Source organism: Cavia porcellus, unplaced genomic scaffold (genome assembly GCF_034190915.1).
Source record: "Cavia porcellus strain 051 isolate PalLab524CR breed Dunkin Hartley unplaced genomic scaffold, mCavPor4.1 scaffold_19, whole genome shotgun sequence".
NCBI classification, from domain to species: domain Eukaryota; kingdom Metazoa; phylum Chordata; class Mammalia; order Rodentia; family Caviidae; genus Cavia; species Cavia porcellus.
The window spans coordinates 817,489-878,436 of record NW_026947502.1 but is presented as its reverse complement, the minus strand read 5'-3'; the positions used below and the strand labels follow the sequence as shown (position 1 = coordinate 878,436).

Genomic DNA, 60,948 nt, shown 5'->3' with positions numbered 1-60,948 from the left:
AAAGGCCGGCAGCGTAGTGGGTTTTATACAATTACACAGCATCCTCTAGGGTCCCCAGTGTGCAGGTAACACCATCTGTTGCAAACACATCACGCTGCTTTTCTTTTCCTGGTGTATTCATTTTTTGGTGTGTGGACTCTTTTAAGAATTGATAGCTATTTTTGTATTGTGTAAACAGAAATTTTTCAAAAGTTTCCAAAAAGAGAAATCTAAACTTCTGCTGAGTCCAGTGTCACCTTCATATCAAACCTTAACAAAGGTATTTAAAAACTGCTTCACAGAATGTGAAAGGCTTCTGTTTGGTTTGTGAGATGTGATCAAAATACACAATTAATGTCTTTTTTTCTCAGCTTGTTAAGTAGAAGACACTGCCATTTCTCTTGAAATACTTCCCTTTTCTTGGAACACACGTAGTTCTGTGGCCCTTCCTCTTTCTGAAGTGTGGAGTTGTCTTTCCTAAAGGTCTCTAGGGATGTGATTAAAAGTGCTGTGCCCCACTGCTGGTGGGGGAGACTGAGTAACCCAGTGAGGCAGGGACTCCTACTGTAACCTTGCAAGGTTTGATTACTGAGATCAAGACTGCCCTCTGGTGACTGGTGGTTGGTTACACCACCCTGCGGCAGCATAACGTGGCTGGCTTTGTCCAGGACAATTGTTAGGCATCTCAGTCTATTAAAACAGGTGAATGAAGCCACAGGACACAAGGATACCGGGAGGGTGAGATCTCTGAGGAAGGTAAAATAAACACTTCCACTGTTGGCACCATGGGTTTCAAGGAAGGAGACCTAGTCCTTGCCAGATTGGTTTCCTGTACCAGTGTCTACAGTATTTGGATAACAAACAGGGATCTGGAAGTGCTGCCAGCAGTATTAGAGTAGGGTAACTTTGGGGCTTTAGGTGGCATGTGTATGAACTAGGTGTAAGTCATGTCACAGCACATACCTACTTAGTGAATCTGTATCCTTGTGCATAAGTCTCTGACAGTGAACATTCAGGTTGCAAACTTTCACAGGTAGACTTGTGTAAGACTCACTGTCGAACGAACGTGTGGCTTTTGAGTGAATTTGCTGTACCTGCACATTAGGGTAATCAGCCTCTAATCCTAATAACCTGCTGGAGAGAAGATGGAAGAAGAACAGCCCAGAATGCGTTGTTGGATATCAGGGAACAATCTTTTATTTTTCGGGGTTTTTTTGAGACAAGTCTCACTGTGCAGTTCAAGCCTTGAACTCATTAGTAGCCCAGGCTGTCCTCAAGCTCATGGCAGTCCTCCTGCCTCAGCCTCCTGAATGCACCACCACATCTGGCTAGGGTGCCAATATATTGACAGTAAACATAACTTCAGGCCTCAGGAACTGGCAAAATAAACAGTACCAGTGGAGAACCAGAATGAGCTGAGGAAAAGATTAATGCAGAATAGGGGATGAGTTAAAGCTACTCTATCAACCGTTACGTATGTTTTTGGAGTCACTGAAGAGCTGTTTGAGGCCCTCCAAAGATTTGCAGGAGTAGGTTGTGAGATCATCCTCCCCTGCTGGTGAGGGCTCTTCAGCTTGCTGTGTTCAGGGCTTTGAGCAAGTGGAAGGTGACCAGAGTTATGCCCTTAGTGGCAGAGTGGATAGAAAGTATGACACACAATGGCCCTTTGCAGGCAGAGGTAAGAGGGGAAGGCAGTGGGCAGTGCTCTAACAAGGACCATGTGCCCAGGAGTACAAAAGGGATTCCTTCTCTGTGTTAGCTCTCTGCCTTTTCTTGGAGGGACTTGTTTGGAGACAGGGTTTGACTATGTAGTTCAGACTGGTTTTGAACTCACTAGAGCAAGCTGGCAATCCTCCTGCCTCAGCCTCTCCATTGCTGAGATTGTAGTATGTGCCATCATGCCTGATCTTTGGAGGGCCTTTTGAGTTTGTGCTGAAGTGATGACATAACGCACCTGAGCAGCCACTTCAGAGTCCAGTTAGAAGACATTGGTGAGGAACAGCCTTTTGTACAAGCCCTCCTAGGGGCTCGGTCCCAATTTGAGGGATATTTTCATTCTTAGGAGGGCTGTAGAGGGTGAACTAGGGAAGCTGTGTGTCTCCTGAATTGGCTTTCAGAGGTGGTTTTTGTAGGACTCCATTTGTCCTGTCCTTTCCGTGAGGACTGAGGCATGCAGGCATACTGTAAATGATACAGTGCGTATGCCAGGGTTTACTGCATTGGAAAGTCTCTCCACCCTGTGAAAGTGTCTGGCCACACCAGGAATTGAAAACCTTTGGGCTCGGGTACTCTTCAGGAGAATTTGTTGGCAGTCTTCTGTTGGGTATGTTCCTATCTCCTGGAGACCAGGAGGGGCCTGATGTGTTAAGAACCTGATATTTTGACAAGCCTCACATCCCTTGACCACTGGGCCACCATCTCTCGGAGGCCATTTCTGAGGAACAGACAGCCAGTCGTTGTGTTAGCTTTTTCCAGAGATGGAGATTGGTGGAGTGTCTTTAGGATTTTCCACTGACTGGCCTCAGAGTGGAAGAGTCCCTCAGGGTGTAAGTCTGTACCCTAAGTCCACAACCATTGTGTTGTGGTGTGGGGAACAAAAAGGAACTAACACTGGGCAAAAGTGAAGTTGAATGTTACAGTCATGAAGGCCTCAGATCATCACATAGGAGGCTTTGCTGCTGTGAAGACCCTTTGGATTTGTTCAACCTTGAGGCAGAGTCCACATGTGTGTAGTCTGCACCACCCAGTTGTTGGATACAAACTTCTCTGGCCTAGGACAGAGTGGATACTTTAGGACAATTCCCAGAAAGCAGTTGGAACAGTAGTCCCAAGAGTGATGGAAGTAGGTACTTTGTCCTGAAGGGGAAATGTGGGTGGTATGCTGCAGCATCCGTTCCAGTCTACCTCTTTGTACTATCCATTTATACTTTTCATACAGTAGATTTAGGAGCCAGCTCATTCAGGATTGAGTTGGTCACTCAGGAAGTTACAAGAAGAAAGAAGTTGGCTATTGCATGAGTACTGGGGCTTCAGCTGATACATGTAGTCTCTTCTAAGCACTTTCATCTCCCCCTCCATTGTCTTCCTGGGCCAGGTCTGCAGGTGGAGGGTAGCGGGGCCATTCCAGGATGAAGCCCTTTGTCTAGCACTGCAGGCCTGCCACCGCTGGTCCCAGCACGCTCTTACAGCATACCATGTTTCCTTATAATTTATATTTAATACAGTTCATTAAGGAATTGTTCCCAGACAGTCTGCGAAGAGGCTGGCTATAGGAAAGTGGCAGGGTTGGGCTTAGGATTTTTGTCTCCACCACCTTCCCCGCTAGACATGCATAAGGATTCATTTCATGAGGCTTGTGGTTGTCCAGACTCCAGACCACCAATATTCATATCCCTTGACTATCTTTTGGGCAATGCATTCATAATGAGAGTCAAACCTAAACTGCATCCAAGTGGCTTCCTCCCTCTCCTCTGAACTTGTTAAAGTGGAACCAAAGGAAAAAAAAGTTTAAATCCTTGAATATTCCTGTTAGAATAGGATCAGAAAAAGGCAAACCTATGTTTTAGTGTAAAATAGAGCTTTTCCCAGGAAGCACAATATGGAGTTAATTATGCTTATTAACTTGTTATGAAGTGTACATCAGTATCTGAATCCCATGGGCACTGTCCCATCAGCAGGGGGTTCAGTTCAAAAGTGGTGATCCCTTTGGTAGAATAGAAGGAATCAGAGCCACTAGGCCATTTGAATGAACTCTTAGTCACTGGCTGTGTGCCACCTGTCAGTGGTGAGCTCCTGCCCAAGTGCTCTGTCACACACACCCTGCCTCATCTGGCTCGGACCTCGGCCCAACAAAGTTTGGCTTCCAGCAAGGGATTGTCACCTATAAAGCTCAGCCATGTTTATTGAGAAAGGTAGGGGTGGGCAGAGTGGAAGCAGGGCTTCCAGCCTTGCAGGGGACAGCAGCAGTCTCTCGGGGTTACTCCATTCTCGACTCAGCCGAAGAGAGTCAGGACCTTCTGGAAAAGAGAAGCGAAACTTGAGTGTGCTCCCTACTGCCACCAAAGGGAGCCGAGGCAGGGTAGGGCCTCATTCTGACTGTCCAAGGGCACTCAGACTAGAAGGAGAGCATGAGGGCTGTGCCTTGGTAGAGTGGATCCTGGGGCCAGTGCCACCACCCACGGGCTGCACTATGTACTCTTGTCCCGGACTCTTTGCAGCCCCCTGCAGTTCAGACCCATTTATAGCCAAAGACCTTGAGCTCTCAGCGGGGGCTTACTGTACAGGATGACAAGAACTCCCTGCCTTGGATTGGGACAACCAGGGAGGGACACCCATGAGGGGTGGGACGGGGGTGCTGTTACCAGCAGCGTCTTCACGGCTCCCACAGCCTCAGGACCCAGCTCAGCAATACACTTCGTAGAACCCGCTATGAGGTGCTCCACTGGGATGCCCAGGCTGGTCAGCATGAGCTTCAGGGGGTTGAAAGGCACAGGGAGTCTGGGCACAGCCCCAGCCACAGCCTCTGCAGCAGGGGCCAAGGCCGCTAGGGGTTCAGCCATGGGGTTAGCCAGGGACTCCACAAGGGTGGTGTTACCTGCCAACACACGGGAGGGGAGAGACATGTCTGCATCCAGGAGGAACCGTTTCCTCCAGGAGGTTGTGGGTCCCTACTTCACGGCCTGCCTGGTAGCTTGGACCACCTACTTATTCCCTCCCTGGTAGAGTCATGGGTGGGAGAGATGGCATGGGAACAGAGCCTTGGTCCCATGGCAAGGCTACAGAGAGCCAAAGGAGGCCCTCTGGCGCTGGAGAAAGGAGAAGCTGCTCTTTATGCAGGCCAGAGGGCAGGTCCCCAAAGAGGCACAGTACCTCAAAGGGTGACTGTACATTCATCAGGCATAAAACAAATTGGGGTTGGCATATACGTGGGGGTCAGCAGGATGTGAGGAGAGGCTGGGGGCATAGGCCATACTGACTCCAGAAGGTCTGGAAGCCTTCCAGGAGCCCCAGAGTTAAAGCTGATAGTGGCTTCCTTCTGTAGTAAGGCCTTAGGGACACTCACCAAAGTGGCTGAGCAGGGCCACACAGAGCACCAGGAAGGTGGTGGCGAGCTTCATGGCACAGTGGGACTTGGCAGATGCTTGCTGGACCCAAGGCGAGCTTCCAGAGTGTGACCCAGAAGCCTTCATATACCCAGGGCTAGGGCCTCCCCCTGTCTTCCTGAAGAATGCATTGTTTGCTCAGCTAACAGAGCCCTATCCAACTTCCTGCTCTGTCTGCTAGGCTCTGGGAAGCCTGGTCCCCTCATCCCACCTGGGTCTGGGGGATTTCCTCTTGGCAGCATCTCCTAGGCCCAAGAGCAGGAACTGAGGCTGGGCTTTGTCTCCACAAGGCCCACTCAGGACTGCATTTTCATTCTGTGGTCTGACCCCACCTCACTCTTAGAATAGGCTCCAGGCACCAGGCCAGGTAGGGAACCAGCTAGGAGGAGCTAATTAACAGTGCATGTCCCAGGGCTGGGAGCTGCCAAAGCGCACGAGAACTAGCAGTTCTTTGTGATCTCACCCTTCCTTGACTGAGGTGGGTGTGCCCAGCCCCAGACCATGGAAATATCTTGCAGCAGGAGGCCTCAGGCTTCAGCTCTGGCTCCTAGGGAAGCCAGGGGGGTTGAAATACCAGAAGATGAAGCTCCAGGTGATCAGGCCTCACTCCTGGCTGCCTCCTTGATTGCACTATAGGCAGCCCCTGATGCAAACAGAAGGACTTGGAACATCTTTCCTTGAAATTAGCCTTGAAGCTGATAAATGGGCCTGGCATATTTTAGACTTTATGTAAAAGTCTCATCCATTGTCACCAGCAGATGTATGACAGAAGACAAAACATGATGATCTCACTAAAATAGGCTCATTGGTAGGAAGAACTGACCTTTTAGAGTTGTCTGGACTGTGCCACCCTACCACAGAAGCATACCATGACATTTGCCTGCTGTGTCACCAGCCAGATCCCACCTGCCGACAGCCTGTGGCTTGCTGGCATGTGCACTCCATATTGTATCTGCTTCACATACTTTCCTTGACTATTTTTCTGGGAGACTTTGCATTACAGACCTGGAGTTTGGACTGAACGTTCTGTTGGTCACTGTGGAAGGAATGTTGTGCGTCCTAGCCTGCGGATGAGTCAGCGTAGGTGCTAGAGGGGGAGTAGGGATGAGAAGAGACAAGAGACTCGAAGAGTGGAGACAAGACAGGATTCTGATCAAGTCTCATTTATTCAAAGGAAGAGTAACAAATATATAGGGTATTGGGGGAGGAGAGACTTAGGTTCTGAGACATCATCAGGTAACAGCATCAGTGGCAAGACTGAGGGTTGTCCGAGGGTTGTAGGTTAATTCAAATCTCCTCTTCATGGGCTCATAAGGCGGGCCAATTAACATAATCCCTGAATGGGCCAAACAGGCTAGGCAAGGAGCTGCTCAACTACAAACTTAACTCCTACAGAGGGTTAAGGTGGCTGCTGCCTGCAGATGGAAGGTGGCAGCCAGTTACAGGGCTCCCCATAGTTGCTTATGAGTGAAGGCAAGACCTTCTGTGTTAGTTGGACATGGTGGGCCTGGTGGCCACACCCAGCATCCAAGGGGCATTTGCCAAAGGGACACTGTCCTGACCAGCCCCTCCTGAAAAGCCACGAGTCAGGTGGCCTACTTACAGAGTCCCATCTTACTCATGGTCTTGCTGTTTGTGGTCAGCTTCACCTGAAAATACTAAAGGGAAAATGCTGTGAAGTTTTAAGTTGCTTACCTTTCTGGGTATGTGATGAATCTTGTGTCACTCAGCCCAACCTGACCCAGAGTGAGAATCACCCCTTTCCCTGGCACATCCTCATTGTTTACACCCCCACCTGCCAGTCAGTGAGTAACCTCCAATAGCAGATTGAACATTGCACACCATAGTGCTTGGGCTCCAGGGACCTTGCTTTATGTAAGAAAGGCCCTAAAGCCCAAGGGTAGTGGTGCAATGGAAGCACCAAGGCATAAACCATGAGAGCTGACTCGCACTGTGTGTCAGTGCTGCAGGGCATGCAGAGCACTTACTGTGCATGGTTTCAGCCACCCAGCAGGAGAACCTTGGAATGCATCCTACTTGGAAGATGCTGTCCCATTGTTAAGATTGATGCCCTGCGCACAGGCAGAGGGCTCCAGAAAGGGGGTAGGGCAGGGGCAAGGACCCCATGGAAGCCCTTAGGCTTTCCAGAGCCGAGCCCGGTCCCCAGGTTGGCTAGACAGTGGTACAAACTGGAGAAAACAATTGTAGTCACATGAGGAATTTCCTCCAGGTTGAAACCAAGGAGATAAACTTCAAGCACAAAAAGGCAAACAATGGGACCCTCACATCTGCCAGAAGTGTGGATTCAGCCTCTAAAGGTGGAAAGTATTTGCTGGAATTATCACACATCTGTACCAAACATGCTCAAATTGTTTTTCTTGTCACTATTCCCTGAACAATATAGGGCAGCAGTTACTTACATAGCATATACATTGTATTAGATATTGTAAATCGTCTAGAGAGGATTTAAAGTATAAGGAAGGACTGTGGAGATTGTATACAAATACTGCAGCCTGTTATAGAACAGATTGAGCATCTGCAGGTTTTGGTATCTGCAGAGGTTCTGAAACCAGTCCCCAAGCATCCCCTGACTACTGGGCATGGTCTTCCTTGTAAGTGGAGTCTAGAAAGGTGGTCAGAGGCTGCCTATGTAGAGGATGAGGAAATGTTGGTCAAATGGTGCAGTGTTTCAGTTACACTAGAGAAATGTTTCTTAGTTGACAGAAGTTGTTTGTATACATTTATGGTGCAAATATGATGTTTTGAAACAGGCATACATTGTGGGATGGCCACATTGAGGCAATTAACCTGTATATTATATAGTTTTTAATGTATGTGGGATAAGAACACTTAACAATCTATACTGGGCTATTTTAAGTATTTTTCCTAGTTTTATTATTTATTTCTATTAGTGCTTGTTCATAGTATGTAATGATCACATCTCTGATGGGAAGCTAATACATGTACATAACCTATCACAGTTCTTTTTTTCATTAATCCACTCCCCTTTCTCTTCCACTATCTTTCCTCTATCTTTTTAATCCGCTTTCAACTTGTAAAAAATTTTTCAATTTTTTCTTATCCATCTTTTGTTTTGCTCTTTATTTATATCTGGATTTCTCACATAGGAGAAACCATATGTCTTGGTGACTTTTTTCTCAGTGCTGGGACAAAATACCCAGCACCCAAAATGAAGGAAGGAAAGGTTTATTTAGCCCACTGGCATAGAGGTTTCAGTCCATAATCACCTGGCTCCAAGGAGAGCCTGCAGTGGACGCCATGGACCTCAGGTGTTTTAGAGGACAGACCACAACCCCGAAGAGTGACCCAGCCCCCGCTGGTCCACCACAGGGAGTCACAGGGAGATGGGAGCCCTTCTGACAGGATTCTCTTTTTCCCAAATTTTCATTGGGATAAATACACAAGACACACAAGGCACCAGTGTAGCCTTTTCTTTTTTGAGACAGGTCTCTTCTTGTAGTTCGTGCTGGCTTTGAACTCACTATGTAGCCCAGGCTGGCCTCAAACTTTCAATAATGCTCCTGCTTCAGCCTCCTGAGTGCTGGAATTTCATGTGTACCACCACATCAGGCTTTTAAAAATTTTTTTACAACCGGGTCTTGCTAGGTTGCCCAGACAGGACTCAAACCTGGGATCCTCCTGCCTCAGACTCCCAAAGATCTGAGGTTACAGGAGTATGTTATCACACCTAGCTTTTTTTTTTTTTTTTTTTTTTTGGTCTTACCTAGCTTTTTCTTCCTTTTAAAGGCTTAATACATGTCACATTTTGCTTCACTCAAAGTTGCACCCATTTTTTTAGCCACTGTGGATAATGTTGATGTGAAAATGGGTGTTCAAATATTGCTTTAAGATCTTTTTTCCAACATTTTGGGTATACACCGCCCCTAATCAAGGAACATGAATTCGCCCACTGAAGGCCTGATCAAGTGACATTCACAGTATAAACCCCATAATTTAATGTCTTCTCCTTCTCAACTAAGCACCTATCAGACATTGTAGCCATAAATTTAGAGTTTGAGGTATGTCAACAAAACTGACATAAATTTCTTTTTCCTTCTTTACAAGTTCACTGAGAGATTTGTTCTCACCGCAGATCTTAGTAACTTCAGAACACGATGTTTTTTTTCTTTCTTTACCAGGTCAAGAACTTCTATTTTTTTCCTTACAAGGAAGCTCACTTTTCAGCTTCTCTTTGGCATATCCAAATGGTCAGCATTTTTGGTCTTGCACTTTGGGACTGTTATAAGTAAAACAAGGGTTACTGTGACCCCATGACAGTGGATCTGATACCCACACTGCCCCTAAGTGAGTAGTGGGCAGGTAGTGCACTGGGTAAAGGAGTAACGATGGGTCCTAGACAGTGCCAGTGCCCTCACGGCACTCAGTGTGGCATGTAGTTAAACAGTTCTGAATGGTTTTTCTCTGGAATTTTCATTTAATATTTTCTGGCTCCTGGTAACTGCAACCCTGGAAGCAGAACCTCAGTTAAGAGAAAACTACCGTATGTCCAGAGGCACAGCTACTTACAATAGCTCTGCTCCTGGTTTTTTGAGGACTCACTCTCTGACTCCCCACAGCAGCTGCATCTTTGGCATCTCCACCAGCAGTGCATGGGTCTCCCTTCTCTGTGTCCCTGTCAGCACTTGTTATTCCCTGGGGCATTCTGTGCCCAGGCCTGCGTGCCCAGAGTGGGTGGGTGTTGGGAGCTGAGTTTGGGCCTGCCTTGCACCATGTAGAAAGACCTGTGTAGCATGAGAACCAACAGTATAAAGGGGCCAACTCTTCCTGTCCTAGCACAGTTTCTTGTAGCCTCCGTGTGCCCCTTCCCTGGCATTTTTGCCTTTAAAACAAGCTCCATGGGGCATGGCTGAGGGGTAGAACACCAGCCTAACATGACTGAGGCTCTGTGTTCAATCTCCACTGTGGAAAACAAAACCAAAGGAATAAAACCAAACAATAGAACTCCCATCCTCCTTCCACCTTTCTGGCTCACATGGTTTGAGTAGATCTCGGCTTTCCATGAGCCTGCAGTGTGCTCCCAGGCCTCCTTCCCATGTTTTCCAGTTCCCCAAATGGATCCCCACAACTACCCAGCAAAGTAAGCCGTCATGTCCCCTTCATTTCTGAGGGCCCAAGGACCTGCCCCAGCCTTCCAAGCAGTAACAGTCAAGGCCAGAGCGTACCCAGGCCAGTCCCCCTTCAGGTGATGTGGGCTTTGGTAGCTCCCAGGATGAGTTGTTTGCAGAGGTAGGCAGTGGGGATGGCCGAGTTCTGCCCACATGGAGTGAGGTGAGCTCTCTGTGTTAGCTTCTTGGGGTTGCTCTCTTGTCATCACGTGCTTGGTGGCTGGAAACAACACATGTATGCACTCAAGTCCAGAAGTCCTGCATTGCTGAGGTGTGGGCATGTTATGGGCAGGACCACACTCCTCTAGAAGCTCTCTGAACTAATGAATTTCCAGCCTCTTCCACCTTCTGGTGGATGCTGGCATCCCTTGGCTTGTGGCCACATTGCTCAGCCTTGCCTCCATGGTCATGTCACTCCTTGTTCCCTTCCCCTCCCTGCTTCTCCTTCTCTCTACCCCTCAGCTCCCTTTTCCTCCCTTCTTTGTTTCTCTGTCGTCTCCCTCCCACTTCCCTCTTTATGTCTCTCTGTCTCTGTCTGGGATCTCCCTACCTCTCTCATGTGATTGTATTGGCTCACGAGATCCTCCAAGGGAGTCTCCTCATTGCACTGCTAAGATTCTGTTTTCATATAAAGTCACATCAAAAGTCTCCAGGAATTGGGCTGGCTAGATTTCTGAGCCCATCAGTCCTCCCCCTTCTGCATGGCCTCTTGGCTGGCTAGGTGAGTTGACAGTCTCCAGTAGGTATTGGAGACCACCTGTTATAGAGAGAGAGGGCAGGATAGTAACAGCTGTCAACACCTAGCCCGTGCCTTCCGCCCAGCTCCTGCACTCTTGCTCCTGTGGCAGAGGTGTCCCCAACCCTAGCAAAGGGTTGGCACCCTCTGCTAATGACACACTCAGCATGTCCCAGGCAATGTTTGCAGGGCACCCTTTGGGGCAAGACCTCATCTTACCCTCTGGAGATGCAGGAAGTGCTGGAGATAAATGACTTTGGTAGTCTTGGGCATGGGCCAAATGTCAGATTTGGGACTGTGAAAGGACTATGAAGCACTTGAAGCCAGATGCCCACCAAATGGAGTCTTCCAGCAGGGTGAGGACTGGGCCCACTTCCTCTGCCTGGGCCTCTGGCCTGGTGCTCAGCACTCTGTCCATGCAGCATCCTCAATGACTGAAGTCTCAGGAGGTTCACTTGCTTTGTTGTCTTTCCCTGTTGTCAGACCAGCGCCTGTCTTCAGACCTGCTACTGAGGAGCCTCCCCTGTTGCCCAGTTAGGCAAACTGGGGAGGATGGTGGGCCCAGCGCCACCTCTTGGTAAAGGGTATGGCCGCTCTGGGCAGGTGGGCACTGCCTCCTGGCCCTGGAAACCAGGTGTCTGGGTGCTGTTTGTCATGGGCGCTGTGTGTGTATGGTGCTTACTTTGACTTGCTCTTCCCATGGCAGCCAGTGTCATGCTGTCTCATGGAGTCCAGTTGGGGATGACAGGCACAGGATGTGCCTTGTGATGCTTATCTTAAATAAACTGCGCCATCCCCCCTTGAGCCAGTGCACGCACAGCTTAGAAACAGGCCCTTGGTGCCTTTGAGCTCCCTGACCACCGGGGCAAAGGACAGTGGCCACCACGGGAGGCTCAGCCAGCACCTTGCTCCTGACCAAGATCCTGGGCCCTCCCTACAAAGCCTTCTGTACATGGCCCAGTCCTGAAGAGCCCTGGGTGGTGTGGCTAGGCCAGTGCTTCCTAGGACATCCCAATATGCAGTGGCACCAGCCAAGAGGTGTCCCTTCTCTCCCACCCTGTGCTGTTACCACGAGGACACATGGAACCAAGTGCGAGGGCCCCATCAGGCACAGGTGGCTCGAGGAGCAACAGACGGGGATGGTGAGGGCTGTCATGCTCCCAAGACACTGTTCATGCCAGCACTCAGCCTCTGCTCAGGGCCACCACTCTGCCAGCTCATCACCTCAGCCTTCCGCATAACTTGGGCCTTCTGGGCTCTGGGCAGTGTCTCTGTGGCATCCTGTTCCCAAGATACCTGCACCTTGGTCAATATTGATCTGGCTCTCTCAAGCACTTCCTCTTGTCCTTTCCTTGACCAAGGCCCTCCTCCCTGCAGGCCCTGTAGTAGAAAGAGCAAGAAGAGGTCATCACCATGGTTCCTGTGGTGTGAGCTCAATGCATTGGTGAAAGTGACCGAAAGCTGGCCCACCTGGGTTGGCAACCATTGAAGTTCTAAAAACGGTTTGCCTTCAGGCAAAGCTTGATTCAGCCTCAAATGGTGTCAGTTGTTCTCCGATCCCATGCGTTAGGTGATTGTCCTTATAGGGGGTGATAAGCCAGCAGCCAGCAATACCAAATTTAAACACTTGATTTATGTTCAGGGAAACAAGACCTGCTGCTTCCCCGTGGTCCTTCTTGAGGTCTTAGTGGGTTTCCAGTGCTTTACAGGCTGTGCTGATCACAGAGGCAGCAGCCAAGTAATCATGGTATGTGATTTGATCGTTCTCCTATGTCTGCCTGGGCCGAGGTGGAGGCCCACCAAGCCTAGGACTAAGGAAGCATAGGCAAAGGAGTGAAAGGAATGGCACTGGGAGTGGGCAGGGCCCTCCGCGTTCACTCACAAGAAAAGCCAGACTGTCAGTGACCCGCCTGAGGTCCCGAGGTCCTCCCAAGTCTGGCTCCCCTGTGGGGCTGGAACTAGCAGTGCCTGTGCTGCTTCCGTACACCAGGACTGGGAGCCGCTGTCTGCCAGCTGAGAGTGTAGGGTGGTGGCTCAAACCCCTGGGCACATCCCAGCCCAGACTGTAGACCGGTCTCTCCCCATCAGAGATGCCCTCGCTGCCATCCCAAAGTGCCCATTCATTCTGCCATGGTGGGAGATGTGGCGGGGGTGGCTTAGCGCCCTGGCTGCAGTCACCCATGTTCATTTCCCATGGTCTGGAGACTGGGAAGCCCAGGATGAAGGCCCCAGCAGACCCAGTGTCTGGAGAGTGTCCACCTCCTGTTCCTGGACATGTGACTTCTCCCTGTGTCCCTGTAGGGTAGAATGAGGACAGAGGACCCCTCAGGGTTCTTATCAGGAAACCAACCTCTTGTGACTTCCTTACCCCAAAGACCCTACCTGCTGATAGGTCACCTTGCCTTTAGGGTGCAGGTGGCAGTTGGGGGTGGGTGCATGTGTAGAGGGGCACGGGGGTCAGACAGCGCAGTGGGCATGAGTAGGTGGGGAGGGGGAAGGCTGCTTCATAGTGTGGTCATGCCAGGGGCATTGTGACTCACCACCAAAGCTTTTCAAAGTGGAAGCCACAGAAGAGAGACAGGCTGTAAGGGGCGTTGCTGGCCCAGTGTCGCTGTAGGCCTCAGATGCTGCCTGGTGGCCCATCCTCCCCCAGCCTCTTTGAGATCCCTTCTTCTTGCAGCATGAATGTCTCCCTGAGTCCACTAACCTTTCTCAGAACCCCTGTTTTCCTTAAAACAAGAAACACTCCCGTCTGGTGCTCCCAGGCCTGTGGAGTGGCCCCCTGGCCCCTCTTCCCCACCTCAGGCCTCTACCTTCATTCTTCTGCTTCTCCTCTGCAGGCCAGGGGTCACCCAGAAGCCCAGCCTCACAGCTGCAGACCCCTTCTCCAGAACAGCTCTGGATGTTGAGCCCAGGCCGCAGTGACCTCCAGATGGAAGGATGCTCGAGGGCACTGCTGATGCCAAAAGAAGGTGACTTTGTGAGGCAGTGGGCCTTGGGCTGGGGTTGAGGGTATTGGAAGGGGTGCAGTGGCACCTGAGGCAGCAGATAGCACAGAAGGGGAGGAGGATGTGAGCGCACCCCTGGAAATCTTCCACAGGGCTTGGCGACGTGTGCAGGCCCGGGCATGCCAGGGGTGGGGAGCACACAGCATGGGATCCCAGGAGCGGTTGAATTCACTCGGGTCCAGTGCAGGATGAAACGTCCCGGCACACACGGATGCGTGGCGCGGGTCTTTTCGGTACTGAGAATCAGCTCGGTAACAAGCAAAGCCAGCTAAGAAGGGGAGCTACACAGCCTCCTGCCCGCCGCGGCACCTGACTGGGAGACAGGCTCCGCCTGAGGGGCGCCGGGGCGCAGGCCGGGGTCTCAGCGCCGCCGGAGTCCAGCCTCCCCTCGCGGCTCTGCGCTGCCAGGAACCGCGCTGTCGGGAAGCCGGCCGGCGCGCGCCCTCTGCCGGCCGCCTCGGGGACCGCGCCTCCTCGCGTGGCGGCGCCTGTCCTGGGCTCTCTGGGCTGGGGCAGCCCACGGCGACAGCGTGACATTGCTGAGACTTTACTCAGAATCCACTCGTGGTGACTCAGAGACTGGCATCTGCTTTATTATTATCTTTTGTTAAATATTTTAGATCTTTCGGAGAACATGTCTACAAGGGTGCAGTGGGTTTTCTTCTCCAGCCCATCGCAGGGTGTGCAGTTACATGACAGGGGAGAGGTGGCCGGCCGAGGAAGAGGTGCACACGGGGTGGGGGGCTGTGCCCCGCGTTGCTGGTTTCAGTCCACAGAGACACAGCATCCTTTCAACTTTCCCCGGGTGAGTCAAGGCCAGGTGCCACGCAGAAGGCAGCCCGGGGTCAGCGAGGACCAGTCACACCTGCACCATGGTCTCGCGGAGTGGCAGTGTGCCCTGCGGGGGAGTCTGCAGCGGAGACCTCACTTGCTGCAGCTGCCTGTCCTGCAAGCGTCTTGGGCAAGGGGGGTGGGGCTGCGTTCTGCGTTGCTGACCAGAGGAGGGGCTTTCTCTTGGCAGGGAGGGGAATCATGTAAACTGGGACAGGGTCTGGGCAGAATGATCTCACTCCTGGGGGGCTTGGTTGCTCCTCCATGGGAACAAAAGTGCCAGTGTGGGCACAGAGGGAAGGCAAAAGGAAGGGGAGGGTCCTCCCAAAGATAGGTCCCAGGTGTATCTTCACTGCCGTGAGCACTGGGCCACACTGTCTCTGTGCCAGCCCTGATGCCTTCCTGGGTGGAACCCACAGTGCTCAAGTCTTGGAGGCACTGGGACGGAAAATCAGGTCCCAGGAAGAAAGCCAGAAGGGGCTGCTCTGGGCCACAGGTTGGTTCTTGATTCTGGACTGGGCATGTACGGTTGGGGATCTTCTAAGAAAGACAAGCTATGTGGACTGCAGTGTCTTAGCCAAAAACTGCCTAATTTCAGTTAAAAAAAAAAAGTGGGTCCACTTCCAGCTGAAGTTTTGAAAATTGAACTCATCACAGAAGCTGAGAGTCCTGAAGTTCTAGTGGAAGGAAGTGTCTGTGGGACAATTCTGCACACTCAGGCTGCTTCTGCCTCCCTTTCTGGAACTGGGTCACCCCAGCAGTCAGGAAGCCGTTGGTGGGCTCAGGAGAGCAACCTACTCCCAATTCCTCCTTTGCTGCTGTGACAGAAAACACAGACACGGCTCTCTGCAGCTTCTGGGAGGGGTAAAGCATGCTTTTTCCCAGAGGAAGGGGAGGCAGATTTGGTGCACAGCTTTGGGGCAGGGGCTGGGAGATGTGCTCAGAAGGAGCTCTACCTCCAGCCCACATGAGTCCAGACATGTGTCCAGGACAGGGGGCCTGTGTCACCCACTGTCCATGGTGAAGGGAGCGACTATGAGCCAGTGCCCTAGGAGAGGCCTGTTCAGGGCCAGCACCCATGGACAAGGTCACCTGGGTACGTGGCTCTGGATCTGAGAAGGGGCTGGGAGCACCTGGAGGGCGGGGCTCACGACAGGGAAGGGGACAGGATTCCAGATCCTGGAGGGGACGGAGGAGGCTCCTCAGGGTCAGAGCTGAAGGACACGATGGTCCAGCCCAGGCCTCCAACTCTCTCCTCGCCTGCTGGGGATGTCCCTGCCACCGCCGTCAGAGCCCAGGGTCAACGGGCCCGCGTCGCGCGATGCTCAGTAGCTGCTGTCAGAAGACAAGGGTGTGCTGGTTGCAGCGGTTCGGCAGCCCTCTGCCAGAGGCCCCTGCAGCGCCCCATACTCGCTATTGAGGAACACCTGGCCTCCTTGCACTCCCTGGTCCTGCCGACTTCGTCTCCCCCCGGGGTCAGGGTGCACCGCAGTCACGTCCACCTCCTGGCCTTGTGCTTTACAGCTGTGAGACAGAGAGGCTGGCATTAGAAAGGCAGGAGCATGCACCGCGGGGCCTGATTGGAAGCACCGGCGCCGGCTTGTTCACAGGCCTTGTTGCTCAGCCTTGACTTAGACTGTGGACACTCACTCACACTTCCGGGACCCCAATTCTGGACACAGTGCCACAGAGACATCAGCCTCACCTCACTTGCTTCTTTAGGAGTTGGTGCACCTGTGCACCCCAATCGCGCGGAGTCCAAGGGAACCACGCACCACCGGGTGGGAAGGGGTAGGGTCTCCACTGTCCAAGTCCCTTGTGCACGTGTGCGTCTGTGTTCTGCACCGGGGACCTCTGGGTTCCACAGGGCTCTTTTTTGGAGCCTTCCTCTTCCCACGTCACCTGCTCACTGCCCTTCCAGACCAGCTGTGTGTGGCCTGGCTGTGTGTGGTCCTTGCATTCTACTCCCACTGCTACACCCCTCTGCCAGCCGCGGGTCTACCGCTGCTCCGCCTCCCTGCACTCCCATTCACAGCTGCGCTTTAAGTGGACTGTGACCTGAGGGCTCCTCCAATGGCCACGTATTGCTTTGGCAATAAAACCCAAGCTTCAGGTTCCAACCACGCCCTCCTATCTGATCTCATTTTCAGCTTTCATTAAGATTTATTTTTGTTGAGATGGAGTCTCACTGTGTAGCCCAGGGTGACCTCAAATTTATAGTGATCCTCCTGTCTCAGTCTCTTGAGTACTGGGATTATAGGTGTGTGCGAGTCACACAGCTCTCTTTTCTTGTACCAGGAATTGAACTCAGGACTTGGAGCTTGCGAGGCAGGCGTTGTGCCACTGAGCTATATGCCTGGACACTCAGCTCTCTTTGATTTTTTTTTTTTAGCCCATTTGTTGCTATTTTGCTTTGAATAATATTATTTAAAAAATTGTTTTTGAGATGGTCTCTCTATGTAGTGCAGGCTGGCCTTGAACTCACAGAAATCTTACTGCCTCTGCCTCCAATGCTGGGATCACAGGAGTTGCCACTATGCCTTGGTGAAGAAAATCTAAATACTAATCCTTCTGTCTTGCTCTTTTTTTCATTTGCGAATAACTTGGTCTTTCTGTTTTAGTTCCCAGAATGTTTACCTTTGAAGCCAAATAGCGCTACTGGAGTATGTCACCGAGTTGACTGATTTGGGTCAGTTTTCCCGAGTGTCCTTTTATTTTAGGTCTTCTTTTATTTATTTAAGAGTCTTACTTGAGCTACAAGTTTGACATATTAGTTTGTGCTTTACTTTTCAGGGTCTCTAATTTTACACCATTGTAGTCTTCTATTCATCTATGTCTATTACTTTTTTACCTCTTTATTTCAATTTTATTTTCTTGATTCTTTATGTCTATGCTTTGTGTGTTGGGGCCACATATTTGGTATCCCTTCAAATGCCCTTCACTACGTCCTTGTTCTAGTCTGTGGTTCTGACAGTGGAATCCAGAGCCCACACTTGCTAGGCCAGCGCTCTGCCACTGAGCTACCCCAGCTCATGCCCTTTTTTTGTACAGCGTATCCATTCCTGTCCAGTATCACAACCACAAGGAATGCTGAGCTTCTCATTGGCTGTTGCCGGGCAGCCATGTGAGCAATGATAAGCCGAGGTCCTCCAGATTCCCTTTTGCCTAGAGCCTTGGATGTAACAGCATGCTGCAGGGCATGGGAGCCAGGGTCTGGAATGGTTCCTGGGAAGGGGAAGGATAACCTGGAAGTGAGGAAGAATTGGCACCCACAGGGCCAGGGAACAGGAAAGGCCCGGGAAGGTAAACGGCCTTCTTCCTCCAGAGCGGCCTTCCTCACAGGCACACTGTGCCCTGGCACCTGCTTGGAGAACTTTCCTCATGCCACAGTTGTCCCAGCCAGGTGATCTGCTGTCTCTTTCCATGATTTAGTGTGAAGAGTTTCCCAGGGAACCCAGACAGACCTTCTGTAGCTGTTGTTGCTGAGGCAGTTTCTGTATTGAATAAGTCCCATGCACGTGTGTGTGTGTGTGTGTGTGTGTGTGTGTGTGTGTGTGTCTGTCTGTCTGTCTTCTGAGCTCTGGATGCTAACTTGTTCTGCAGGACAGTGTGGTCTTCTGAAGCCTTCTTCTCTCATCATGCCAGCCCAGCACTTGCTTCCTGCTCCTGATCTGTGACAGCACCCACACCCATGGGGTCTCACACTTGTACCAGGAGCTCTGCTTCCCTTTCCCAGGGCACTGTCCCAAGAGTGATGTCTAGCATTCCTCTGAAGAGACAGTCCTCATCTGGTTTCCTTCTGCTGGAGGTCAGGTTAGACCTGCTAGTTGCAAAGCTGAGTCACACGCATGTACACACACACACACTAACATGTATGTGTGCGTGTCCTTTTGTCAGTGATCTCTCTGAGCAGCTGCATTGTTTTAGGAAAATGTGTAGAGGTTTCAGTTTCAACAGTTGGCATCCTCTGTTCTCCTTGGTACTTTTTGGTGTTGAGGTTCCAGTGCTGGGGTGCCAGGACCTCACATGCGACTAGGCAAGTGCTGTACCGCTGAGCTACACCTTAGCCTTACTCTGTCACTGAATTGTTTTTGTGTGAATGATAGGACACTGATAAATAAACATAGGCCGCAACTATTTGTGAAAATGTAACTAGCATTAACTTTCCAAAACCAGGTCACTAATAGAAGTCTTCTGATGGTTGCATCCATTTAAAAAAAGAAAAAGAGGGAAAAGATGCATAATACAGACGCAAACATTGCTCCCTGGGTGACCTGCAACTCGCCTCTGTGTGCCAGCCCTGCAGACGCATTCCCCCATGGACGGTGTAACAGTGATCTCTAGGCGCTGGGCACCTGGCTGGCTGGTGCAGTACCACCTACCATGTGTGAGGCAGCCCAGGGTTCAACCCCCAGGAACGCAAAATATCAGTAAAAGTTGAGCATCTTGAATCTGAAAATTCAAAGTTTAGTATTTTTTTGTTTGTTGACACAGCGTCTTGCTGTGTAGTTCAGGTTGGTCCTGAGCTCGCTATGTAGTCCAGAAACTTGTGTTGATCTTCCTGCTTCAGCCTCCTGAGGGCTGGGATTACAGGAAAGCACCCCCCTCCACTCCTCCTAAGTTCCGTATTTTAAAAGCAAAGGCCTGGGAAAGTATCTCATCTCAATAATTAATTAAATGAGAATTAAAATACACATGTAGGGCCCTTCTTAGGGGATCCAAAAGTCTCTGAAATCTGAAGTTTCTGAGAAAAAGATTCAGAATTTTCAGATTAGAGTTGCTCAACTGGTATAGCATATGCAAATATTTAAAAAAAACTTTGAAACTGAAACACTTCTGGTCCTAAGAATTTTAGATAAGACATACTCCACCTGTACTTAGTAAGCTGCACAGCTCAAAATATATCCTACAAGTAAGGTGAAATATGACATTATTATCCTGATGTTATACAAATAAATACTTGTGGTTTATAGCAAAGCAGTCAGTGACAACATCAACTATTGAGTAAAAAATAGCACCAGGAGAAGCAAAAGATTTGGCCTCAAAAGAAGCTCTTGACAGGAAGGGACACTGATGTTTGAGGTGTGGGCCTGGCCTGGACACAGTGGTCTACAGAAGGTGGAGGGACCAGGGCCTCATGAGCTATCAGAGCCTGTTGTTTGCATAGGCGTAGGTTAGCAAACTAACTAGGCAAACATGTTAGGGAGGCTTGGTGTGGTCTGCCTGTTAACCCAGCCTCTGGGAAGCAGGGGCTGAGAAATCAAGTTCAAACCCAAGCAGGGATACATAACCATTTGGTGAGACCTTGTCTCGAAATAAGAAGGGTAAAGGGCTGGGGATGCAGCTCCATGTGAAGGTCCTGGGTTCCACTCTCAACACCTCAAAATAAATAAATAGAATAAGATAAATAAATAAAAGGACTGCTTTAAACAGACAGTTAAGTCTTTTATGTGTACTTGGTAAAGTTTAAATATGGCCAGTTTTTCTTCTGGGAGGCTACCTTGACAAGCAAAGGGAAACACCTTCTACCCAGATGCCCCTTGAGCCTGGCTCACAGGTGGAATCTGTCTTTTTTTAAAATCGGTACTGGGGATCCAACTCATGACCCCGTACTTGCAAGGCAGGCACTTATGCCACTGAGCTAAATCCCCAGCCCCAAGGAATTTGTCTTTAACAAAATATGATGGCAGCTAGCTCAGGTTATATTATCTCCTGCCTTCCATGCATGGGGCTAAGGATGCGCATCAGTCAAGTCTGCAGGGAGCGGCAGGAGCCGCAGGGTCAGGGTGGGGTGTCGGGGAGAGGTGGGTGCCAGAGGCCTCAGTCTCAGCTTGGGTGACTGACAGCCACAGGAAGAGTGGTGGGTGCAGCCAGGCCCTGCGGGAAGGAGGCGTGGCAGCGCTTACCTGAAGCCGCCTTCTTGTCTGTGTCTGCTCTCTATCTCTGCAAACTCCTCAGAGGCCAGCACCATCCCGCTGTCCGTCTGATTATCCTGCACGAGGGAACCAACCAGGGCTGTGGCTGCTGGGAACCTCATCCCACCCCCATGGGGACCTAGCCGGCCAGGGACACCTGCTGCATCCCCAGAGCATGCAGGTAGGAGTCACAGTCCCCACTGCACAGCAGGAAGCTGAGGTCTGGGGGAGCAGTGTCGTGTCAGTGACCCATGTGTGCTAAGGGTGCAGGTAGAGCAGGAGCAACAGAAATTATGGAGCAGGCAGAAGACTGGCAGCTCACAGTTTTTTTGCTTTTGTTTTTTTTTTTAAATGATCACCCTAGAGAGACACAGGTTTGAGTAGGGCCTTGTTCCCCTTCAAGTATGGCTTGGGTGGTTTTCATTCTGAACTCCACAGAGGGGAACTTTGATCTTCTCAGAGCTTGAGATCCCAGCAGCTGCGTCTGACCTGTGAGGCACAGACCAGGGTCTGTGCTGAGTGCCTGCCCCACTCCGTGGGTCAGTGCTTTCTGGAGACCTGACCAGTGCTCAACATGACTCCCTCTCAAAGCCTCTGGAGCTCAGGTCTAGAGGCTTGGTCTCTTCCTCAGCAAATGGCACACCTGTCCAGCCTCACCAAGCTGAGCCTCAGCATGGCCGACCTGCGCTTAGGACACAGGTGTCACCACGTGGGTGGGCATCTGCAGCCCTCCTGCTCCCCACGGCCCACCCTCCTCTTCCGGTGCCTGATGCTGATGCTACCTGGGGTGGTGGCAGCCTTTTCATTGGGGTTTCCATGATGCTGGGGAGAGGGCTTGGAGTTGGGAGGCCCTGAGCAACACTGACCGGACAGAGCAAGAGCAGGGCACCAGGGGCACTGCCTGAGCACTGAGACCCTAAGTGCCTGGAGGTGACCCCTGGCCTCACCACTTTCCAGACCTCACCAAAGAGATGCAGGTGCAATCAGGATCAACCAATTCCTGTCTTTCTCCTCCTTTCCCTCCCCACTTCATTCTTTCTCCTTTCTTTCTTTTTCCAGTGCTAGGAATTGAACCCAGACCCTTCACTCCTCAGTGACATACCCAGACCATTTTGTCTTTATTTTGAGACTGCATTGTTCATGATAAGACATGTGAATGGGTGACTAGATGAAGCAAGCATGGAATGCACACACAGTGGAGTATTATTCAGAGGTAGAGAAGGAAATCTCTTTATTTGTAGCAGCATGGACGAAGCGGAAATGAAATGACCAAGATACAGACAGGCAAACATAACACAATTTCTCTTACAGGTGGCAGCTCAGGCATGTTGCCCTGAAAGCAGAGCAGTGATTGCTAGAGCTTGGGAGAGTCGGAGGTGAGTGAAGGAAGGTGGATCCCATCAGGGCACACTCATGCGTGTGTTGAAACATCACACCAAACTCTACTAATACACACAATGTATACACATTAATCAAAGATAAAATAAATATTTAGAAAGGCTTAGTTGAATTGTCACCTGCCTCAGGACCTGATGCTTGCCTCCTCCACCCCTGGCCCTGATCTGAGAAGTGTAGCCCTCTTCACCCCTTCCTTACCACAGGGGCTTTGCAGGTTGTCAGGGTCATGGGGAATTCTTCAAATGTCTTCATCCTAGAGGGACTCCGGGTCTGAGCCTCCCTGGCCAGGGATCCAGGAAAGGACACACAATTGTAGTATCTGTGGGGAGAAACAGTGGGTGCTTGGAGAAGCACACCCCAGTACCTCTGGAGGCTCCCCCACCATCTGCTGTCTCCTCCATGACGGCCCTGCTGCAGGGGTAGGGAAAAGGGGCTCAGATGGCCATCACACAATCCCCACAGAAGGGTTCCAGCAAGTCCCTCCTCCTGAGCTGTATCCAGCCCTGTACAGGAAGAACAGAACCTTTCAGTGCACACAGGGGGCTCCAGTGGGAGTGGATGGGGCACAGAGCTGGTGGTGGTGGTGCAGGCTTCTCCCTGGGTTGGGCCTTAGCTGATGAGCCTGCATGTGCACCCCCAGGTGTGTGTGGCTACGAGCCTGCATGCACATGTGCACGGGGGTTGGCAGAGAGCCTGGCAGGAACCAACTCCTATGCTTGTCCACTGTTCCTGGGGCAGAGCGGCAGGACTCAGTGTCCATTTCTACCAGCTAGCAGGTAGGAGTGTAGCTAGCAAAATCTCCCAGGGATATGAACTGCCCAAGATAGGAGATACCAAACCAGAACTGGGGAACTTGGGCTAGGTTCTCATTCCCTAAGGTGGGTGGTTACTGAGTGTCTTCTTCTGCTCCCAGGGTCCCTGACAATGGCTCCTGGGATTTGCTCAAGAGCTAAATCATCAGATGCTGGGAGGAGTCTTGGCTCAAACCTGGCCACTCACACTATTACCCTGACGGCACCCAAGATGGGCATTCTTTTCAAAGTGAAGTGGGCAGTTCTGGAGTGCCAATAGTATAAAGACTGGAGGGGCCTATGTCCCTAAGGTTTTGTGCAGGTTTGCCTTCAGGGTGGTGAGCTGAGGTTGGAACCTTTAAGGGTTGAGGCCTCATTCATGATAACTAAGTCATGGGGCTCACTGCCAAGAGGGGATTAATGTAGCTCTTTTAGGACTCGGTGTCTTCCCAAGGGCATGGGCTACACAATGAACTATCCCAGGCCATGAACCTCTGATTTGCTGACCCACATAGGCATGGGATCCTGCTATCATAACGCCAGCTGCCACGAGACTCTGCTCAGAGCTAGAGTGATCTCAGGGCCTCAGGACTGTGAACTAGGTTGGTTCCTTCCTTTCTTTCCAAAAAATTTTTATTTATGTTTTTATCTTTTTGAGACAGGGTCGCTATGTGGTTCAGGCTGGCCTTGGGCTTTTTACTTTGTAGCCCAGGCTGGTCTCGAACTCGCAATGATCCTCCTACCTCAGCATCCCGAGTGCTGGGATTACAGGAGTGTGCTACCACGCCCGGCTCCCCTGTCTTTCTGAAATGCCAGCCTCTGGCATTTGGTACTCAGCGTGGAGCAATGAGGAGGCCATAAGCAAAGCACGACTGTGAGGCCATGGGCGTAGGGGAGCCCCACAGTGGGCTGGGCCCACAGGAGCATTGTGCCCAGTGCTCCCATCTGAATCATTCTGGCATCCAGTTGCCTCTCAAGCTGCTGTCAGTTGCTTTTCCTTGACGACTCAGGAGGATAAAAGAGCTGCCTCCAAACCAATACCTGCCCTATGTCCTGTTCCTAGCTCAGGAGGGGCTACCTGGCAGCCAGGCTGTGGCGATGCATGCTTGGTTGGCTGCCCCTACTGTCCAGCTCGGTGACATGCAGGGCTGTGGTGGATGTTTGCAAGAAGTTGCTGTCCTCTGAGCTCTGGGAGTCGCACAGGGCCATACAGTCCTCGTCTTCCTCCTGGCAGGAATTGGAGAAGTGGCTGGGGCCAGGATCACACAGCATCCCGATCTGCAGCCCCTACACCTGCATACAGAACTGCTCGAGTCCTGCCCTCTCAGATGGGACCAGGTGGGGCTGTGTGAGCCAGTGCTTGGGATGGGCCTAGGTTGAGGGTACTGACCGCTTGGTTGTCAGCCTTGTTCAACTCCCCTAACAGCCCTCCCTGGTCCCCAACTGCAGATGAGGCAGGAGGGTGGGCCAGGCCTGTGTAGCATCTTCTCTTGCGTCCTCTGGATGCCCTTTGCAGCTCTGGGACCAGTTAGAAGATGTCACCTTTTCCTTGGGTAGAACTGATACCAAGCTCTCATCCCTGGTCCCTGAGGTTTGGCTGTGAGGCAAGGCCCAGGTGTAGGATGCCTCTGGGGTGCTCTGTCAATCCCAGAGCACATGGCACCCTCCCTGAGCACCACTGGGGAGGGAGGTACAGGATACACAGGTCTGGGGCTGTGTACCCAGTGGGTGGAAGGGGGTGGAGAAATCCATTGCTATGCCAGGGAGACAGGCTGCTCTGCAGACCCCAGAGCACCAGGATGGGTGTCCTGTGGACTGATGATGCCCACTGGGCAACTGTCACTGTGGTACCAGCAGAAGATGCTGCAGCAGCCGGGTGCAGAGGGAAGCAGGACAAGGGCCCAGGTCCATCACACGTGCTTTTGCCTGATAGCTGAGAGGTGAGTGGGGCTCAACATAGTCAAGGCAGGCCCCAGGGTAGGGCAGAGCCAGGGCTCACCTGTCTGCCTCCTCCCTGAAGCAGGTCGCCCAGGATCTCTACCAGCTCTGAGAAAGCAGGCCTCGCTTTGGGATCTCCAGACCAACAGTTCTGCATGATGCGGCGTCTGCGGGAGAAGCTGGCTGTGGCCCATGCTGAGCACACCCCAGCCCTCCCACCAGTTGGCCCAGCTGTCCTGCTCCCCAGCTCCCTGAAGTGGTTCAGATGCAGCCTGAGTGTGATCCGCCAAAGCTCCTGTGCTAGAGGCTCCGTCCCAGTGTGGTGGAGCCCAGCCTAGGGAATAGAGTCCCGAGTGAAGGGCGTGAGTCCTGCCAAGAGCAGGCTGTTACAGAGCTGGTCCCTCACCTTCCGTCTTGCTGTGTGATTGCTTGCTCCCTCCTGTGCCCCACTGTGGTGTCATCTGCCAGACTGTGATGTTGCTGGAGGCCTTCCCCAGAGCCAGCAGATGCTGGTGCCATGCTTTTGGACTCTTAAAACTGTGCTGAGTAAACCTCTTCTCTATACAAGGGCTCAGGTTCAGTTGTTTTAAAATTTTTTTTGTACCAGAAACTGAACTCAGGACATCACACTAGCAAGGCAGGCACCGTGCCACTGACTACATCTCCAGCCATAAGGTATGTTTTTTTTTTTTTGTCTTTTTCCTTTTTATCGGTACTGGGGATCGAACTCACGACTGCCTGCTTGCAAGGCAGGTGCTTATGCCGCTGAGCTAAATCCCCAGCCCCCATAAGGTATTTTTTAAAAAAGGGAAACCAAACAGACCAAGCTCATCCTGCACGCTCTGCTCTCCCGCTCCAGGCTTGGTGTGGGCTCTCCCACTCATCGAGAGCAGTTCTCAGATCACCCGCCTTGCTCTTTCTGCAAGTGTTGCCTATGTGCCCATTTGGGGGATATTGTCCCTGGTGACTTGGGCTCTTGTCAGGTGTTTTCAGGGCACGTGCCTCCCTTTCCAAGTTAGGGTGTGGTAACTGCTACTGTGAGTCCAGAGGCAGGGCCAGGTCATCTGGGGTCAGCACAGAACAGGGTGAGCCCACCCCCTCCTGCCCCTCTTCCCCCATGCTTGAATGCTTCTTGTGGCCACACAACATTCTCTGTGTACCTGTCCTGGTGCCCCCAGCACCTGCATATCTGCAGGAGACTCACATGGCGGGAGTGGCCAGTTCTGGGGCTCTCATTCTGGTGCCATCTTTCAGCCGCTGACAGAACTCCTCATTGATCTGCACCCCTGGGTATGGGGAGGCCCCTGCCAGCAAGAAGGGGCAGCCAGGGGTGAAATGGCCTCCTGATTACACCGGTTCTGTCCCCTCCTCCCTTCCTTTTTTCTCCGTGGCAGGGTAAAGACACAGTTCACCTTGCTGCTCCCTGGGGCCCAAGCAAGGTGTCCCCTCTCCCTCCTTCAGTGAAGTCAGTTCCTGGGATCCTTGGGGATGGCAGGACTGCACAGAACTAAGCCTTTTAAACAAAGCCTCTCCTTCCTCTCACTGCAGGAATGCTGGCTGCTCCCTGCGTGTTTTCCTCACCTGGACTGCAGTCTTCCCAGGCTCACCTGCCTCTCTGCACGCCTCCTTTCCTTTTTTCTGAATGCTGAGGATCCAGTGTGTCCCAGGGCCCAGTGTGTGCTAAGCACCCCCTCCCGCTCAGTGGCACTGCCAGCCCTCTGCTGCACAGATAGCCTCCAAGTCCCCAGCCTCTTGTTAGGTTTGTGTCCGTGTGTCCCTCCAAGCCTCATGCAGGCACGGAGGCGGCTAAACCTCGCGTTTGTGATTGGCCCATTGTCGAGCACTGGGACTGGCCGTGTGAGTGCGGCACTCGTGCAGAGGCGGGTAGCTGGCTTTCCCCTCTTTTCATCCTTTTCACTCCTGTTGCTTGTGGCTGCCCCTCAGCCACACCACGCTGCACTGGAGCCAGCTGAGTAGGAACTGAAACCTCCAAAGACTGTAAGCTAAATAAACCTTTCCTTTTTTCATTTTGGGCATTAAGTGTCTTGTCTCAGCAATGAGAGAAAACTGTTTCAGCACTTCTGCATTATCACTGTCATTATCATTGTCATTTAGTAGAATTTTGCTGCCTCCCTCCATCCTGGCTGTCATATTTCCATGTGCCTCCTGCATAAGCAGGTGGTTTTACTGAATGGCCCCATGGAGAGCTGGGGCTGCTGCAAAGATCCAGGCCCTGTTCTGGCCCAGGATTGAGGTGGTACTGCAGTGGCCCACGATGAACCCGGGCTGCTTGTTCCAGGTGCCCCATTCTGGCCATGGAAGGGCTGACAAAACATGCTGGAGCAGCGACCCTCGTCACACTCACCCAGTGAGAAGATCTCCCAGAGCAGTACTCCGAAGGACCAGACATCACTCTGTGTGGTGTACACCTTGTCAAAGATGCTCTCAGGGGCCATCCACTTCAGGGGGAGCCGGGCCTGGCGGGGCAGGGAAGAAGAGGCTGGGCCCTGGCCCCACTGTGGATTGACGGTTTCTTCCCTGCAGCCCTTCTGTTTGCCCAGTTCCCTTAGATCCCCTGAGCTCTTGCATCTCTTCCTCTCACTCCAGAGCCACGGCCCAGGCCCACCCTTGAGGTAAGGTGACCTAGCACATCTTTGCCACCTTCCCCACTCCCTGTGTCCCCTCACTAGGAGCAGGGTGGTCCCCCCCCCCCTGCCGAGCCCCAGCCCAGGTCCTAGTCTCCTTTCCTTTCAGTGCACATAGGGCCCCTTGCCTCCAGCTGTGTCCCATACCTGTGAGGTGGAATGCAGTCAAGCCTTGCCCAGGGCTGGAGGCAGGAGGCCGTCACACAGAGTGTGGACCCCAGGCCTCTTCCTCCCTCTTGCTAGTGCGAACCCCTCATCAGTCACAGATGCCTGAGCAGGCACTGCCTGATCCTTAACCATGGGTGGATACACGCATCTGCACCCCCGGCCTAACATGGCAAGCACACGGAGTCAGTGTCTCCCCAGGGACAGGCCCTGGGCACAGCACAAGCTCCTGGCTTCACTCTGCTTCTCGTGCTGCCTCAGTGGTCAGGGTTCCGGGGTGCCCTGAGGGATCTGGGGGCAGAGATGCCACCCAGCTGGGCAAGTGGGTTGGCAAACCAAGGAGTTGGAGCCTGCAGCACCCCCTCTCCTGGGGCCTCACTGTCCCCATTTCCCTAGCACCCATGCTCTTTCCTCCCGGCGGCCTACACTCACACTGCCCTTTCGGACATAGTCAGGGTCTTTGTAGATGTCTCGAGCAAGGCCAAAGTCACAAATCTTCACTACATCACTTTCGGACAGCAGGATGTTTCGAGCAGCCAGGTCTCTGTGGATGCACTGTGGGTAAAGGAAGGGTGTGGAGTGTTCAGCTCAGGCCCTGGATAACACCCACACCTGAACTCCAGGCTGCCCCAGGCGCGTCTGAGTTCTGCATTGTCGGTGGAAGTTCTGTGTCCCCAGCAGGGAAATTCAGAGAGGCAGTGACAGTGACCCCACATCTGGTCTGCCACTGACTAGTCAGGGCGCCCCAGGAAGGGCACTCTCCACTCTGGGCTGTTTCCTCTTCTGCAAACTGTGAGCCACACTGATTGTGGGACCACTGTGGAGTGACCAAGCCTATGTGTCCGGATACGTTTGTACCCTTGCTCTTGTAAAGGGCCTGCAGCAATTGTTGGGACCCACCTTGCGGGAGGCCAGGAACTCCATCCCCCGGGCCACCTGGAAGCTGTAGCAGACAAGGTCTTCCATGGTCAGTGGGCTCAGCCACAGGTCTTCGGCTGCACAGAGGAGGGTGTGGACTCAAGAGGCGCCTCCTCTTGACCCCAGCCCCTCTCCGGTCCCTGGTCTCTGCTGTCTATGGGGGCACTCATGACTCCTGCAGCAGTACTCTATGGCACCAGCGGGCCTCTGCCCCCTTTCCATGGCCCTGGGCTGTTCCCTCATCTTGTCTGTGAGGCAAACGCCTATTCATCCTATGATACCCACGTCAAAGGTCTGACACCTCTGAAAATTCCAAGATGCCCTTGCTAAGGTGCCCCCTTCCCGCTCCTGACACACGCCCTTCCCCGAGGTCAGGTTACCCCGGGGTGCGGATCGTGAGGTGTCCTCTGCAGCCTGCCACACAGGTCATGAGGAAGCAGGCTCTTACCTTCTCCGACAGGAGGAGCCCGCCCCACCCCTCCCTTGCCCATCAGGAGCCGGGTGAGCAGGGCCCGGTCGCCGCTTGCCGGTCTCCTCCCATCAGTCTCAGTGCCCTCTACCAAGGCGCGGAAGCGCCTCCGCTGCGCAGGCGACTTCTCCTGTAGGGAGGCACGGAGCGGGTCCGCGGGGCCGCCACCTTCACAGAGGCGCCCCGCGCCCACCTCGGCAGAGGCCTCTTACCGCGTAGGGGCTGAAGGCCTCGCGCTTGATGCGCAGAAAGTTGGAGAGGTTGCCATACTTGCAGTACTCCACGATCACCATGAGGGGGCCTGGGGCAGGCAGAACCAAGCGCGGGAGGTGACTCCTGGGGACCACGCCACGGGCTGCTCCCACCCGGAGGCGCGCGGGCTTCCCTGGGCACCAGCGTGTACCGTTGGCCTTAGTACATGCCCCTAGCAGGTTGACCACGTTGAGGTGATGACCGATGTGGATGAGGATCTTCAGCTCCGACATCAGCGCGCGGTGCTCGCTGGCAGTGGCCCCCTCTGGAGGGGACACAGAAGCCTAGTGGGGGGCTGGGTCTGTCAGACTCCTCTCGCCCTCCTGCCCACCTGGGCTTCCCTTCCCGGATCCCCGCCACATCCTGCTGGTCCCACTAAGGTAGGGGCAGGCAGAAGTCTGGGTCTGAGTCCCACCGTCTCCCTGTGGACTCTTAGGAGAGATGCTAGTTCTGAGCCTCTGTTTCCCTCTTTACACTGCAGTACCGCCCTCGCACCTTTTAACATTTTCACAGCCACGGTGTCACAGCTGCTGCCCTTGCTGATGCCGAAAGCAGAAGCTTCCACCACCTTCCCGAAGGCCCCGTGGCCAAGGACTCTCCCTGTGGGGGGGAGGTTGGCTCCAGGTGAGATGCGCACGGGACGAGGGTGGGAAGGAAGACCCTGAAGGACAGAGCTGGAGTCTCGGGTGCCAAGCAGGAAGAGTGCGGGAGCGCGGGAACGAGGGCAGGAAGGCCCACATCCTCCCCAGCAGGTGCGCAGGTCACCCGGCTTGGAGCAGAGGAAGTGACCTGCGCCTGGGAACGCGGGGCCCTGGCGTGGTTCCGAGGATGCAGGCCAGCTGGAGCATACTGGGCCAGGTGGAGACAGAAGCCTCCCAGGTGCACGGAGTACACAGGCTGCGGGCCTCACCCAGGTGCAGCCGCTCCCGCGGGAACTCCCACTGGCTGGCATCGTAGGACAGGTACTCGCACTGCTCCTCCAGGGGCACCTCCCCCGGGTCCATGATGATGGACAGGTAGCCTGTCTTGATGTCCGCGTGGGTTGGCTGGGGCGGGTGAGAACGGATCACTGTGCGGCCACGCCACCGTGGCTCAGGTGACGATGCCCAAGACTCTTCCTGCTTTGGAACGCTCACCCAAGGGAAGGACAGACCGAGAGAACACCCGCGTGTGTGCGGGCTGCAGCCCAGAGGATAAGGACAGCGAGCTTGGCGGACGGGATAGGGACCTTGCTTCAGCCAGGGTGGGGAGACGTGCATGACATGCAGTATGCGAGCTCAGCAGAGGCAGGCGCGCTCACCCTCCTCATGTTACAGAAGATGAGGAGGAGGAGGACCCAGAAGAAAACAGCGATGACCCCCGTGCCGATGAGGATCACGATCTCCATGCTGCCTTTATCCTCGGAGCCTGAGTGGGCAAAAGTGTGCGTGTGCATGTGTGTGCGCGCACGTGGGAGAGGCTGGCCTCGAAGCGACCCCTCCAGGTGGCGCGGCTCGCGCGAGGTAACCACAAGAGGGCACCCTGGAGGAGCGGAGGTTGGGGTGGGGCTGACCTTCCACAGCCACGCTGGCGGAGGAGTTCACGCAGCCTTTGGCGTTGCACACGCTGCACAGGTAGCGGCCAGCGTCCTCCTCGCGCACGCGCTGGATGCTGAGCTTCTGGTTCGAGTCTGCCAAGTCGATTCCTGCCGAGGTGGGGGCAGGGGTACACGCGCAGGTGACTGGAGGAGCGCTGGCCTCGCAGGTCTTCTGCCCATGGCCTGGCGTGCTGTCCTTACCAGACTCTTCCTCCAGCAGCTTTTCGTCTTTGTACCACACGATGCTGGGCACATGTGCACCCGCCACGGGGCACCGCATCTCCAGGGAGTCGCTCACGTTCACCAGGAGGTCGGTCAAGTTCTGCATGAGCCGGGGGGCTTCCAGGGCTGGGGGCAGGGATGAGGAGAGGAAGTGGCCCCATTGAAGAAAGCAACACTTCAGGGCCGAGATGGGGCGGGTGGGGTGTGAAGGTGCGGGGTGGGGTAAGGGATGCAGCCCGTGAGGTGCTGTGGGCAGGGCGCGCTCTGTGCTCAACCTCCAGGCCTCCTGCTGCCTGGCGCGCCTCACCCTGCACCGACAGGTACTTCTTGTGGCACTGCTTCTCCTGATTGCGCCGATCCTGCACCTCGCACACGTAGTCGCCCTCATGCTCGGGGGCCACTCGCGGGATGCTCAGGCTGAGCGTGGTGTGACGCGCTCCCGGCGCGGCCTCTTCCAGGCTGGCGTCTAGTGGTGTGGCGAACAGGTGGACATTCTTGCAGTCAAGCAACAGTGGGTTTCCATGAGCGTCGTGCAGCGTGGACAGGTTGAGGCGGTACCAACGTAGATGCTCGTACGTGTAGTTGTCAGCTCGGCAGCTGAGGCGCACGGACTGGCCCTCTAGGGGGTCCTCAGAGGGCTCCACCTCGATACTGAAGCCGTCGGGAATGGCTGGGGAGTGGGGAAGCCCTGTGACACTGCCCAGATGTTTGCTGTCTGTCCACCGGCCCCCTCACCATCGCCTGTGAACTCGTTCAGTTATCAGCCAAGGCTGTGAGCTGTGCAGCCCACCCACAGCCCACGCAGCCCTGGCCTCCCCCTCCCTGACCAGGAGGCCCTGCTCCTGAAGCCTAGGTCTCTTGTCTGTCCACTTGCTCTGTCTCTCCTGGACAGGGCGCCCAGATCATGGAGCTGCTGGCAGCAGACTAGTGGAGCCACACTGGCCTCCTTCGGACCACAGCCTACTACTCTCTCTGCTCAAACAGTTTCTTCAGTAGCTTTTGCCATGGCACCCTCTTCTGTTTTTCTGGTCACTTCCTCTCTCTCTCACAGGCTCTTGTGGGTTCTGCCCTGACCCCAGGTGTTCCTTGGGTTCCATCTCTGGAGGGCCCTCATCTACTCCCTGAGTTTCAGGCTTCTTAGGCCTTCTGAGTCACCAATACATGTGAAATCTTAGTAAACCATGAAATTCTCTCCAGGGAAAGACACACATGAGAATGGTGAAGCTCCAGGGTTTGAGAAGGGGTGGCAGGAAAGTGGAGCAAGGAGGAGCTGCAGGGGCCGAGGGGCGCCATCCCAGGGTCCCTCACCCAGCCCCTGTGCCGAGGATCTCTACTAGAACCCTTCTGTGGGGTCCAGGGGCCCCTGGTGCTGGGCATCTCTCCTGCGTGCCCCATGGTCAGCAGAAGCTAGGCAAACTCAAGCCTTGCTCCTGACCCTGCACCTGGGGCTGTCTGGGGGGGGGGCCCTCTCTGGTCTGATCTGGTCACTCACTGGTCACATAGAAGTAGATGAGCCGCTCGTCCCGGCCCACCTTGTTGAAGACCACACACTTGTACATGGCAGACACGTTGGCGTCCTGGATCACCAGCTTGCTCACCGTCTGTACAGGGTACAGGCACAAACATCCACTTCCTGCCTCAGTTCTCCCCATCTGGACCCTCCCCTTCTGGAAAGAGTCCCCTATGCCCACTACTGGGAAAGGGGGGAAGCAGAAGAGGGAAAAGGATTTGGGCCTGGCAGGGACCAGAGCCTGGCGAAGACCGGGAGTGATGAGCAGGGAAAGAGGGAAAGTCCACATGGCAGAGAGGGGCAGTGCCTCAGAAGGCCAGGGGTCAGTGCATGGGCCTCTGGCCTGGGCTGTGTGAAGGTCGGAGGGCAGCTTTGGCTGAACCAGAGAACTCTGTTAGTGGACTTGGATGGTGGGCACGTCCAGGGACAAGGAGCCAGCTTGGTAGCTGGGTGAGTCCAGACCGGGTTAAAATCAAGGGCCAGCCACCCTCAAGCCGCGGTGAGGCTGTGGCCCAAGGGTGGTGGTGGCTGGTCACTGTGTGCCCGCATCAGCCTCAGGGTGCAGAGCAGCTCTCTCGTCCAGGGTAGGTCTGAGAGGAGGGGGTTCCTATGTTTTCCACAAGGATTCTGGCTTTGGAGTAGGAGGACTGAAAAGTAGGGGAGGAGAGAGGGCCACAGGCCCTGCCTACCATCCAAGACCCCCACCCCCACCCCAAGCCGGGCACTTCCTGGCCAGGCCTGGAACAGGAAGGGGCTCTGGAGGTGTGTAGGAAAACAGGAAGTGACTGTAGGAAGTGGGTGCCTTTGTTCAGTCCCCTTCCCCCTCCTGGCCTCTGCTCAGCATGGCCCCCAGGTTGGTCCAGTGGCTCAGCAGCGCTCTGTAAAAACCTGATTGGCCCCCGCCCCATCCTCTCCCAGCCCTAGAGCCCATGGACTGCTTAGGAGGAATGGGCTCAGCTTCCTCGTCTGGGGAGCAGCTAGCGGCCTGCCCCCATCCACACGCAGGCAAGCTACAGCCCAGAATGTGTAGAAAGGTCACCCAGGTTGCGGCTGCTGCCCCTGAGGCTCTGCCAGCCAGGTAGACACAGGTGTGACAGAGCCTGCCGACTTCCTTCCTCTCCCTGGCTGCCTGTACCTTATTCTTTCCTTCCACAAACTCGGTCCAAGTGTCCAGACTCTCGATGGGATTCACAGCATCCTGCATGGTCACCTCCCTCCAGTCCAAGCACTGTGGCATGCCATCTCGCTGCTGCCGTCGGCGGCTGCCATAGACCAGGAAGGACAGGAGCAGATCAGGGATAGGGGCAAGCTGGGCCCTTCGTGGGGCCAGGGGCCAAACGCCTTCATCCCCCTCAGATCCATTCCTAGTGCCCTCCTCCCCTATCCCTCTGTTATCTCTTCCCTAAATGGTATCCTTGCCCCCCCACCCCATCCTGTTCATGTTCAGCTCAGGTTAGGATAGTGAAGCCTGCAGCCGGGCAAGGTTTGTTGCTCACTGTTAGGACCTTGGAAAATGCATCCTTCTTCTCTGACTCTGTTTATCTGGCTCTAAGGGGGGAGTTGTGTGCTGCACAGATGAGCTGAGTGTGCTCAGTGTGTCCTGGGACGTGGCAGAAGTTTTCTAACAGCATCCCAGACCTGCTGTGAGGGGCCATCCTTGGAGCCCAGAGGGATGGTGCGCTGATATGTTTAGAAGGTTTCACTTTCAAGGGAGGAAGGTGGGGCCAGCCCAGCCAGCTTGCCCAGCCTCAGCTGCTGGCATGAGACTGATCTAACAGAGGGTCAGAGCTTTTCTCAGGCCAGTTCAGGGGTGAACTGTAAATTAATACTGTTACAATGTCCATACTGTCCAAGGCCATCTACAGATGCATGTGATCCCTATAAAAATGTTGATGATGTTCTTCACAGCAACCAGAAAGTCTTAAAATTCATATAGAATCTCAAAATATCTGAGCTACCCAGAGCAATTCTGAGTAAAAAAAACAAAAACAAAACAAAACAAAAAAAACAACCAAACAAAGCTGGAACGTCATACTGTGTAACTCTGAAACATACCAAAAAACTACAGTAACTAAAGCAGCATGGCATGGTATAAAAGCAGACACATTGACCAACCCAACAGAATAGAGGCAAGAAATAAATACATGTATTTACAGATAACTGATTGTCAATAAGGCACTGGGAAGACTCATTGGAAAAAGAACAGTCACTTCAATATGTGGTAGTGAAAAAAATGTATATCCACATGCAGAAGAATAAAAGTAGACTGACCCCCATCTCACCAGTTATAAAAGTCATACCCAAAAAGATGAGACGTAAGTGGAAGCCTTAGTAAAAAGTAGGGAAAATGCTGTATTACATTGGTCTGAGAAATGATTCTATGAACAAGATTGTGAAAACCAAGGCAACAGAAGCAATGGTGGCAGCAAGTTTTGAGCAGGGCCCCAGAGAGTGCACCAGTGAAGCCTGTGAGCCAGGGCCTGAGCCCGGGTTCAGGGTGGACAGGGCTAAGAAGAAGGGCTGAGGCTTGAGTCACACTTACAGGCTGCGCTGAGCGAACGTCCTGCAGGGTGTCCAGGGTCGCCAGTGCCACTGGACGCGGAGAGGTGGGGGCACCCCGTAGGCCGTGCATGTGAGGGCCTGGCGGCTGTGGCGGGGATAAGTGCTGGGGGAGGAAGCCTCTTTCTCGTGGACGTGGGGGGGCACTGAGGGCACAGGTACCCTCGTCAGCCAGCCCATCCTGCCACTCTGTGCCTGCACACCTGCCCTCCTGCAGCCCCTCCACCCCCGGCCCGTAGTGCCCTACCGTTCACCACCAGCTCCAGGCTGATGTTTTGTCTCAGGCCGGCTGCGGAGTTCCACAAGGCGAGCGTGTAGATGCCAGCGCTGGCCTCAGTCACCTCTTTGAGCACCAGGGCATGTGGACTGTGGCGTCCCATCACTGCCTTTCTGTTCTTGTACCTAGCACAAGAGAGGAGTTCAGGGCCCACTCCGTGCCCTGTGTGGGTGCAAGTGCTATGGAAGTTACTGTTAGGCCAAAGTGTGGAGGAAACGTACAAGAACTCTCTGCACGCTCGCTGTAAAGACAGATTTTTTTCAGATATTTTCTGTCTATGGCTGGTCGAACCCACAGATGCAGAACACAGATGTGCAAGGTCGCATGTGCTGCTCCCGGCGTGGGGAAGAAGAGGCAGCCAAGGGGCCTGGCTCATGGGCTAGGCTGGAGCAAGTGGTCCCTTCTGGAGGATCCCAGCAAGGGCCAGAAGGAGCATGAGGTGGGAGAAGAGGCTCTGGGTCGGGGAGCAGAGTCTGTAGGCTCCACCTGCCAGTGTCACAGCCCCGTCAGGCAGCTAGCCCTGGAGCATTCCTGAGGCCTGTTGCAGTACACCGCAGAGTCTCTGAGATCTCTCTCAGGTAAGGAGGAGGCCAAGTTTCTCTGCTCAGCAAGCCTCGTCCAGAGGGTCCTGCCCACCTCGCTGGTCTCTCGATTGACTCCTCAATATTAGCTGGGCTTTGGCATGGTGGGACCATCGACCAACCTCAATGGGCCCCTCTTCCTTCTCACAGACTGCGTGAGAGTGAAGGTGGGGTGCAGTCAGCTCCTCACCATGCCGGGCAGCCCCTGCCTCTCCCTTGCAGCCGCAGCTCTGTCTTCCCTTGAGCGCTGTAGACATGTGCCTCCTGCAGCCCTTACACGGATGCTCTTTCCTACAGTGGCGGCCAGCAGGTCCCCTTCACTGGGGCTGGAGCAGCTCATCCATGGCATCTGGCCCTAACTGCCTGCCCACTGTCTGTTCATCAGCACACGGGTTTTTAGGCACGTGGATGTTGTCCATCCTGCCACTGAGCTGTGAGCTGTGTACCCTACATGAGAAGCAGTGCCTGAGCCCTGCATATGCTTCAGATTCGCTGTGTATGGAAATGGACACCTTAGCACACGGCCTGGTTCCTCCCAATCCGCACTGGGATCTTTAAAGGCCTTGGAACCTGAGCTCTAGGCTCTGGCAGGTATCTGGGTGTGGTGTGGACTGAGGGAGAACGGCTTTTGGGCAGAAGCCTGTGATAAAGGGACACAGCAATCCTGCTTTTGGCTGTGACAATGGTCGGGGCGCACAGAGGGGTGTGACTTGTTAAGAGTCACAAAGAAGGCCAGGACAGAACCAAGGCCATGTTATCTGCCTGGCACTGGTGTGGAGGGTTGGGGAGGACCAGATTTCCCTGGCTGGCTGGGCCTGGACAGAGCACGAGTCCCCCTCAGAAGGCCTGAGGCTCAGGACTGAATGCGTTATGAGTGATGAGCCTGAGTTATGCATGGCCAACCCCTCCTCCGCACTGTGGGTTCTCAGGCCAGCAGGGCCTGTCATGGGTGAGCCCCATGCATGGCCCACAGGCCAACAATGCACCAAAGGAGGTGCTGAGTGCACCTGAGATTTGTAGGGAGCAGCTGAAGCCACTACTTTGGGGGAACTCGGGATAGCTGGCAGCTGCACGTGGGGCAGCTGGCAGCGCCTCAGTGTACCAGGCAAGTAGACAAAGCCCAGGTGGCGCCCACCACACCCCCGCACTATAGGCTGGTGCTGAGACCTCTCACAGGCCCACCTTGTTCCAGTTGAAATACTGAATTCTGCATATGCTCTTAGAGGATCTCCCTGGAGAGGTCCCTGTCTGGGTGGCAGGACTAAGGTCTGATGGGGAAGGACGCTGCCCTTTTTCCCCTTGGTCCATTCTCTGCTGGGCTTATCAGGGTAGCATGGGGAGGGGCCCACAGTGTTACCATTGGAATTCTGGTGGGGGGTAGGCTGCCAGCTTCACGGGCAATTTCACCAGCTCATCTCCGGCTGTGGCTTCCAGGACTGGTCCTTTGAGCCAGTCGACACTGATGAAAGGCTTTTCTGTTAGACAGGAGGCATCAGTGTGAATCTGGTGGTGGTCAATCACTGACCTGGGATCTCTGGCTGTGGCCACCTGCAGCCTGGCCCTAGCATGCTGTGCCCTAGCATGATGAGCTGGGCAGGGCTTCCTCTCTTGCTTCCCTCCCTCTGGCTGGACTTCCTACTGGGCAGGTGCACCGTGGCTGCTGACCCGCACTGCACAGGGACCCTTGTTCTTGAGGAACCGCCCAGGACATGCTGGTGCTCATACCATGCACAATGACCTCGGTGCTCTCCCGGAACTTCTGGATGCCGTTGTTGGCTTCACACACATACTGGCCCAGGTCATGCTGGCTGACGTTGTAGATGGTCAGGATGCTGGAGAGCTCTGTGTGAGTCTGCTGGGAGCGCCGCTCGGGTACCCATTTACCCCGGTCTGCCTGCCCACACCCAGGGAAGCCCAGGGTCAGCAGGTGGTTCTGGCAGTACTAACCCACCAAGGCACATGCCCTGCCCAGCTGACGGTGGCTCTGGAAGCCTACACTGTTTTCTGTGAGGTGGAAAACTTCCCCATCAGACTGTTCTGTGGGTTCCTGGGCTAGCTGGGTCCAGATTGTCTCCACAAAGGCCCAGTGTGCACTGGAAACAAGTGATGGGGACTCTTGGGGGTAGGGACAGAACAGCTGTGGGCAGAAGGAAGGCACTCTGGCAGGGCCACTGGCCTCACCTGCTTCCCCGGATAGTCCCAGTCGAAGGTGACACCCGAGTTGAACTCGGCCCACACAGTACAGTTCAGGACCAGCTTCTCTCCAACCAGCAGCTCCAGGGACTTCTTAGGGAACAGTTGGATGTCATAGAGCTCATTGCCTGGTGACATACACACAGTGATTCCCATACCCCTCACATAACACATGCACAGGGACACCTGTCACACATAGATCCCAGAGCACAGGTTGACCCTGAAAGCCCTGTTACTGGGAATGGGGCGTACCACCTTCTCTTCCAGGGAACCCAGGATGGCCCCTACCTGTGATGTGCACGAGAAAGGGGCTGGAATAAAAGTCCCGGCCACCCCAGCTGGTCTCACACTGCAGGTACAGCGCATCGCGCAGGAGAGATGTGGGCACCTGCATGCCCCGGCGGTCGTCCCACACCACCTCGTGCCCATCAGGCCGCAGCACTGAGCTTTGCTGGAGCAACAGGTGACTGTCAGCACCGGCTGCCCTGTGCACCCGGCCAGGCCAGAGGCTACCGTTTCCCAGGGTCCAAACAGGAGGACTGGGTTAGGGAGAGGGACTGTACCGAGTGCAGTGTGATGTTGAGGCCAGGGACGGACACCAGGCAGGGCACCCACATGGAGTCCTTCCTGTTGACCAGGAGTGTGTTGGCTTTGTTGATGAATGGCTGCTCAAAGTCTGAGGAGACAGAATCAGAGTCCGGGGAGGAGGGGGCTCAAGACTTTGACCAGGGTTGGGTGCAGCTAGGCAGCTTCCTGGTACTGGGGAGGTTTTTCCAACTGCCTACTGCCACTGGGAGTAGGGGAGGTCCCCTCACCCCTGCCTGCTGGAGGGGCACCAACTGAACACCACAGGGTCTGGCTGTGCCTGGCCCCTTTGCACATCCCCAGCTCACCTCTCACGAACACGTAGGTGCTGGCGGCTGTGGTGCCCTCAATGCGGGCACTGATGTACTTGTAGAAGCAGCGGTAGCTGCCTGTGTTGTTGGCCCGGGTCTCGCTCAGCAGCAGCACTTTGCAGTAGGGCCTGGTGTCTGTGCCTTCACAATCTTGCACGACCCCTGAGTCCTCACTGTCCTTCTCCCCTGTGGCTGGTGCCTCTGGAGCCCCTGGCCAGGCCCACTCAAGGGGGTGCTGTCCCCTGGCAGAGGACAGGAGAGGTCAGGAGGACCTTCGCCCCCTGCGGCCCATAGGGACAGTCCCTGAGAAACCTCCTCCAAGACCAAGAGCTTTGCCCATTGTGTCTACACTGGGGACAGGGCAGTCCGGGGCACGCACTGCAGAACCAGCCTGCGGTGCAGCACCTCTGCTCGGTTCCCAGAGCTGTGGTTGCAGGCTGGCCTGGGCCAGTGCAGGGTAGCTGGGGTGGGGGCGGTGCTGGGGGTGAGCTGGGTAAGCAGAAAGTGCCCGTGTCTGAGAACCTGCAGGCGCCCCAGTTCTGGGAACCCTCTTAGCCTCTTTGCCTCAGTCTTCTGCAGTCTCCTGGGGCTGCCAGGTGGGAGGCCCCTGTACCTGCAGGAGATGGCTAGGCTGTCACTGGCGTTGATGACGTGCACCTCCTCCGTGACGTTCAGGGTTGGGGGGGTCATGGAGTAGCCTCTCACCAGGCCTGGGTAGGAAACAGGGTTTAGTGTGCCCAGGGGCCATGAGTTCACAGAACAGTTGCTGTTGGGTCTTCTGGGACCCCTCTTCTGGGTAGGAGCAGTCTGGTGGTTCTCACATCCAGGCCTCCCCATGTATACCCCAAGATATTCAGTAAGCTACACCTCCGGCTGCCTCCTGCCCACAGCCTGAGTCCAGCCCCAAGTGGCTCTGGACTTCAGGGAGACTGAACCTGAAACCCTGGCATTTTCCTATGGTGGGCGGCAGGGGTGTGGTGTCGAGCCCCACATCTCTGCCTGAAGCCCATCCCTGCTACACTCCAGACCATCAGTGCTTATAAGGTGGCCCTGCTCCTCCCAGGCCTCCCCAGGCATGCCCAGGCCAGGTCTGCCTGTGTCCCAGGAGTCTGCCTCAGGCTCCACTTGCTCCTCCACCCGCCAGGCCTTCCTACACTTCCATCTCCCCTGACGCCTTCCTCAGGTGCGTGGATGTGGCTGCTTTACCTGTTTGTACCTCTCCATGACCACAGGCACCTGCGGCCAGGCCTCCTGTCCTGCTGCCCATACAACTCTGCACCCAGCCTCCTCCCAGCAAATGGTATGTGTATTTATATGTGTCGAGAGGTGTGGTCTTCTGTGTGTGCACATCTGTTTGCATTTGCCTGGGTGTGTGACTCTGTGATATGTATTGCTGTGTGTGTGTGTGTGTGTGTGTGTGTGTGTGTAAGCATATGTAGTTGTGTACCTGACATGTCCTTATGTGCTTGCAGCTGTGGAGGGATCCTGGTGGGGGTGGGTGCAGACCTCGGGGGAGGTGTGGGCCTGGAACTCTGGCAGATGCATCCTGCCAGGACCATCCTGAGACAACAGGAAGGGAGGACTGTGTGGCTGGAGGCCCAGTGCTGTGTCCTGTCCATGCTCCCCACCCCCCACAGTTCTTCTCCTCCTGGGGGGTAGCAAAGCCCATTCTCCTGCCTTAACCCTCTTTTACTCCTTCAAGATTGAGAGGGAATGGAAGTCCAAGACTTTTGCTCTCTAGCTCCCAAGGCCCCAGGGTCCTGCCCTGCAGCTTGTGGAGTGGGGTAGGGCTGGAGGACCACCATGTGTTTCTACACACCCTGACCCCACGCTGTCCAGCTCAAGTGATACCAGGATAGCACATTCCGTGCACCAAGACGGTGTTCATCATTACACAGATGTCATGTCTCCCATCTTGTCTCACTCTAGACCCTTCCAGGTACCACTGCACCATGAGCTGAAAAGTGCTTCTGAAGCATTTGCTACCACCATGTAGACAGGGGAACTGAGGCCTCCCCTAAGAAAGCAAGGTGGCCCCTTGCCTGACCAGAGCACTGCTGCAAAGTCCTCCCTCCTGAGCACCTCTTCCTTGCACTTAGGTAACCTGCCCCTGGCCCTTAGGTGGAAGACGGCCCTGAATTCTGCTACCGTTTCCCACGCAAGTCAGAGGGCCAGGCACTGGGCAGCACTGTGCCCTGCCCCGCCGCTGAAGAGACAGCTGACACCAAATAGAGGGTCCCACCTGACAAGGTTCCCTTAAGTACAGTGAGGGCCCAGGAGAAAATCCCCAGGACCTTTGAACTGGGCTTTGAAAGAGAGGAGGATTTTTCTCTGGCGGTCAGAGTGAATAAGGCCACAGCAGGGACACAGGCGGGCAAGGGTGTGGGGAGGCAGGGGACTGGTGTTCTGTCCTCTGGGCTACAGAAGACTGGGGGCATGGTGAGAGGGGGTCTGGACCTGTGGGGGTGCGGGCCCTCCCTGTCCCGAGTCCTCCCTGTTGACAGATCCAATCAGAGGTCAAGTCTAGGACTTGCATGTCACCACAGGGAGCCGTAGTGCTGGGGTCCCCTGCCTAGCCCACTGGGTGTCCTCACTGTGGGAGAGAGGACACATCTGAGTGAGGCAGGCGTTATGCTGAGCTGTCTACTCCCTCAAGTACTATCTGTATTGCCTCTGGCAGTGGCCAGCTACAGAGCCATGGCAGCTCAGCTAGCTTCCTATGGTGGCTTCCCTCTGCTGTCTCCATGGTAAAGCGCAGCCACCTCTGGTCCCTCGCTTCTCTCCAGCTTCCACTCTTGGGAAGCACAGGACCTCTCAACTTGCTCACAAAGTGGAAGTCTTGAAGCCTTTGCTTTGCCTTTGGTCAGGGACGTGCCAGCTTCCTTCTGGCCTGTAGATCTCTCTCAAGCAGGTCTCAGTCACAGGTCCCTCCCCGTGGAGTGGTCGTGATCCTTCAGGCAGTTTCCGTCTTGTTTCCCTCCGGGATTCTGACCAGAACACTACTCAGTTTTCACGTTCCTCAGTCCCAGATGGGATGTGTGGTGAAGATTCAGGGATGCAGACAGGAAATGGGAGAGGTACACGACGGAACACCAGGTGCGTAAGTGGACAGACGGGTGGTGGGTGGACGGGGTCGGGGTGAGGAGGAGAGAGCTCACGCCATGTCCTCCCAGTTGGCACTGCCTCAGCAAAGGAAGCACCCCCACCCTTATGCTGAGCAGGACCATCTGCCTCTTCCCTTTGGTCTTCTGTGAAACCTGGCTTTTTGAGGACACCACTGCCAGGCCAGGGGCAGTTAATGCTGGCCTTCCTCTTGGCCTCCTCCCAGCACCCCCCGAGGCGCCTGCTTTTGATGGCACCACCCTCTCCCCACTAAAGCTGTCATCAGCTTCTTTCTTGATCACTTCCCCTCATTCTCTGCTGACCATAGCTCCTGGTTTCCTGCTCCTGCCGTTCTCCATGACTTCGATATCCATACGGATGACTCCTCCATCCCAGGGTCTTTGAGATCTTCCTCTCCATGCCCCCCCGGCCACTGGCTTCCAGGGCACACCCTGGATGCAGTCCTCACCAGACCCTGCACCGCCCCTGAGGGTCTCCTTCCTGCTTCCCCTCTTCCCTCCTTCCCACCGAGGCTCGAGGCGGCTGCTCTGCCCTGCTAATCCTCTGCCTCATCAAAAGCCCCTAACGCTCCCTCCCCACTGTCCTGTGCAGTGGTGGTCCACGGTCCGTCCTTCTGATCGTCCCTTGCTTCTTGCTCTCCACTGCAGACCATCCTGTCTGCAAGCAGCTCCACAGCGCAGTAGGAAAGCTTTCACCCTGGCTGCTTCCTCTTTATCTTCCTGTATGCAGGCTCCCCCCAGGCCTCCACAAAAGCACATCAGGGTTTTCCTCCCTCCCAGCATGAACAGTGAGAAACAGCAGACGGAGATACCTCCTTGTCCCTTTTCTGTGGCCTTCTGAGATTCCTGCTCCTAAAGCGAACTCTCCATTCTACTCAGGTCCCAACGCCCCTTGACCTGCTACTCATCGATAACTCCTTCCTCTTCTGTCCATCGCTTTCTCCACGGAATCATCTCCCACCTGTAAAACACTTCTCTAATCACACCCCCTCCCGTTTCCTCTTTCTTTCTGTAGCCAGGCTCTGCTCATTATGCCCTTCCCTACACTCCCACGTCCTTAACAGGCTGCACCCCAGCTTCACGGAGCTGCCTCTGGTGACCACGCCACGGATCAAGCGGGCAGACAAGATCAAGGAGTAGAGCTGTCCCCTCCTTTTACTGGCTCCTGTGACCTCACTCTCCCTCATTCCTCCATCAATACTAATTCCTGTTGCTGCTCGTCCTCTCTCAAGGGTCCAGACTATTCCAAAATCTCTGTGCAGATCACTTTTCTCAGCTCAGCGTCTGATATCCAGCAGATGTACTGAGTTCCAAGTAGTTGATGTTGACCTCACTGAGCCTCCTGCCTCAGCATCTCCCATCTCCTCAATGACAGTCACATGGGTGACTGCCTCTCCCTCCCCCTTTGTCCAGCCTCACAAAGCCTAGCAAGCCTGCCGCATCCCAGAGCTGGCCCCTGCTCTCCTGCTCCAACTTGGGCCCAAAGTGGTCCCTGGACTTGCTCTGCCCTCCTTTATTCCTCCTCTACACAGTGCGATGTTGTTAAATTGCAGAAGGACCTTATCACCCTTAGCTTAAAATAGGTCTGTGACTGTCCACTGTATGCCCAGGAAAATCTAAATTCCTGATGGAAACTTGGCCTCTGCCTAGCTCTCCAAGCCCTAGACAGTGATCTGCTTTCACCTCGTGTTTACTTCCTCCACACTGTCTGCAGTATGTCATGTTCCTTCCTATCCCAGGGCCTTTGCATGTACCTTATCTCCCTGATGCCTCCTCTCCCGGGCCCTGCACAGCTGGCTTTTTCTCATTCCAAGTCCTCAGCTTTGATGTGACCTCCTCACCCTTACAAAACTTAAGTTCCCTATTTAGGTTCCATCTCAGCCTCATGGTCACTCATTTGTCCTTCTGACGGTAATTTGTACTTATTTATTTATGTTTGTCTACATCTTCCATTGGCAATAAGTTTCAGTGATGTTTCTCTTTTCTACTTTACCTGGGGCCTAGCCCAGCACCTGGCACAGAATAAAGGCTCAACAAATACATGTTGAATGATTAAATGAGTGGGTGGACGGAAGAATGGATAGACAAGCAGATGGGCAGAAGGGTGGACTGCTGAATAGATTGGTGAATGGATGCAAGACAGATGGTTGGATAAGTGGATGGCTAAACAGACCACTGAGGTCTGCCTTTAGGTTGAATCGTGTCAGACCCTGTTGTTGCTTTGAAAAAGATGCTTCCCCCTTTAGTGTGGAGGCTCCCTATGGACTGTGTGATCCCAGCTGCCCAGCCCCTGGGCAGATGAGGGCCTGAGGGCTCTGCCTCTGGTTGCTCCATGCCCGCCCAGCCCCCACCTGTAGTCTGAAGAAGGTGCATCCTTCCTGCCTGGCTGTTGTCTGTCTCCACTGCCCTTCCCTTCCCATAGCAGGAAGCTCTGTCATCCTGGCCTCTGCTGCACTCCCCCTGCCTTCCTGTTCCTGGCTGGGGAACTGGCTTCTTCCTTCCCTTGACCAGCAGGACCCTGGCCTCCAAGCCTGTTGCAGCAAGGTTGGAGAGGCCAGAGAGCACACCTCCTCTTCCCTGCTGTCAGCAGCTCCAGGATGCCCTTTGGCCTTGGGCCTTGGGGCCCTTGGCACGGGCTGCAGGCACAGTGGGCTGTGGGGGCAGCCTGCCCTGGCTCCGTTGCTTCCCCTGGGAAAGTAGCAATGCATCTCATGAGGGGTGGGCAGTGCTGGGTCCTGCAGACCCAGCCTCATTTGGTCCTCACACCAGCCTGGGAGGGACGGTCGTGAGTCTCCCTCAACAAGGAAACTGAGGCTGGGAGCCTCTCAGGAGTGTGTGGCTCAGCAACTGGACAGTGGTCCGGGCCTTGGTCTAGCTTTCCCAAAGAAGAGGGTAGAGGTACTCAGACCACAACTCGGTCACCCAATCCTGAAGCTCAGGGACGCCCCGTAAGGAGAAGTACACACAGGAAGCCACGTGGGGCTTTGAGCCCCTGCGTCCGCTCTATGGTGTTTCTGGATCCCAGCCCATTTTTATCCTGTAGTCTGGGCACAGTCCTTTAAACCACTGGGGCTGCTTTTTGAAAAGCATTATTCCCAAGAAACGGAGGGGAGACCTAACCAAACACAGGGAGACCTTGCTAGAGAGTGAAGGTTAATTTCATCCCACAGATGCCCTAGGCATGCGGCTAAATTGGACCCAGGTGGGCCCAGGAGAGGTTGCCCAAGAAACAATACTGTATAGAGCACAGGGTGGGCAGATTTGGAGCCAAGGCTGGAAGCAGGCTGCTCCTTTACAAGTGAGCCATGGGTATAAGGGATGTCCCTGGGCTGAGGGTCTTGGTCTCTTTACAGGGCTCAGTAGCAGTAGTTTCTGGAGAGCTGCCTACCCCTCCAGACACAAAGTCAGCAGGCAATGCCTAGGCCCAGGGCCCAGGATAGCGGGGAAAGGGGAGGTGGCACAGTGAGCCAGCGATCAGCTGGGACAGCGGTGCAGCTCCTCGTGCCTTTGCCCTAACAGCTGCATGTCTCTTCCCTGCACTGGCCTCCCCTACCCCCAGCAGCTTCCACCCCAGCTGCAAACCTGCAGCTCAACCCTGAGGGCATCATGGCTTCTAGACCCCTTGGGTGGCTCCTCCTGGCCGAGTGCACACTCTCAGCCCAGGTGCTCTGTGCTCTCCTACCCTCCATGGCTGGCAAACTGCTGCAGCCCACTCTGACCCCCAGGCTGACCCCACCCCCGGCCCTCACTAACAGTGCAGGGAGGTTTGTATCATGCAGTGGCTCCGAGGACTGTGATATCAGTCCATGGCTCTATCCCCAGGACCAGTGTGCCCAGCACAAGAATGACACTGGGGTCATCTGGGAGCTTGGGGGCTCCTTCACACTTTGGCAGGGAGTGTGGCCCTGCGATGGCCACCTTGGATCTGGCTCTTCACTCTCTCCTTGGGGTGGCTCAGAAGATAGGGGTTCTGTGCCAGTCCTGTACTCCTGGGGAGGGGTGTCTAGGACAAAGGTAGCCAGGGGCCAGGCTAGCTAGGTCAGGGCAAGGCGTGTGTTGGGGCCTGAGAAGGCAGGGGCTGCTGGCTGGAGCCCTGTGCCTGCGCTCTCCCTCCACTCCTGGGCTTGGCCTGGGGAGGCGCCTGGCAGGGAGGTGGTGGGGTGTCCTGGCCTACAGGGCTCTTTAGCCTGGTGGACAGTGGTGTGCCCCAGAGCTCAAGCATGAGGGTCAAGGTGGGGTCCCCTACTTCCCCCACTGGCAGACAAAAGATGGCAGGAATGGGAAGGGAAGCTTCCAGGTGGGACCACAGCCCCTGAGCCTGGCTGGGATCTCATGATGCCTTTGGGTGTCTGGGTCTGGGCAGTTCGTTTCTTCTCTCAGGCCCCAGTGTTCCTACTTGTGAGGCTCAGTTTATTCTTGTGATCACTGGGAACCACAAATAACAAAGCAGTACACTAAGAAGTACTGCAAGAATAAATTACTGCTGGCTCAGGTCTACCAAGCCCTTTGGTGTCACCAGCCTATTCGGTAATGCTCTCAAATTGTCACGGCTGTAGCATATCACTGGGCTTCTATGCCAGAGGCAAGGGGCCGTGGAAAGCTTCTCCGGGTGGGTGGCGGGGAAGGGTGTTCATGTGAACTGAAATGGGCATTGCAGGCTGCATAGGAGCTTGCTGGCACAAGAGGCAAGCACGAAGGGTAGGGGACATATACATAGGCTGGAACACAGACAGCAGATGAAGCATGGGGGCCAGTGATGATGCATTCTCTCTTGGCAATGTTTGCTTCCACTTCCTGAGGGCTGCTGCACTGCACCCACCCAGCACGGGAGGACGGCTGAGCCAGGAGCTACAGCTGCGCACTCATCCGTGAGCAGGTGCTGAGCAGAGGCCCTTCTCGGAGTGGGAGGGCAACAGAGAAGCAGGCACTGCGGTAAGAGCAAGAATGTGTTGAGCCCTAAGTTCTGCTGCCGCTGGTGTGCGTGCTGGTACAGCAGGGAGCGCAAGTGCACCCCGAGTCCCTCCTGTGTGGCAGCGGGCCTGCTGTGTGCGCACCTCTCCCTGCCTGCAGGCCTGCTGCTGTTGTGCGGATGAGAAAACAGAGGCTTGCAGAGGTCAGCTTGCCCGCAGTTATGTTGGCGGGCATGGAGCATCCTCGGAGCACGGGAGAGTTTGGGAAGCTATTCTTTCCTCTTAGAGGTGACGGCTTTATTTACATTTCTGCAGCTTATGAAAGGGAAAGGCCTCCAGCAAAAAATCAAATTATCTTTCCTCCTGCACCCGGGAGACACTGCTCTCCCTTCTTGAGGGTCACCCCCACCATACATTCTCAACACCACTGAACCTCAGTTTACTGGTCACCACATGACCATTCTTAGAGCTGCAATAGGCTTTGCAGGCTGACTGGGAGTTTGCTGGGTTAGGAGGAAGGCACCAAGGATGAGTGGACAGAGTGCCAGGCCCCTGTGGCCTCCTCTTGTTGCCACACTGACAGAACAGTTTGTACTCGCAGTGCTGAGACCTGTGCAGTGGACGCCTTCTGGCTAGATACCTGCTCCTAAGCGTTCCAGGGAGGTGCCCTCTCTGCTGTCCCTTTCCTAAGCCCTGGTCTGGCCAGCCTCAGTGTTCCTGCCACGGACCATCACGCTGGGGTCTTCCCGCTGGTACAGTCCTTATCCAAGGTCAGATGAGACAGAACGCAAGTCCCTGTCTGCGTAAAACCACCCGCTTCCTTATACCTCGGTAGACTCTGCTGTCTTCTCCAGGCCTGGAAACTGAACCTCCATGAGCCATCTGTCCCTTCCTCCACTCTGATGTCTCATCCCCAAGGGTCACATGCTGGGCCTCTCCTGCACAGAACTCCTGCACTCCCATGTGGCTCTGTGGAGAGCTGGCTTATTGCAAAGGACAGTTCTGTATTTCAAGGTTGGGGTGCTTTTGTTTGTCTTTACACCATAGCACCCCAGCAAGACTTGGTGGGTGACTGACCTGTGACTGGCGCCGGGGATGCAAGGAACAAAGAGATATGTGGGCAGATGAGGTGCCACAGGTGATGTCTGGGCAGTGGAGGGGGCACACACTCAGAGGGCACCTTGGTAAAAGGCATCCTGGGGGGAAGAATGTCACTGCTTGAGGCATGCTTAGGACATCAAGGTGACACTGTCTAAGGAGGTCAGAAATTTAGGGCCTCATCTGCCTGCCTATAGGGCTTTGCTTGGGAAACAACAATCACCTGCCAGTCCTGCCCTCTTTATATCTTGGCCCCCATGCCAACAGGAACAGAAAACAGAAAACTTATTTCAGAAAACTGAAATAAGCCAGTTCACTCTGCTCTTAATGTCCTAGTCTTTAAAACTGGCACAGTGACAGCTGGGGATACCGATTGTGGTCGTGTGCTTGCCCAGAAAGCATGAGCCTCAGTTCGATCTCAGGATGGGAGGTGGGTTGGAAGGAGGGCACAGTGAGGCCTGGTCCACGGTCAAAGCTTCATACACCCTCGTGTGAGGTGATCTGACGAAGCCTTTTACATGAAGGAGCAGCGTGCTGTGGGCTGTGCTTCACACAGTGTGACTTGATACAAACAAGTCACCACCTAGTAGGCTTCAGCCTAGTAGGCTTCAACTGTCCTTTGCAATAAGGACACTTTAAGGACAATGCTCGAGCCTGGTGAGGATAGGACTCCCCCTGAGCCCACCTGAAATCCTAGATGCTGTGTCCTGGGACACACAGGGAGTGGGGAAGAAGATGCTCTTCTCCGACTGTGAGTAGCCTGTCCCTCCTTCCCCTCCCTAGGTGCACTTTTGAAGGGACAGGCATCAGGCCAGGGTGTGTGGTGGGTGCTTGTAGGCTCCTCAGGAAGAACTTGCTTCCATGGGCCCAAGAAGCTGCTGTTTATCTTTGGGGGGCACTGATGGTCTGTGTTTCAGAGGAACCCTGGGAGGCACCAGGCAGATGCTGGCAGTCAGGTGTGGGTGTTTGGCTGGGTAGGGGATAGACTGCCTGCGTACCTATGCATGTGCTGGGGTGCAGCGGCCCTGGCAGGTGCCACGCACCTGATGCAGGACAGCCGTGGTGTGCCAGCAGTGCCCTGCAGTTGCCCTGGCCTCTGAGAGGTCAGGGCTCTGCTCCCCAGCCACAGGATGAGCTGTTATCAGACAGCACAGCTGGTCAGAGGTGGCCCCCCAGTGCTGCTAAATCAGGGCCACTGGCTTCTGCCACAGGAAGAGGGAAATACAGGCAGGATGTCCTCTTCTGTGGCTGACAAGTCCTTTCCCATGAACCCCTGCTGACCTTGTGGGCCACGTGGCCACGTGGCGGGGGCTCCCCACTGCCACCCAGCCCTGTGCCTCTCTGCCTGCCAGTAAGCAGGTGGGTGGGACACAGGCGCAGGAGCCTGGCTAGAGCAATGTGCCCGCTGTCGGCCCCACTAGGGCAGGCCCAGCACCCTGGCCACCTCCAGCAATGAACGCCTGCACCTTTCTGCTCTCAGATTTGTCCCCTAAGCACAACCGGAAAACTGAGATCCCAGAGGAAGTCCATGTCTGAAAAGGTTTAAAATCCAGCGATCTCTGGCTCCAACAGGACATGTCACGACTCCTCTACAGAGGCTGGGTTAGGAGTGTGCGAGGTTGCTTGGACCCCTTTCCCTGTCCACCCTCCATGCTCAGGGCCTCTCAGAAGAATATGGCATACAGGCCAGCTCTGGTGGAAGAAGACCTGGCCAGTGGAGCAACATCAAACAGCACGAGAGGAGGAAAGCAGACAGGGAGGAATGAACTGCCCGTCATGTTAAGGCCCTGACTTACCCATTCTCCTCTATCCCATCACACACAAGTGCTCCTTTTCCTCCATCTATACCAGACCTCTCTGCATCAACTGGGGGCTCCTGGAGGACCTATGGACACCCCTCCTTTGAGCCACATCTCTCCACATTGGTCTCCCCAAATGCATCTGATATACAATCTCATTTTCCACCCAGAGTGCTTAAGCCAGACACCCTCCCCGATTACTAACAGTATCTCTGGCTTCCTGCTCATCTGGACAGCATCTCGTTGCTACTGGCTAGTCACCCCATCCTGCTTTGTCACCCCATCTTAGGCTCTGGCCTTGTCTCACTGCCTACTTGTCCCCATACAACATGTAGACTTTCCTGTCTCTGGATGTTTGAGGAGTTTGAGGAGTTCCGTGCCTGCTTGAAAGTCCCTCTCCAGACTTCTCCAAGCAGCCCTTTGCTGGAAGTGAGGCTGTCTTCCTGTCACCATCTGAGCTTCACTGGGGTCCCCGAGCGCTTCATCGCTGGGTTACAGAAATCTGATGCAACACAAAGGTCCTTGCCAGTGTGGCACTCAGGAAACTCCTGCAAAGTGGGGCCAGGGCCAAATCCTACCCGGCCGCATTGCGCAGGTGCTGTGGTTGTGGTATCAGCCTCCTTCCTGAGCGTGCACCAGGCAGACCACTTGTTACAGTTGGTCAAGGGCTTGGATAGGTGGACACTGTGCTCTGGAGAAGGAGCAGAGCCACTGGTACCACACCGGCTCTGTACCTAACATGGTAGCAGATGGGCATCACCTGCATTTGGGTACCAGAGGACTGAGCTAGGGCAGGAAGTCCACAGGCACCGAGTAAGGTGGGCTCAGGCCCCACATTCTGCCATGTGACCCAGACCATGGCAAAGGTGTGTGTGTTTAGGCCAGGCCAGCCCACCTCAAGCATCCAGAAGTCTCTAGATTGCACTCTGTTTCCCTAGGGTGGCTGCCCCCTGTCTCAGGGCATAAAGAGCTTCCTCCTAGGAGGTTAAGTCTCAGGAGATGAGGCCTCATGGAGCTACCACCTGCCACCTCCACAGGCACACAGACCAGAGCCGGACTAGATGTCCTGCCTTGAAGTCCAGCATGGTCAGTGTTTGCTAGTCTGCTACTTGGCATGAGTGGGGAAACTAAAGTGCAGTTAGGGGAAGAGGGGCCCAGGCTTCACTGCGAAGACCTAGGGGCAGGCCAGGACAACGTCAAGGGTCAGCTTGAGGGCCCACAGTCTACTTGCCCTTGTTCCACTCGGGCTTCCTGGCGCTTGACTACACTTAGAGATTTATGCTCTTGCTCTAGGCTGGGGGTTCCTGGTCCATCTCAGCCCAGCACACTGAGGTGAGGGACAGGAGCAGGGAGAAACGGCCTCTTCACTGCATCGCCAATGAGTCACATACAGGGCCTGTCTGGGACACCACCCTGCAGCCGACACCCATGGTTGGGTCTAGGGGGTCGCCAGCATTCGCCCAGGGAGTAGTGCCCCTTTCTCGTCACCCCTCCACCTCCTGGGTCTCACAGCTGCAGAATGTCCTCCTCTCCCTGGCTCCTTCCAGCCTCCTGGCAGGCCTCTGCTCCACTTCTTGCCTGCTGCGCAGCCAGCCTATCTTCTGCACCTCAACACATGTCTTGCTGCCCTGGCAGATGTTTCTCAAAGTGTGTTCCAGGGAAGAGCTTTCCTTCCTTACCCCTGCTGTCCAGCCAAGTTCCCACCGCCTCCCCTGGTAGTACTGAGCCCCTATGAGATCCTGACCCTGGTCTAGGCACAGGGAGCAAGAAACAGCCAAGAAAAAGGGCCCTGCGCAGGCCGGGACAGTTGTCCTCCCCACGCGCGTTCAGAGGAGCCGGCCGCTCTTCCTCTCTTCCTCCTGGGGCTTCCCAAGGACCTTGGAGAGTGACGCCTGGCCTAGTGCTAAGCTTCCCCACGTGTGAAATGGGTCTCTTGCTCAGTGTGAGAACTAAAAGATATGAAGTATGTAAGGCCAGCATTCTATTTCGGAAACACAAAAGGTACCAAAGTCTCCTCTTCTGTTTTGGGGCCTCCCTGTACGCCTCTGGCAAACAGCTGGACGTCCACGACGCTACCTCCACTCCTTGGTATCCAAACTCACAGCTCATCCTCTTTTCACCCCCGTGAGTTCTTTCCAACCTCTCCCTCTGTCCCTCTGCCACCTCCTCCTCCCCACGCTCCAGGCCCTCAGCTCTTCCCCTCAGCGGCTCCCGAACCAACCTAACACCTGCCAGACCTGCGCCCAGGACTCTCCCGTGGCCGGTCCCTTTTCTAGTCCGGGCTGCTTAGCTGGCTTTCAAGGCCCTTCTCCCCAGATTTGGGGAACCCTGGCCCTCCTCAACTGGGCTCCTCAAGTCGCGCGGGCACCGTACCCCAAGTCCAACCTGCGCCTGCGCCCTCCGCTCCCACGGCCCCGCGGGGGCGCCTCCCCGTACCCGGCTGGGGAGGGGGACCCGGTGCCCAGCGCCCCCTGGGGCTCTCCGCGGCCCTCCCCAGGCCTCGGGAAGCACCGCGTCTGGGGTCGGGCGGGAAGCGGGGCGCCTCGTCAGGACCCCGCCGACGAGCAGCCAGGCTGAGGGCGCAGCCCGGTGCCCGCTCCGGGGAGGCGGCATCGCTTGGTGGGCGAGGAGGGGCGCACGGGGTCCCCGCCGCGACGGCCGCACGCCAAACCCCCCGGCCGGCCGGTGTGGCCCCGAGTCCCGAACGCCCTCCCCGCCGCCGGCCCGCCGCGGCTCACCGTGCAGGAGTCCGAGGTAGAGCCCGAGGAGCAGGCACAGCGCGGCGCCCCGCCGCATCTCCAGCCGCTGGGCGCGGGCCCGACGTGCGCGGCCGCAGCGGGCTGAGTGAGAGCCGGGCGGCTGCGGCTGGCGGGCGGGGCCGGAGGCGGGGCCAGGGCAGCCCGGGGCGGGGACGGGGCGGGGTCAGGGCCGCGGCGGGGTCAGGGCCGCCGGGCGGCGCCGCCGGGCAGGTGCGGGGCCTCCAGGGCCGACGGGCGCGGGACGTGGTGGACGGGCGGCTGCGGCCGCTGCGCAGCGTCGACGCCATCCGGAGCAGGCGCCTGCCGGGCCGTCCGGAGTCCGGGCCGCGCTCCGCCGCGCTGCGGGAGCTGCCGGGAGCCGGCGGCTCACCGTCTGCCTTGGCGAACCCTCGCACTGGCTGCCTTTCTTTTTTCAGGTCTATCGTGGGAATTTCCTAGGTAAAAATAAATCCCATGCCCGTGCAGTTTACCACCCCCGATTTTATATATCCCATTCGCACTTCTCTGCCTCCCCTAGTCCACTCACCTCTGCCAGACAGAGGAGCAGCCTGTGGAGGGCAGTGGGCCAGCTCCCAAGAGAAGGAGCGACCGGGTGTGGCCAGGTGGGGCTCCAGCAGGAGGGCAGTTTAGGTGACTTAACACTAATGGGCAACTGAAAGAGAAGTCGTATTTCTTTTTTGCGACTTAATGATTTTCTTCGGTTTTTAGTTTTAAAGTAAAAAAAGAACAAGTTTAAGATGAAGCAAAGAGTACATTATATATCCCTGTATATGTACTACGTATAATCATTATTAATATGTATTAAGTTTTACAGCAAACACAAAGGAATGTAGAATGGCACTCGCTAGTATTCCAGAAATCTCTGTTAGACTTTTCTGGCGCAATAGAGAAGTGCAAAGTACAAAAAAAGAAAAGAACGGGTTTATTGAGGACGTGGAAAGGAACACACAACCTGTAGCAGCTGGGCTGTCCTTCCAGCGGATACAGAGAGGTCTAGGGTTATAGGATCGCTGGCCCGAAGTGGTGCATGGGGCGGACATGACCGGTGAGGAACTGATTGGAATTTTCTTTGCAGGCAAAAAAAAAAAAAAAAAAAAAAAAAAAAAAAAAAAAAAAAAAAAAAAAAAGTGGGGGGCGGGGTTGCAATTAGGGCTGAAGAAGCAGGAAGGGGAGGTCAGTGTTCCAGGTTCAGCCTTCAGCCATGTTAGACCATCACCATAATGGAACAGTAATGCATACTAGGGCAAGAACATTTCATTCCTGTCTTTGTATTGTTAGGAAAAGGGCAAAGTCTGTCTCTTGCTGTCTTACTGTCTCTTGCTCTGCTTCCTGCTGGCCGCGGGCCTCTTGCTGGGGTTTAGGAGGGTTGACAGGATGACCATCGATGCCCATGTAGAAGCTGGTACCAGGTGTTTCAGCCAGGACACGGAGTTTTTTGTTGGTGAATGCTACATCCTAGATTGGAGAAATCAAAAGACAAGGCCCTATGAGGAGGCAGGCCACTGTCATAATTAAAGGACCTAGGAGAGGTAGAAGGAAAAGTGCCCTTGATCCAAATGTGTCCTTTCCTCAGGACTGTGGTGAGGAAGAATCTGAAAAATGAGCTGGGAGGCAGGAGGGGTGAACTTATGGAAGGCCATTATTCTCCCGTCTGAAAAGGTAAAAATATGGATAGGACTTGTCCTTGGTCCAGGGGTTGAGCTGGAGAGAATGGAAAGCATCAGAAATGTAAAGCCTGTTACAGTTGAGTCATGTTTGAGAAATTATAAACTAAGGGTGGGGAGGGCTGTGACTGGTCACTGTGAGTGAGAGATCCTAGACCCTGGCGGGGGAAGAGGGGGTCTCGTGTAAGGGATCAGGAACCAAATAGGTTAACAAAAGATGGCCTAGCCTGAAAGTTGTGGTGCTGGGGCCTTGGTGAGGTGGAGACAGGTGGGAAATAGGCGATGTGATGACCACTCAGGATGTATAGTCAGGGCAGTGAGGGTTAGGAGGGCACCGCTTAGCCCTGAGTGAGGTGGAACCAGGATGGCAGTCCAGCGACCGTGACTGCTGTTAGAGTTTCAAGGAAGACCAGGTAGGGGCTACTCCATGTTAGTTGTAGTCCTGCTGAGTGATTTGAGAAATGAAGGCTGGACCATTATCTGACTGGATACTCCGAGGTAGACCAAACCTTGGGATGATTTTTTGTTATGCAACTTTAGTAACTATATCAACGGTCTCCCTGGTTGTGGGAAAGGCTTTTATTCATCCTGAAAAAGTATAGACAAAGGTAAGAAGATATTTGAAAGTTTTGTGGTGGGGCATGTGTGTAAAGCCTATCTGCCAGTGCTGACCAGACATGGGTCCATGACATTGATGAGTAGGAAAGACAGTGGGTGCTAAATGTTCCTGAGGACAGGTCCTGGCACAGAGATGAGAGGTGTGAGTAATCTGAAGAAGGAGAGCCCTCAGAAAAGGAGTCTGTATAGGGCCTGTGATCCTACATGGAAATAGTTGTGTAAGTCAGCGATGATGTCTAAGGCTTGCTGACCTGGGAGAACAAGTTTTGATCCCTGGAAAATCCATCCCTGAGTGTGTTGTGTGTAACCTGGTTTATGAAGTAGCTGTAGCTGCTCTGGCGAATAATTAGGCTGAGGTAGATTGTTTGGGACTAGCAGGAGAAGATGAGGACAGGTCCTTTGTGCAGCTAACTTGGCTTGTGAATCTGCGAAGGCATTGCAGTGAGTGATGGGATCCCTAGCATTCTGGTGTCCTCTACAATGAATGATTGCGGCTTGCTTGGGGAGTTCTGCTGTTTCTAGGAGTTTAAGGATAATTAATCCTATCTTTAATGCATTAATGATAGGTATTCCCTGAGTGTTGGTAAAACCCCTTTCTTTCTTTCTTTTTTTTTTTTTTTTTTTTTTTTTTTTGTGTTTTTCATTTTTATCGGTACCGGGGATCGAACTCGCCTGCTTGCAAGGCAGGTGCTTATGCCGCTGAGCTAAATCCCCAGCCCCAAAACCCCTTTCTTGCCAGATAGTGGCATAGGAGTGTAAAATGCTAAATGAATACTTTGAATCATCAGTGTATATGTTTTTGACTTTGTCCTTTGCTAGTGTAAGAGCCTGTGTAAGGGCCATAGCTCTGCGCTCTGGGAAGAGGTCCCAGGTGGCATTAGTCAGACGCCAGTTATTGCCTGTCGAAGGACTCATGCAGGCGCAGCAATCCTGACTGTCCCTGCGACTCACAGCACCTGCTAGTCCGTGTGCCACGAGTTGCTCCTTGAAGCCTTCGAGAGCTCTAGCTTTCCCTTTGTCTCTGCCAGTTCCTTCTTCCTGCCCCATGATCCACAACCTAGACGTGCGGACTGTCTTTTCCCTTCTTCTGTTGTGTTCTAGGGCTTCAACCTCTCTGTAGGTTTTAAGCTGCCTATCAGATCCTTCCTGATTTCTGGGCACCTCCGTGTCTCTTATTGTCTTGCCAGAGTTGTCTCAATTTCCAGTGTCTCAATTTTGAATCTTGGAGAGACTGCGTTATTGTCACTCACCACTCTGCACTTTTCCCAAAAAGCATATTATTATGTGATTTCTTGATGATAGCTGTTGTTTCTGGAGTAAGACAATATCTCAATATTGGTTTTTTTCTTTTTTTTGGTCTTTTTCCTTTTTTGTCGGTACTGGAGATCGAACTCACGACCACACACTTGCAAGGCAGGTGCTTATGCCGCTGAGCTAAATCCCCAGCCCCTCAATATTGTTTTAACTTGCATTTTTCTAATGGCTAGTGATGTTGAACATTTTTCCGTATATTTATTGGCCATTTATACTTTTGAGAAGTGTCTATTCATGTCAGTTTTTTCATTGGGTCTTTATTTTGTGTAGCCTAATTTTAGTGTTTTATGTATTTTTGATGTCAGTCATCTGTCTGAGGAATATCTGGCATTCTTTTCCCCATTCTGTAGGTTGTCTCTTGACACTTGTAGTCCCAGTACTTGGAAGGTTGAGGCAAGAGGGCTGGTGTGAATTTGAGGCCAGCATGGATTGCACACTGAGAGATTCTGTCTCAAAAAAGTAAAAAAAGCCAACCAGACAAAAAAGATACACCATCTGAATTATATTTTAAAAACTCTATAACCAAATGTATAATCAAATCTATAACCAAATCTGTGTAGTTTTATACAGGTTGAACACTACAATATTCAGACCTTCTAAATTTAATGACAAGTTCTGTTCCCATAACTAGGTTGATACATGAATTGATCCTTAAATAAGAAATTGTAAATAGTATGTAATTACATATTCAGAACCAAGAAATTGTCAAAGGAAATTCCAACTTGATGACTTTGTTTTTATTTGCATAACTCTTACATGCAGTACTGTAACATATAAGAGAAAAATCAGCAAAAATCACAGTATTTACTGTAATTGAATACAGTGTTTACAGTATCTACTTTAGGAGAAGCCACCATAGGGCTGCACTGCTGTTCATATTCCAAATGTGGGTCCTAATTCCAAGAGTGGGTAGTAAGTCTGAACAAGAGCCTGTGTTGTATGTCCAAACAGTTGTTAAATGAGGAATATCTGTATATGACATTTTACTCTGAACAAAAGCTCAAGGTTCTTTGTTAAAGTGCACCTTGGGAGGATTGCTGCTAATGAATGAAGTGGTAGAAGGGATTTTTTTTGGAAAGCAGATCGAAATCAAATGTTATACCAAATGTAGATGGATGTGATTTATAGCACACAGTGAATCAGGTGACTAGAAAACGTAAGAAATGTGTGTGCTTCTTGTACTGTTACGCATGTCACAAATCAGCCATCGGGTAATTTTGTATTTCCTTAATATTTCTTGCAAATGAAACCATACATTAGCAAGTGCAAATTTTCCATTATGTGTAAATTGTCCCTAGTGTATCAATTGCATTGGATAACATTCAAATATTTGGAGGTGTCAATATTAACTCAGTAGTAGAGTGCTTGCCTGGTATGTGTGAGGTCCTTGGTTCAACCCCCAACACTGCAAAAAGAAATCAGGTCTTTAGATAGTGAAACTAACTGTGGGTCTTCTTTGCATTTAAAATATGTCTCCTATAGGGCCAGGAATTTAGCTCAGTGGCTCAAACACTTGCCTGGTAGGCACAAGGTCAAGAGTTCAATCCCCATTGTACCAAAACCAAAGCAAAATAAAACAAAAACAAAACGTAAAATACGTTTCCTATAAACAGAATAATGTAGGTTTAAAAAAACCAGAGAAGACCAACAGGCTTTGATATTATCCCTGTTATATTTAATATAATTACTAATGTATTTATGTTTACACCTACCACTTATTTGTTTTTTATTTGCCCTACCTTTTTGTTGATCCCTTTATTTTCTTTTAGGGATCAATCAAGCATCCACTTTTTTTTTTTTTTATCTTTTTCGTTTTTATCGGTACCGGGGATCGAACTCACGACTGCCTGCTTACAAGGCAGGCGCTTATGCCGCTGAGCTAAATCCCCAGCCCCCCTCTATCCACTTTTGCACTCAGCAACAGTGACAGCATGAAGTCTTTGTTCCTTTGCACTCTGGAGCCACCATGACATGTCCATGCCTGGAGCAGCCTGCTGTAGGAAGGAGAGGAGGATTTCAGAAAGTAAAGGCTCAGCTATGAATTTCAGAGTAAGTATTTTAAGGCACGGAGCAGAGAAAGTGTTCCAAAAATCCAAATGCTTTTTATTTATACTGCTAGGTGGTGCTAAATAAGAGATCATTTGGTTTTAACTTTGGAAGAAGCTGAGCTTGGAAAATTCAGATTACAGGGTTTATGAAATGAAGCCACAAAGCAGGGAAGGATGCAGTTATGGCATGTAAACAATTTCCTCTGAGAATGGTGTGCATGTTGTAGGCAGACAGGAAGAAGGGAACAAGACAGGAACTGAGCAGGAGGCACATGAGGCTTGCATCCTCAAAGGGAGTTAGTGCCCCAGGGTATGGATGTCAGCCCAGGAAGGGAGAGCAGGCATGGCTGTTGTGCGTATCTGAGTATAGCTTATTTGCTTAGGGGGTTCCCAGGGAGAGTGTGAGCTTTGAAATCTTGTATGGTGCTGAGGCTGGAGAGCGCACTTGAGGGAAATTCTGCCACATCCGGATTTAGATAATTCTCAGGGAGAGAGGGAGACAATGCAGCGTAGGGTAAAACCTTGACGGAGCAAGTGTTTACCAAAAGAAGCCTGAGTCAGTCTAACAGGGGCTGAGATTTAGTTTAGAAATGGATGAACAAAATGTGAACATAAGATTGTTTGTATACCTTATTTCTGGAAATGAAGAAATGGTTCTTGATAATTTCATTCATTTATTACATTTAAAAATTATAATTCTGTGTATCTGAGTTATAGTGTGAAAACGTCAAGACCTCCACATTTGTGTATTAGATAGAAGCCCCAAGGAGTGACTTAGCTAAATAAGTTAATATAGTTGTACAACATGGATTATCAGACAGCCACTAAAAAGGTATGATTAGTATGGCCATGTTGGAAATTAGGGTGCTGGGAAACCAAGCAACCAGCTTGCCCTCCTGGTAAGTGGCTGTGGCTCACCAGGTTGTGGCCGTCCCAGGGCGAGAACCACCAGCGTCTCCTGAGATCTGCGCCATGTTGGAACTTTGGGCGCTGGGAAACCAAGCAACCAACTCACCTCCTTGGTAAGCAGCTGTGGCTCGGGCAAGCTGCGGCTGCCCCCAGGCGAGAACCACCATTTCTCCTGAGATCCACACAGTGTTGGAACTTAGGGCACTGGGAAACCAAGCAACCAGATTGTCTCCCTGGTGAGTGGCCATAAGCCTACCAGCGTGTGGGCTGAGAATCAAACACCCCACTCCCCACCCCTCTCCCGTTAGCAAATGGGAGCAGAGATCTCAGCATCTCTTGAGAGGTTGACCATATGCAATATAACAAATAAGGGGGATTTCCTTCTGCCATCTCTTTAAAGGCAAATATTTTTACCACTTCTTTGCTTTGTTCTGATTAATAGTATTGCTCTATTCAATATTGTGTTGGGATAAATTCTAAAATGTTCTGTATTTTGTTTTATTTTGCTCTACCTGATTGACTGGACAACTATTGTGAAGATAACGAGATATACTGTGGTACCTATTGCTGTTATCCCGGTAACCTGCTGTGAGATTCTGTACCAGTTTCACTACATCATCTCGATTGGCTTTGTTCTGGCTTGCTCTGTTGTATTTTACTACCTTCAAAATAATAAAAAATGAAAAAAGATACGATTAGTATATACCTATTGATGTAAACAGATGTCTCTGAAGTACTGTTAGAGTAAAAAAGCAAGTGAGAGAATAAAATATGTAATATGAATCTCTTTTAAGTGACAAAAAGGAATCACTTTGTTTTCTATAACAAAATATTTAATATAGGTCAATTCATTTACTTGGTTTACAGCTTTGTTGGCTGACAAGTTCAAGGTCATGATGCTGGCATCTGGTCAGGGCCTTCATGCTGCATCAGAAAATGGTGATTGGTGTCGCGTGGTGAGATGGCATAGTGTGTCCCCTCGTGACCTCATCTCACCCTGTCGTTTCCCAAAGGCCCCCTCCTCCGTACAACACCAACATATGTATTTGGGGGTCAGGTTCACAATACTTGAAGTTTGAGCGATCAGAAAGTCAAAACATAGCTGGACAGAAGAAAGGAAAGCGGGAGGAGGGTACACAGGCCAGAAGAACTGGATCTGGCAGGTCTGCTGTCACTCCCTGGTCAGATATGGCTTTTGCCCCAGGTCTCTGGGCACCCACCCCAACAGGAGGAGGAAGGCCCTCTGGGTGGAGTTCCCAAAGCCCACTGTGGTGCCCACACACCCCACTAGGCCCCTCTGCCCACTCACCTTCATTCCCTCCTCGCAAGGCAGCCTGTGACTTCATTGGCACTGAAGTTGGCCCTTTTGGGAACAATACCCTGCCTCCAGTGCCAATCTGTATTAATCCTCGTGGTTTCAGAGTAAATTCTATATTTGGTGCAACAAATCCTAACTCTTCTTTTCTTTTGAAGTGTCTTAGTGATTCCAGGTAATTTTTGTGTTTTCATCCTAATAAAGTTTTCATTACTGTTTAGGGTGGCTGCTAGTGAAAAGTCAGTCTGTCACTCACAGATTCCAAGAGGAGGGCATACCAGTGT

At 53.4% G+C, this 60,948-nt stretch overlaps 2 protein-coding genes and 2 long non-coding RNA genes across 7 annotated transcripts; 1 reads left to right on the top strand and 3 right to left on the bottom strand.

The window, feature by feature from the left end:
- Nucleotides 1-3,858: 3,858 nt before the first annotated feature.
- On the bottom strand, nt 3,859-5,167 carry Scgb3a1 (secretoglobin family 3A member 1). Of its 2 annotated transcripts, none has more exons than XM_013148193.3 (3): nt 5,042-5,167; nt 4,341-4,573; nt 3,859-3,995 (listed from the first exon to the last, which is right to left on the bottom strand). In XM_013148193.3, the coding sequence occupies exons 1-3, from the start codon at nt 5,094-5,096 to the stop codon at nt 3,972-3,974; spliced, it is 312 nt and encodes a 103-aa protein (XP_013003647.1). In that variant the 5' UTR covers nt 5,097-5,167; the 3' UTR covers nt 3,859-3,971. The 2 variants fall into 2 exon arrangements, with proteins under 2 accessions (XP_013003647.1, XP_013003652.1); XM_013148198.3 differs by having other exon boundaries at nt 3,859-3,992.
- Nucleotides 5,168-8,787: 3,620 nt separating this feature from the next.
- LOC134471554 (uncharacterized) lies at nt 8,788-14,251 on the bottom strand. Its single transcript, XR_010040989.1, has 4 exons — nt 12,435-14,251; nt 11,184-12,344; nt 10,779-10,985; nt 8,788-10,448 (listed from the first exon to the last, which is right to left on the bottom strand). It is a non-coding gene; the product is annotated as an uncharacterized LOC134471554 (long non-coding RNA).
- A 288-nt stretch (nt 14,252-14,539) lies between these two features.
- Nucleotides 14,540-52,906, bottom strand: Flt4 (fms related receptor tyrosine kinase 4). 3 transcript variants are annotated; one of them, XM_063230433.1, is made up of 31 exons: nt 52,776-52,906; nt 39,722-39,818; nt 39,106-39,350; nt 38,776-38,888; nt 38,501-38,663; nt 38,201-38,340; nt 37,745-37,913; nt 37,377-37,494; nt 35,409-35,563; nt 35,145-35,307; nt 33,738-33,864; nt 32,585-32,693; nt 31,400-31,762; nt 31,072-31,218; nt 30,847-30,978; nt 30,595-30,701; nt 30,205-30,340; nt 29,790-29,894; nt 29,446-29,559; nt 29,255-29,343; nt 29,022-29,172; nt 28,556-28,650; nt 28,088-28,210; nt 27,211-27,322; nt 26,050-26,149; nt 24,907-25,012; nt 23,986-24,134; nt 22,315-22,435; nt 20,710-20,795; nt 16,231-16,327; nt 14,540-16,138 (listed from the first exon to the last, which is right to left on the bottom strand). In XM_063230433.1, the coding sequence occupies exons 1-31, from the start codon at nt 52,831-52,833 to the stop codon at nt 16,091-16,093; spliced, it is 4,038 nt and encodes a 1,345-aa protein (XP_063086503.1). In that variant the 5' UTR covers nt 52,834-52,906; the 3' UTR covers nt 14,540-16,090. The 3 variants fall into 3 exon arrangements, with proteins under 3 accessions (XP_063086503.1, XP_063086504.1, XP_063086502.1); XM_063230434.1 differs by having other exon boundaries at nt 14,540-16,135; XM_063230432.1 differs by having other exon boundaries at nt 14,540-16,327.
- On the top strand, nt 25,009-26,872 carry LOC134471553 (uncharacterized). The gene is made up of 2 exons (XR_010040988.1): nt 25,009-25,520; nt 26,394-26,872. It is a non-coding gene; the product is annotated as an uncharacterized LOC134471553 (long non-coding RNA).
- Nucleotides 52,907-60,948: the final 8,042 nt, after the last annotated feature.

Excerpts from the sequence above, each read along its gene's own strand:
- Scgb3a1 (XM_013148193.3), bottom strand. The coding sequence starts at position 5,096 with ATGAAGCTCGCCACCACCTTCCTGGTGCTCTGTGTGGCCCTGCTCAGC. Across the intron at positions 4,574-5,041 it reads GGCCCTGCTCAGCCACTTTG|GTAACACCACCCTTGTGGAG; the intron begins GTGAGTGTCCCT and ends GTGTGTTGGCAG. Across the intron at positions 3,996-4,340 it reads GAGCCGTGAAGACGCTGCTG|AAGGTCCTGACTCTCTTCGG; the intron begins GTAACAGCACCC and ends TCTCTTTTCCAG.
- Flt4 (XM_063230432.1), bottom strand. The coding sequence starts at position 52,833 with ATGCGGCGGGGCGCCGCGCTGTGCCTGCTCCTCGGGCTCTACCTCGGA. Across the intron at positions 37,914-38,200 it reads GGGACTATCCGGGGAAGCAG|GCAGACCGGGGTAAATGGGT; the intron begins GTGAGGCCAGTG and ends GGGTGTGGGCAG. Across the intron at positions 27,323-28,087 it reads ACTATGTCCGAAAGGGCAGT|GCCCGGCTCCCCCTGAAGTG; the intron begins GTGAGTGTAGGC and ends CTGCCCCGCCAG.